This window comes from Rattus norvegicus, chromosome Y (assembly GCF_021556685.1).
Source record: "Rattus norvegicus strain SHRSP/BbbUtx chromosome Y, alternate assembly SHRSP_T2T, whole genome shotgun sequence".
NCBI classification, from domain to species: Eukaryota; Metazoa; Chordata; class Mammalia; order Rodentia; family Muridae; genus Rattus; species Rattus norvegicus.
Window position 1 is genome coordinate 76,763,351 of NC_141555.1, and position 72,089 is coordinate 76,835,439.

General features: G+C 38.2%; 1 pseudogene; it reads right to left on the reverse strand.

The window, feature by feature from the left end:
- Window positions 1–30,961: 30,961 nt before the first annotated feature.
- LOC147998115 (igE-binding protein-like) lies at window positions 30,962–53,615 on the reverse strand (annotated as a pseudogene).
- Window positions 53,616–72,089: the final 18,474 nt, after the last annotated feature.

Genomic DNA, 72,089 nt, shown 5'->3' on the forward strand with positions numbered 1-72,089 from the left:
AAGCTGAGCTGGGAGAGATACATAATTAATACGATCATATATTAATATAATAAAGAACTTGGTAGTGGAAAAGTTTGAAAGAAAAAAATAAAACAAGGAAAGAACAGAGAATCAAAACAGAAGGTACAGTTGTGGTTAGAATGGAAATCACGCCCACTGCAAAACAGGGAGGATGGCACAAGTTCACTTCTGAAATAAATAACTCTAAAGATCATTTCTGTGCTCAGAAGAAAAAAAGTGCCTATTAAAGATAAACTTTAATTTTTTTTCCCAGACAACATCTAATGGAATTGCTAACCAACTGGACTAAATGAAGAAATGTTAAAAGGGTGCCACAGAGACGACATAGTAATTAAGAATGCAAACTGCTTTTACAGAAGATCTGAGTTTGGATTCAGGTTCCCGTGTCCTGTGACACACAACCACTTGTTATTTCAGCTCCAGGGGATCTATCGCCCCCTACTGGCTTTCTTGGACATCGTGCTCATATGTGTATACACACACACACACACACACACACACACACACACACACACACACATACACGGACATACACAGAGATAATTAAAAATTAAAAAGTAGACCTGGAAAAAGAATGTTACAGAAGAATCATATAAGGAGACAAAATAATGAGTCAGAAATTCATATCCATACACAGACCTCAGTGCATGAGGGACAGGGTAATTAAAACAGAACTAAAATTAACATTTTCAGTCATGATTGCTCTGTAACATGAAATAATAGCACTATATGTTCACATCTGAAGTAAATATAAAATAGACAGCAAGCTAGAGCAGATGGGAAGGAGTAATTGGAAATATAGATTCCACGGGCTGTGTATTAATAAAACTAAAGAAGTATTTATAGGGGTGAGTCTGGATCCTTTGACACATATTATAAATACCAGGTGTGGTGGGAACACATAAAACAAGTGTTTTAATTTTTAATACATCTTGATGCTGAGGACCAGGGATACCAGCACATCTGCTTACATCTTGCTTCTAGAAAAAGAGTGGCCTCATCTTTAGTGCCCATTCTTGGGAAGGTGAAAAAAACAAACAAACAAACAAACAAACCCGGATTATGTCTACTAAGTTTGAAGAACATGTGGACTTTGACAAGTTGGTAGCCAGAGTGCCTAGAACAACTACAAAACACAGTACTGGAGAGAAAAGTGAAAGACTCAAAGATCATACTGTGCCTGGCCCACCTTCTGCTGATTCTTCTACTGACAAACTTGGACAGGTAATTTCCCCACACATTCCAGGTTCATATAAACCATCCTCTCTTGCCATAGAGATCTTGGATCTTCCACTTTTCCAGGAGTTTCTGGAACTATCCAAATGTTTCCAAGGATCTACAGGTCATTCCACATTTGCCCAGGTGTGCAAAGTCTTCCCACAGATCCTGAAAAGAAATCATACATTCTCCTCTTCCAGAAGGAGTGTCTTTTCTTCTTCCATCTTTATTAAATTTGGTATTTCTTATTTACATTTCAAATGATATTCCTGTTCCTGTTTCCGGGCTAACATCTCCCTAGCACCTCCCACTCCCCTTCTATAGGGGTGTTCCTCTCCTGATCCACCCACACATTCTGCCCTTTCCCAACAATCCCATTCACTGGGGAGTTCAGTCTCGGCAGGACCAGAGACTTCCCCTTCCACTGGTGCAGGACTCCCAGCTGCCGAGATGGTTCTTTTCTGCGCATGTGCACACATATGTGTTGATAAGCCCGCAAACCCTCTATTCCTCTGGGAGAACGTTGCCCTAGAGATATAACAGCCAGAATATAGCCATCGAGGCCCTGGCAGCCTGAGAGTTCTGCAGAGGCTGACAGTCTCCAATTCCGCTTCTGTGACAATCAGTATTGAATGTCTGGGAATTCTGAAGTGGCTTTTGTTGTATCGACTGACTTGTTAGCAGAAATGTGAGAGCATCAGTAACCCACACAGAGGTGGCTCATATCTCACAGGTGACAGGCGTGGCACTTGTGCTTGCCCAGATGCCCTTTTATGGTGTGCATGTGTTTCTCTCCCTCTCCAAGCAGGCTTTGGTGCAGGGAAAACTCCCGTTATCTCTCTCTCCATAAAAGGATATTCATCTCTGGTTTGAAAGTCAAACCAACAGCCATGTGTGCCATGGAACAGCAATGAGGACAGATTCTTTTACGTATGCAAATGTATTCCGAGTATTACTTTGGATTTATAATCGTAAGAGTATTACCAGCAGGTGATTAAATTAAGATTTAAATATCGTGCTCCATTTAAATGGTAGGTAAGCTTTTGGCTGGATCAGGAATCAGCACATTGTTGGGTAAATACTAAATGGGGTGTGATGACATCCCGTAATTAGTTAGGACTTGGGGGTGAATAAGATTTCCTTTGCTGCGTGACATTTTAGCTCAAGGCAACTTTGAGGCTTCAGGGAGGACGCTCACAGTCTCAGAAGGGTTTCCATTAGAAGGAGGAGATGGTTGAAGCAGTTCTCTCAGCTCCGGGTGAGAGTCTAACTCTAGACCTGGATAATTAGATCAACAGTTAGATCTAACTGCAGACAAACATTAGGATGGAGTTCAGGCTTATAGCCACACAAAGCCATTAGGTGGATCAATGAAAAGTAAGCATTTCTCCTCCTGAGCAGAACAATCCACACTGGAGCTGCGCGTGGGTGGCTGCAGGCTCGAGTCTCTACAGGTGCTCTCTGAGTCACCTGCAGGTATAGGATGGTTTACAGTCTTTGTCCCAAGCCTACAGTTAAGAGGTCCTCATCCTGTCTCCGGGCTAGAAGGAACTGAAGTTCAGAGATGTCTTTGTTCAGGTCTGCAAAGCAAAGGGCAGGGCAGAGAGAGATTCACTCTCGGTATGTCTGACTCTTGAAGACATCCTCAGAGACACTGCTGCAAATCTCCACCCCCAACCATTGATCCCAATGCAAGAGTGACCATCAAGATATCTAAGACTTGACTTCCACTGTGCACGGAGAAAAACTTCTGTACGAGTTGAGGTCTCTTTTAGGGTGCACAAGGAAAACCTTCCTCCAGTCCCTCCCACCAGCTCTGGGGTTGCAGGAGAGATAACAGGCAGGGTCCCTCCATCTTGACATTTTCAAGGCTGTTTTAGGCTAAGTCCCCACCTTCCGGGTTTAGGGTGGGTGGAGGGTGGGTTTTGGAGAGCGCTGCCTGGACTATCTGAGATTGAAGAAGGCACCGAGCTCTGCTCCCAAACCACGTGGGAGAGAGACCTCACCGCCTGATCAGGTGGGCACTCCTGAGGCTGCAGAGCGGAGGAGACCACCAACACTGCCCACCCCTGCCCACATCCCTGGCCCAAGAGGCAACTGTATAAGGCCTCTGGGTTCCCGTAGGGGAGGGCCCGGGAGCGGCAGGACCCCTGCGACTGAGACACTGCCGGAACCTGAAGGAAACAGACCGGATAAACAGTTCTCTGCACCCAAATCCCGTGGGAGGGAGAGCTGAACCTTCAGAGAGGCGGACACGCCTGGGAAACCAGAAGAGACTGCACTCTGTGCACATCCAGGCGCCAGAGGAAAACACCAAACGTCATCTGAAACCCTGGTGCACGGAGGCTCCCGGAAGGAGCGGCACAGATTTTCCCGGTTGCTGCCACAGCAGAGAGGACTTAGGCAGTACCCCACGAGCAAACTTGAGCCTTGGAACCACAGGTAGGACCAATTTTTCCCCTGCAAGAAACCTGCCTGGTGAACTCAAGACACAGGCCCACAGGAACAGCTGAAGACCTGTAGAGAGGAGGAACTGCACGCCCGAAAGCACAACACTCTGTCCCCATAACTGGCTGAGGGAAAACAGGAAAACAGGTCTACAGCACTCCTGACACACAGGTTATAGGACAGTCTAGCCACAGTCAGAAATAGCAGAACAAAGTAACACTAGAGATAATCTGATGGCGAGAGGCAAGCACAGGAACCCAAGCAACAGAAACCAAGACTACATGGCATCATCGGAGCCCAATTCTCCCACCAAAGCAAACACGGAATATCCAAACACACCAGAAAAGCAAGACCTAGTTTCAAAATCATATTTGATCATGATGCTGGAGGACTTCAAGAAAGACATAAAGAACTCCCTTAGAGAACAAGTAGAAGCCTACAGAGAGGAATCGCAAAAATCCCTGAAAGAATTCCAGGAAAACACAATCAAACAGTTGAAGGAATTAAAAATGGAAATAGAAGCAATCAAGAAAGAACACATGGAAACAACCCTGGACATAGAAAATCAAAAGAAAAGACAAGGAGCTGTAGATACAAGCTTCACCAACAGAATTCAAGAGATGGAAGAGAGAATCTCGGGAGCAGAATATTCCATAGAAATCATTGACTCAACTGTCAAAGATAATGTAAAGCGGAAAAAGCTACTGGTCCAAAACATACAGGAAATCCAGGACTCAATGAGAAGATCAAACCTAAGGATAATAGGTATAGAAGAGAGTGAAGACTCCCAGCTCAAAGGACCAGTAAATATCTTCAACAAAATCATAAAAGAAAACTTCCCTAACCTAAAAAAAGAGATACCCATAGGCATACAAGAAGCCTACAGAACTCCAAATAGATTGGACCAGAAAAGAAACACCTCCCGTCACATAATTGTCAAAACACCAAACGCACAAAATAAAGAAAGAATATTAAAAGCAGTAAGGGAAAAAGGTCAAATAACATATAAAGGGAGACCTATCAGAATCACACCAGACTTTTCGCCAGAAACTATGAAGGCCAGAAGATCCTGGACAGATGTCATACAGACCCTAAGAGAACACAAATGCCAGCCCAGGTTACTGTATCCTGCAAAACTCTCAATTAACATAGATGGAGAAACCAAGATATTCCATGACAAAACCAAATTTACACAATATCTTTCTACAAATCCAGCACTACAAAGGATAATAAATGGTAAAGCCCAACATAAGGAGGCAAGCTATACCCTAGAAGCAAGAAACTAATCATCTTGGCAACAAAACAAAGAGAATGAAAGCACACAATCATAACCTAACTTCCAAATATGAATATAACGGGAAGCAATAATCACTATTCCTTAATATCTCTCAACATCAATGGCCTCAACTCCCCAATAAAAAGACATAGATTAACAAACTGGATACGCAACGAGGACCCTGCATTCTGCTGCCTACAGGAAACACACCTCAGAGACAAAGACAGACATTACCTCAGAGTGAAAGGCTGGAAAACAATTTTCCAAGCAAATGGTCAGAAGAAGAAAGCTGAAGTAGCCATTCTAATATCAAATAAAATCAATTTTCAACTAAAAGTCATCAAAAAAGATAAGGAAGGACACTTCATATTCATCAAAGGAAAAATCCACCAAGATGAAGTCTCAATCCTAAATATCTATGCCCCAAATACAAGGGCACCTACATATGTAAAAGAAACCTTACTAAAGCTCAAAACACACATTGCACCTCACACAATAATAGTGGGAGATTTCAACACCCCACTCTCATCAATGGACAGATCATGGAAACAGAAATTAAACAAAGATGTAGACAGACTAAGAGAAGTCATGAGCCAAATGGACTTAACGGATATTTATAGAACATTCTATCCTAAAGCAAAAGGATATACCTTCTTCTCAGCTCCTCATGGTACTTTCTCCAAAATTGACCATATAATTGGTCAAAAAACGGGCCTCAACAGGTACAGAAAGATAGAAATAATCCCATGCGTGCTATCAGACCGCCACGGCCTAAAACTGGTCTTCAATAACAATAAGGGAAGAATGCCCACATATACGTGGAAATTGAACAATGCTCTACTCAATGATAACCTGGTCAAGGAAGAAATAAAGAAATAAATTAAAAACTTTTTAGAATTTAATGAAAATGAAGGTACAACATACCCAAACTTATGGGACACAATGAAAGCTGTGCTAAGAGGAAAACTCATAGCGCTGAGTGCCTGCAGAAAGAAACAGGAAAGAGCATATGTCAGCAGCTTGACAGCACATCTAAAAGCTCTAGAACAAAAAGAAGCAAATACACCCAGGAGGAGTAGAAGGCAGGAAATAATCAAACTCAGAGCTGAAATCAACCAAGTAGAAACAAAAAGGACCATAGAAAGAATCAACAGAACCAAAAGTTGGTTCTTTGAGAAAATCAACAAGATAGATAAACCCTTAGCCAGACTAACGAGAGGACACAGAGAGTGCGTCCAAATTAACAAAATCAGAAATGAAAAGGGAGACATAACTACAGATTCAGAGGAAATTCAAAAAATCATCAGATCTTACTATAAAAACCTATATTCAACAAAACTTGAAAATCTTCAGGAAATGGACAATTTCCTAGACAGATACCAGGTATCGAAGTTAAATCAGGAACAGATAAACCAGTTAAACAACCCCATAACTCCTAAGGAAATAGAAGCAGTCATTAAAGGTCTCCCAACCAAAAAGAGCCCAGGTCCAGACGGGTTTAGTGCAGAATTCTATCAAACCTTCATAGAAGACCTTATACCAATATTATCCAAACTATTCCACAAAATTGAAACAGATGGAGCCCTACCGAATTCCTTCTATGAAGCCACAATTACTCTTATACCTAAACCACACAAAGACCCAACAAAGAAAGAGAACTTCAGACCAATTTCCCTTATGAATATCGACGCAAAAATACTCAATAAAATTCTGGCAAACCGAATTCAAGAGCACATCAAAACAATCATCCACCATGATCAAGTAGGCTTCATCCCAGGCATGCAGGGATGGTTTAATATACGGAAAACCATCAACGTGATCCATTATATAAACAAACTGAAAGAACAGAACCACATGATCATTTCATTAGATGCTGAGAAAGCATTTGACAAAATTCAACACCCCTTCATGATAAAAGTCCTGGAAAGAATAGGTATTCAAGGCCCATACCTAAACATAGTAAAAGCCATATACAGCAAACCAGTTGCTAACATTAAACTAAATGGAGAGAAACTTGAAGCAATCCCACTAAAATCAGGGACTAGACAAGGCTGCCCACTCTCTCCCTACTTATTCAATATAGTTCTTGAAGTTCTAGCCAGCGCAATCAGACAACAAAAGGAGATCAAGGGGATACAGATCGGAAAAGAAGAGGTCAAAATATCACTATTTGCAGACGACATGATAGTATATTTAAGTGATCCCAAAAGTTCCACCAGAGAACTACTAAAGCTGATAAACAACTTCAGCAAAGTGGCTGGGTATAAAATTAACTCAAATAAATCAGTTGCCTTCCTCTATACAAAAGAGAACCAAGCCGAGAAAGAAATTAGGGAAACGACACCCTTCATAATAGACCCAAATAATATAAAGTACCTCGGTGTGACTTTAACCAAGCAAGTAAAAGATCTGTACAATAAGAACTTCAAGACACTGAGGAAAGAAATTGAAGAAGACCTCAGAAGATGGAAAGATCTCCCATGCTCATGGATTGGCAGGATTAACATAGTAAAAATGGCCATCTTACCAAAAGCAATCTACAGATTCAATGCAATCCCCATCAAAATACCAATCCAATTCTTCAAAGAGTTAGACAGAACAATTTGCAAATTCATCTGGAATAACAAAAAACCCAGGATAGCTAAAGCTATCCTCAACAATAAAAGGACTTCAGGGGGAATCACTATCCCTGAACTCAAGCAGTATTACAGAGCAATAGTGATAAAAACTGCATGGTATTGGTACAGAGACAGACAGATAGACCAATGGAATAGAATTGAAGACCCAGAAATGAACCCACACACCTGTGGTCACTTGATTTTTGACAAAGGAGCCAAAACCATCCAATGGAAAAAGATAGCATTTTCAGCAAATGGTGCTGGTTCAACTGGAGGGCAACATGTAGAAGAATGCAGATCGATCCATGCTTATCACCCTGTACAAAGCTTAAGTCCAAGTGGATCAAGGACCTCCACATCAAACCAGACACACTCAAACTAATAGAAGAAAAACTAGGGAAGCATCTGGAACACATGGGCACTGGAAAAAATTTCCTGAACAAAACACCAATGGCTTATGCTCTAAGATCAAGAATCGACAAATGGGATCTCATAAAACTGCAAAGCTTCTGTAAGGCAAAGGACACTGTGGTTAGGACAAAACGGCAACCAACAGATTGGGAAAAGATCTTTACCAATCCTACAACAGATAGAGGCCTTATATCCAAAATATACAAAGAACTCAAGAAGTTAGACCGCAGGGAAACAAATAACCCTATTAAAAAATGGGGTTCAGAGCTAAACAAAGAATTCACAGCTGAGGAATGCCGAATGGCTGAGAAACACCTAAAGAAATGTTCAACATCTTTAGTCATAAGGGAAATGCAAATCAAAACAACCCTGAGATTTCACCTCACACCAGTGCGATTGGCTAAGATCAAAAACTCAGGTGACAGCAGATGCTGGCGAGGATGTGGAGAAAGAGGAACACTCCTCCATTGTTGGTGGGATTGCAGACTGGTAAAACCATTCTGGAAATCAGTCTGGAGGTTCCTCAGAAAATTGGACATTGAACTGCCTGAGGATCCAGCTATACCTCTCTTGGGCATATACCCAAAAGATGCCTCAACATATAAAAGAGACACGTGCTCCACTATGTTCATCGCAGCCTTATTTATAATAGCCAGAAGCTGGAAAGAACCCAGATGCCCTTCAACAGAGGAATGGATACAGAAAATGTGGTACATCTACACAATGGAATATTACGCAGCTATCAAAAACAACGAGTTTATGAAATTCGTAGGCAAATGGTTGGAACTGGAAAATATCATCCTGAGTGAGCTAACCCAATCAAAGAAAGACATATATGGTATGCACTCATTGATAAGTGGCTATTAACCCAAATGCTTGAATTACCCTCGATCCCTAGAACAAACGAAACTCAAGACGGATGATCAAAATGTGAATGCTTCACTCCTTCTTTAAATGAGGAAAAAGAATACCCTTGGCAGGGAAGGGAGAGGCAAAGATTAAAACAGAGACTGAAGGAACACCCATTCAGAGCCTGCCCCACATGTGGCCCACACATATACAGCCACCCTATTAGACAAGATGGATGAAGCAAAGAAGTGCAGACCGACAGGAACCGGATGTAGATCGCTCCTGAGAGACACAGCCAGAATACAGCAAATACAGAGGCGAATGCTAGCAGGAAACCACTGAACTGAGAATAGGTCCCCCGTTGAAGGAATCAGAGAAAGAACTGGAAGAGCTTGAAGGGGCTCGAGATCCCAAAAGTACAACAATGCCAAGCAACCAGAGCTTCCAGGGACTAAGCCACTACCTAAAGACTATACATGGAGTGACCCTGGACTCTGACCCCACAGGTAGCAATGAATATCGTAGTAAGAGCACCAGTGGAAGGGGAAGCCCTGGGTCCTGCTAAGACTGAACCCCCAGTGAACTAGACTATGGGAGGAGGGCGGCAATTGGGGGAGGGTTGGGAGGGGAACACCCTTAAGGAAAGGGAGGGGGGAGGGGGATGTTTGCCCGGAAACCGGGAAAGGGAATAACACTCGAAATGTATATAAGAAATACTCAAGTTAATAAAAAAAAAGAAAGATTAATCATGATAATATTTATTTGACCTCTTTTGTTACATTAAAAAAGAAACGTATTTGAAATAAGTTATTTGCTGTCATTGATTTTTGGAGACAAAAGAATTCAGCTAGCAGCCAATCTCTGTTCAAAGATTCATATTTCATTCATGATCACATTTGAAACAACTCCAAGTGTTTTCTTGGAAATTTGGATTGAAAAATGTGGGAATTATTTTAATTAGGTTCTCATTTCCTTAAGATTTCTTTGCTTTGGAAAGAACGGTATTTGGGAAATATAGGAGAAGAAAGATGTAACACTATTGATTCTAGCAAATTGTAAGGAGAGAGTATTTCATTAGATTGTATGGCATTTGTAGCTTATTTTTTTCAGAGCTGAAGACTGAAACCAGGTCTTGTGCTTGCTAAGCAAGCAGTCTACCACTGAGCTAAATCCCCAACTCCAACTTCTGACGTTTTGTAATTCACGTAATATCCTAGTGGAATTAGAACCTTCCTGTTCACATACATAATAGGGATTGTTGGCAGGTGAGTGTGGGGGAATTACATGTCATGTTTCCTCAGACTTCTTAGGTTGAGGTAGGATTAGCTATTACATTTTTGAAGGAGACCCTATGTAGAGCTCACTCTATCCATGTTATTGGTGCCCAGTTCTTGTCTGGGTATCTTTGTGCACTCTGAAGGCTGATGCTCTCAGAGAGTTTTTCTCGGCTCCAGTCTGGACCTCTGCAGAAGTAGCTGCTTTATTAATCTGAGTAAGCACACATAGTCCTGAAGTGCTGCTTCTCTGGGGTTCAGCCAGTTGCTCCTCTTTTGCTGCCCTGAATAATAGACTTCTCATCCACATTTTAATCTGCTTATACTATAATAAAAATGGTAATTTTGGCTTTTAATTTTCTAGGTAAATCTTTGTTCTATTAACGTTAAAAGATATATGTGGTATTAGCAAAAAAAAAAAAAAACTCATTTGGATAAATGTTCTCATTTTTGCCTTACTATTGAAAGTAGCTCAAAACATTATCTCTTTTGGAAGTTATTACACTCTTTTGTAATGCCCTCACATGGGAAGGAACTGATTTACAATCTGTCTCAAAAAATTGGCTAAATACCTGTGGATACCAGGAAACTAAAATATAAATATACTCGGATTTTCCTAATTAGTAATTGCCATTTTTCTGCTGTTATTATGCTGATTTTTAAAAAAAAGTATAGTTGTTTTTTGTATATAAATCATGTATACATAAATTATGTCTCTATATAATATTAACTATAGCTTTGAAAAAATTTAAACCTTTATCTTCTTCTTCACTGAAGACTTGTAAAAAGTAACAACTGTGTTGACACCTAAATTTTGCTTTGATTCTTTTCTCTTGTCACATTGATTTTCTTAATTGTTCTTATAATAAAAACAACATTTCAACTGGATAGTGGTGGCACATACCTTTAATTCCCACACTTGGGAGGCAGAGGCACACTGATCTTTGTGAGTTCTAGGCGTGGTCAGGATAATCAAGGCTATACAGAGAAACCCTGTCTCAAAAAATAAAAACAAAAAGAAAAACAAAAAAAACAAAAAACAAAATAAACTAAACAAAACAACCACAAAAAAACAGCAATTTAAATATAAGTTATATAGCTTTGTAATACTCCTACAAAATAGTTTAAAGATTGTAAAGTATCTATAATATTTTATTGTTCAGAAGTTGTAAGATTTTTGAGTCTTGAAGGAAGCAAAGTGATTGTTATTTGAGTTTAACTTATACAACAATGTCTGATTAGAGAGAAAGTTGAGACTTGGTAGAATTCTAAATTTTCATTTTAATCTGTACATATGACTTCATATTGATGCTATCAGTGAAAACCAATGAATTTATTACATTGACATATTTTAGCTGGAAAAGAAAAGGCAGAAGAAATGAGCAGACAAATAGACAATAAGGCCTCATTTCTACTATATCGTATTTTGGGAGCAGACAAGACTATATACGAGTCTCTTCAAAGTCTTTTATAGTTCACCATAGTAAGAATACTCATCAGCTGTTGTTGCCACATATAAATGCACCCAAAATTTTGTAAATTAAATGATTGTAAATTGTTCTTGCTGGAAACACTTTGGGTCAGCTGGAAATTCACTGGAGTAGGTTGAACTCATCCAGTAGAACTGCTTCTGCCCTGTTTTATTTGTGCTTAGCTCTTACCTTTCAATTGGGAGTGGGGTTGTTTCATGGGTGTTAATTCTAGAGCCCCACCCCATGAAGCAAGCCTTGGGAAGGGAATCTCCTCGTGTGGCACTGAGGAAAGCAAGTCCTAAGCACAAATACTTTTAAAGCATCTTTTCTTGCTGTCTAAGAAATCCCACAGCAGGACCAAAGGAAGCCTGCCCTGCCTAATGCAAAAGCAATCACCAAACCCAGCATCAGTGAGGCAAAGAACACTCTTGCCTTGGGAATGGAGAGCTGAAAGGAACGATATTTCAGCTGCAGCCAGACCTCTACATGGAAAACATTCCAAATTGACTCCTTAATTGGCAAAGGTCTTAACCATAATTTTGCAGAATAAACACATTAGCAGTGTTTCCATTCACTAGTAGCAGAATAATGGAAGTTAAGATAATATCTGCTGGGTGATGATGTCACTGCCAGTAAAGTTACAGGGTGGTGATTATTTATTCTCAGGCAGTTATTATTTTGAAAAATATGTCTTCTATGCAGGTGTGGTAGTTCATGCCTTTAGTCCCAGCACTTAAGTGGCAGAGGCAGACACATCTCTGAGATGGAGGCCAGCAAGGTCTACAGAGCGAGTTTGACACAGAGAAACCCTGTCTCGAAAAACCAAAATATATATATTTCGATCTAGTAAATCCCTTTCCATAACTAGAATAGGAAGAGAACTTGGGGAAAGCTAAGACATGATTATGGCATTCTACAGTAAGAAAATGAAAGCATGTAACAAGTTTACAGTAGATTTAGCAGCTGCAGGACATGAAACATCACATGGTAGCCTGACAAAGGATAATTCCATCACCTGGAGGAGTAGGCCAACCAGCCCTACTTGGGAAATTTAAGGGTAAGAGAGGCCCTATCTCAGGGGGTAAATGAAGATGGATGTCCCTGATCAAAGACCAATAACATTGTCCTCTGGCCCACAGAAGACAGACTGTGCCCATGGCTAGACATTACTGGAAGTATTTACATGTACTAATAGCAGCCCTGGATACGAAAAGCAGAGCTAGGCAGGTCTAAAGGTGGCGTTTTATTGAGAAACATTGCAATTGTGGAAAAGTGATTATTATTCTTCTGTGTTTGCAACTCGACTTACAATAGTAACAAAGAAATGAGGGCTTATAGCCAAGCAGTTAAGGAAAGGAAATTCCTAAAAGGAAACATTGGATTATAGACCCTGTCTAAGCCAACCTGGCAGATTCTTGCTGAAGACAGGTGTAAGTGCTCCGATGAATGTTGGGTTTGCACAATCTAGACTTACTTAGAAAGATGCTTGTTAGGACTAGGTGACATAGACCCCATGTACAAATTACAAGAGCTAGGACTGTGGCCTGGAGAGGTTAAAGAAAGTTAGCTAAGCAAATCAAGGAGAAAGTCTTTGAGAGAGACAAACACTTGACTTTCATTTTATAGGGAAGGGAATTAAAGCAGTGGTTAAGATATTTGCCCAAGCCCTCCAGTTAGGAAGTAGAGGAACCAAGGGAATGAATATGCATAAAAGATTGAACTTCAAAATCCACACTACCAAATGGATAACAGTGCTAGAATTCACTTCAAGGGCTTGTGATCATTTCTGTTGTACTAATATTCTTTGTAAGCTTGCCAAATGCCCTGAGTACTACCCAATGTCACAGTGTTAAAATCTAGGTAAACAATAGAGAACCAATCAGATAGGGTGTTGTGGTTTCATTCTATGTTACAGAGTTGTGTTTGAGAAAGCACAGAAGTACAGTGAGCAAGAATAATGCAGGTGTGTTTATCAGAAGATATACCCATTTCCTGCTTCCTTGTCCTAATCACCACATCCACTGAGTGCCAAGCCAGGAACTTGCCAGTCACACTAACAGCCACAGCATTGGTTCAGGCAGTGTGGAGTCAGCTCCAATATGAAAGTAAGTCCTCCCTCTGCAAGGGAATACATTATCTCTGAATAAGAGGAAAATAGAGACATTAATGCTATTTCAAGTTGGAAATGATTTAGCTAGTATGTTTAATTTGCCTAGCATTATGATCTTTGTACATTTTTATTTCATTTCTAATGTATATGTAATGGGGGCTCTGTGCTTGCCGTTATCTGCATGTGATATGAGAAGACAACTTTGTGCAGTCTGTGTTCACCTCCATTTTAAGTGGGGAGGGAGATACATACATACATGTGTGTGTGAGTTTGTGTGATATATATATATATATATATATATATATCTCAAGTTCCAGAAGAATATATATATATATATATATATATATATATATATATATATATTCCTGGATTTGCAGACAGTTGTAAGCTGCCATGTGAGTCCTAGGAAATAAACCCCGATCCTCTGGAGGAACAGCCATTGCTCTTAACATCGAGCCATCAGTCTAGCCCCAATAAAATACATTTTAAAGGTAGTATTGGAAAAAAATTAGGAAGTTGGCTATTGTGCTAATAAATAAGACATGTCATCTATATACCTCTTAGAATCCAGTGGACAAAAAATGTCCACACATTTCACATACACATGTTGGGGATTTACAACAAAGTCTTGAGCATGCTAAGCATATCCTTATACTCAGCTATGCTGTGGAGTTTTCAGTGATACTCTGAATAGTATGCAGTATATGGTTTTCATTGAAACGTTGAAAGAAAATTTGTTTTGTACAGTAAAATAGTGCTTCTGTTCTATTTAGTGGAAAAGAAAAGAAAAATTTTATCATCACCTAGTATTTTACTGACACATAGCATTTGCATTTGAGTCAGGCAGGCTTCTCAGTGCTTAGTACATATTTTTAATGGCTTTGAAGGATATCCTAGAGCATATATTCTTTAAAGGCAAATTTTTTACCTGTTTACACAAGGGGAATCAACACTTACCAAATAAAGTGAAATATTATCACCTACTCAACATATTTAATCTCTGCTACAGAAAGACTAAAGCAAAGTAAAGTGGTACAAAGTGTAGAAACTGCTGGGTGGTTCTTCTTGTCCCTGACACTTACACACACACTATTCTGTTTCCTATATCAAGAACTTCACAGCTGGGTGTGGGTGCATAGCTCAGTAATCCCAGCACTTGAGAGCCTGAGTCAGGAGGATTTTGAGTTTGAGGACAGCCAAATCTACACACCAAGACACTGTCTCAAACACCTCCCAACCCAAGTCTTCCTCCTCAAACAAACACAACTCAAAAGATTCTAATTGTTTTTTTTTTCTAATCTCCCACCTAATTTTGCATTGCCTACAGTAAGGTTTAATTACCTTCCTCTTTCAATTTAACCAAGTCCTCTGCCAGAAAGAATTTTAAAGAAGCATTTGAGTGAAAAGTCCTCATGTGTCAAGAGCTGAAACATGGTCTTGGGATAATAGACAGAGAGGGCCTGCCTTACTTTGCTCCCTTATGAACTGTGCTACCCTGAAAGAGGCACTCATCTATATTATAGGTTTATAAATGTGAAATACCCGTCTTTTGCTACCTGTAAGATTTACCTTCTGTGTAAGACTCCTGTGTCTGAGTTTGGTTGGTTGAGCTCCGTGGTGTGACACAAGCATGTAGAAAACACAAGTGAAATACCAGAGAATGTCTCTCTCTTCCTTTAATAATTTTATGAATGTGAACGTTGAGCTTGGATGTATGTCTGCACCATGTGTGAGCCTGATGTCCTTAGAGGTCAGAAGAGGATAAGGAACCTTCTGGAACTGGAGTTCTAGGTAGCTGTGAACAACCATATGGATGCTGGGAATTAAACCTGGGTCCTCTGGAAGAACAACCAGCCATCTAAACACTGACCCAATCCCAGAAAGAAGCTTTGTCTTGTTTTTAGCACACTTCTGGCGAACTTCAGTAGATCAGAGGTTGCTTCAGTTCTCATCTGTCACTCTGCAGAGCAATTTGTAAGCACAGGTGCCACTCTGCTAGATGATAAATTTGGAATTTAGTCATTTCCTTTGGAATTTCTTGTTTTTTAAGGAATTATCATTGTATATTTTTAATCCACCCTTTGTTGAATTTCCTCTTAGTTTTTTTAATTTGTTGAGTTCTTTACATATTAGGTAGAATTCATCTGGTAGTTTTTAAAATCTGGAAGTTTTTATAAATAAATATTACCCGAGACATGCTGTGGAGACCCATGCCTTTAATCCCAGCGCTACGGAAGCAAAAGCAGGTGTATCCCTGAGTTTCAAATCATTCTGGTCTACAGAGAATTCCAGGTTGGCCAGGGCTACAGAAAGAAGCTTCTGCTGCAGCTTTTCTCCTAACGTGGCCTTTAACAGGCAAAGTTTAATTTATCAATATTTCCTTGTATGAATGACTCTTTACCAAGGCCTTGTTCTTAAGATTTCTTTTCTTTTCTTTTCTTTTCTTTCTTTTTTTTTCTTTTTTTTTTCTTTTTTTTTCTTTCTCGGTCTTAACATTTTTATTGGTGTCCTATTTTCTTGTTTTACAGGTAAGTCCATAATCTATTTTGATTGAATTCCCATGTAAGTTCTGAAATAGTCAAAGTTTCTGTTAGATCTCTGACTGTCAGTTTTGAGTAACACTACTGTTATTGCAAAGAGCTGTCTCTGCTCTATTGAATGTCCGCTTTAAAAATCAATTAGGCATTTTGGGGGCAGTGGGGCCCATTCCCAGATTCTCCCTTTGTGTTTCTTTTTTGCCAATACTGGAAAATGTGTATTAAATCTCAATTTGGTAAGAAGATTCCCCATGCCTTACTATTCGTTTCTAGGTTGTTTTGCCTCTTTTAATTTCTTTGCATTCTTTTCCTAGTTTTAGAATTATATTATATTTAGAATTATATATATACATATATATATATATGTTTTTTCCATTTATTATTATTTTTTTAACTTAATACACTTTACATCCTGCCCACTGCCACCTCCTCATCACCCCTCCCACATTCCTTCTCTGAATTCCCCCATCTCTTTTCCTCTGACAATTAGGGTTCCTCCTGGATTTCCCCCTACCCTTACACGTCAAGTGTCTAAAAGGCTAGGCATATCCACTGCCCCTGAAACCAGACATGGGAGCCCTGTTAGAAAATATCCCACATGCAGTCTACAGCTTTTGGGAACACCCACCCCAAGTTATTCAGGCCTGATATGAAATCCAGGCTGCATTTGTGCAGGGAGGCCAAGGTCTAACCTGTGTATGTTCTTTCATTGGTGGTTCAGTCTGTGGGAGCTTCAAAGTTCCAAGTTAATTGTTTCTGTTGGTCTTTTTATGGTGTGCCAGTCCCCTCTTGGTCACCAAATCCTTCCTTCTAATTCTTACATAAGAGTCCTCAAGTTCTGCCTGCTGTTTGTCTGTGGGTACCTACATATGTCTGAGTCAGCTGCTCATTGGAGCCTCTCTGGCGACAGCCATGCTAGATTCCTGTCTGTAAGCATAAGAGAGCATCATGAATGGTGTTAGGGATTAGTGTTTGCCCATGGGATGCATCTCTAGTTGGGCCAGTTATTGGTTGGCCATTCTATAAGTCTTTGATCCATCCCCTGTCCCTGCATTTCTTGAAGACAGGAAAGATTTTGGGTCAAGTTTCTTGGATGGGATGGTGTCTCTGTTGTTCCACTGAGGTTCCTGCCTTGGCTACAGGAGGTGGCCTCTTTGGGTACCATATCCCCAATGCTGTGAGTAACAGCTAAGGATGTTTCCATTGATCTTGGGGACCTCCCTTATCCCAGGTCTTTCTCATCTTAGAGTTGCCCATGCCTACCCCTGTCAATTGCAGTTTTCCACTCATTCTCCTGTCCTTTTGGCCATCCCTCCTTCTCCTCCCCACACCTGTTCCTGAATTTCCCCCAATTTCCCTTCTTATCCCCTCTTCCACCCAGTTCCCTCCCTCCATCTGACTCTAATGACATTTTTATTCCCCCTCTATGTGAGTTCCAAGCATTCTCCATTGTGCCTTCCTTCTTGTTTAACTTCTTTGGGTTTGTGGAATGTACCATGAGTATCCTGTATTTTATGGCTAATATCATTTATTTGTGAATACATACCTGGCATGTCGTTTTGGGATTGGGATACATCAATTAGGATGATACTCTCCGCCCATTTGCCAGCAAAATTCATGATGTCTTTTTTTTTCAATAATTGAATAGTATTCCATTCTGTAGATGTACCACATCTTCTGTATCCATGCCTCAGCTGAGGGTCATCTAGGTTCTTTTAGCTTCTGACTATCATGAATAAAATTGAGCAAGTGTTTGTGGGATGGTGGAGAATCTTTTGTTTATATGCTCAGGAGTGGTATAGCTATGTCTTGAGTTAGAACTATTCCCATTTTTCTGAGAAACCTCCAAATGGCACTACCAACAGCAATGGAGGAATGTTCCCATTATCCACATCCCCACCAGCTGTGTTTTTATTGATGTGAAGGTCAAGTCCAGATCTCACACAGGCAGAGCATTGCTCTACCACAGTACTGCTCCCTTAGCCTCTATGTATGGTTTAACATAATTTCCCGGAATTATCGTAGACATATTTTAATGGTACTCCATACTCCAAGAATTCCTTTTCACTTTAAATGTCAAAGGGGATCAGGGAAGCATTCTGTGAGGTACAAAAGTGTGTAAATAGAATTGCTATTTCCCTTTTCCTCTTTTATTCTTAGTACTGGTTAGCCCCATTCTATTTCCAATTACGTAAGTGTACAAGTCTCCTGTAAACATAAGTTTGGGAAGAGACAGAGTCTGGATTCCAACTCAAATCTAAACCATTTATTTTTTTTTACCTCCTGTCTCTAGGATTGTATTATCTTTAACTGTGAATGAAACTGAGAATGGCTGCTTTTCATACTTCAAGATGAAAATTGTCATAACCTAAGGAGTACCATGTGCAATCATATGTGCACATAAACTTACTGATGACCAGTGACAGAACACCCATACTTCTGACAGATGAGAAAGTTGTGTCCTGTAACTAATGGGCATTGAGAATATGGTCAGTCCAAATGGATTTCATGCACTTAGACGACCACAAATCATAGCTTTTGCACTGGGGAGAACCAGCTGCTGGAAGTCATGATCTCATGACCGCTGGAGCTGTGCCCACTATTGCTGCCTGTCATTATGAGAATGTCAAGCAGCATATAACTAGTCAGAATACAGGCTATAATTTCCTCTGAGGTCATACAGATTTACATTATTATATGTTGCAGATTTTCTGTCTATTTCTCAGAGAACAGTAGTAATCTCAAAAATCAGTAGTTTGATCTGGGGGACTATAGGACAAAATCCAATTTTTTTTTTAGGTGAAAACCTTATGCATAATTCAGCTTACTCCAAAGCTTGGACTTTGAAAACAATGTCTGCCCCATTTTACTTTTCATCTAAATTTGGGTTGAAAAGTGTTTATTATCAGAGTGGGTGACTTTTGAGAGACTAGACACCCTTCACATGCAGACCCTTTAAGCACCCCTCAAAAAGAGATGGATTGCTATTTGGTGCTCTGGTTTCCTACCTTTCACTTCTCTCCCTTCTTATTTCACTTTCATTCCTATCATGGCTATGGCTCCGCAGCTCTTATGAAATTTATATTTATTTTAAACTCAATAGATGTCAGTTCTATAAATTAGTTCCATATATTATGCTTCAAATTTGGCATATGTGTAACAGAGAGACTCCTCTGGTAGAATAGCAATGATTTGATTTACTGTGATTCTTACCATTACTGAAGTGGACTAGCAGGGTAACCCAAGGAAGAATAAGGTGTAATTGCTTGACTAAAGTGGTGGTCGCATCCTTCCAGGACATCCTCTCAATACCAAAGAAGGAGGAGGACTTAAAGGAGGAATATTCTTTATTAGGGAAATAGGGAAGATAAAAAAGGAGACCAAAATGTAGCATGGGTGCATCATTGGAATCTGAGGTAAATATTACCTACTCTGGAATAGTCTGTGAAGATATTTAAAAGCCAGTACATCTACATGTGTTTCTCCTACAAGTGTCATAGAATAAATGGGCTTAGAAACAGGAAGCTGCTAACACCATCTTAAAAATTGTATTATAAAGACAAGGCAAAATTATAGAAATACAGGAAGATTAGTATACTGTGTTTTGTTTCAGTATTAATTTACTTTCTTCTGACAACAATTTATATTTATTTCTTCAGTAACTAATAAAGAGCATCCGCTTTCAGTAATAAGACTTGATACTACTTATGCTCACTAGACTAACACCAGCGTGTGACTTACTGAATATATGCCTGTCATTCTGTGCAAGTCCTCACTTACTAGTAAGCTGGTTAATTTATTATTATTATTATTATTATTATTATTATTATTATTATTATTATATTTCCATTATGAGAAATGAAATAAAATGTGTGGATTACATGACTTAACATACACATTTCATTTTAAAGGTTTCTAATTTATCATCAAATATCTTGTCTTTTAATCTCTATATTCATCTTATTTTTTAAATATTGAAGACTGGATTTCATTCCATTCCTGAAATTGCTTTATTTTTGCAAACCTTGGTAGATAATTTGTGAGCGGGTTTTAATGACCCATGAAGCTGGTAATACCTACTACTTAGCTGACCTCTGAAAAAATTCAAACATACCTAGATAACAAATTATGTGTTAGACACATAGAATTCAAATTCAGTGTTCTAATATAAATATTTAGACCAATATGCTTCTGATGAAAATTCTTATGACTTTTCAGGACTCTATTTCTGTGAAGAAACAATATCATCACAGCAATTCTCATAAAGGAAAACATTTAATTGGGGCTGGCTTACAGTTTCAGAAGTTTAATCCATTTTCATGGTGTGAAGCATGACAGAGTACAGTCAGACTGACACTGAGAAGGAGCTGAGAGTTCTACACCTTGATACACTAGGAACATAAGGAAACTGTATATTACACTGGGCCTGGAATGAACATATTAGACCTAAAAGCCTGTCTCTTCCACCAAGGACACACCTCTTAATAGTGCCACTCTCTTTGGACCCAGGTTTCAGTCTGTTGGGCCAAACCTATTCAAATAACCACAGTGATTATGATTTAAACCTGAAGATTGTTTCCTATACAAACAGAGACTTTCTGTTCTGTTCTTTCTTTTCTTCCTCCTCTCCCTCCTTTTTCCTTCTTCCTCATCTTCCTCTATTTTCTCCTTTTTTTGATAGATCCAATTAGGATCACATGCCTTTACCTCCTACTAACTGTCTAAAAAAACGCTAAGTAAGTGATATGCTGGTGTATATTTATTTAATAAACCAGCTCTGGTGTGGGAGTATAGATTGAGAACACTGGGTTGTAGTGTTTCTTGATTTCTTTGATATAAATTTTTCCAACAGACCCAGTTTTTGCCACTGACTGTTGCATGTGGAGTTGAAAGAAGATGTGCAGTGGAGCAGCAATACACAGTGTCATGCAGATAGAATGTATGCAACCTGGGAAGGGTAGAGAACAACACAGTTTACACCAGGAAGAAGTGATAAATTGTGAGTGTCTATTATTTTAACATATACCTAGGTGTAAGTTTATATGCCTTACCATTTAATAATGATTGTGTCAGCAAACAGTTATGTATCTTATGAGATAAGACATTCTGAATCCAGTTGTTCTAGACCTGCAAGGTATCAGTTCTTTCTGACTGTGCAATTCTGGTGTCAGTAAATGTGTGAGCATTTATTTGACTAAAATAATGATCCTAAGGTCCAAGAAGGAATTCAGAAATCAAGGCCTATGTCTCTTCCAATGTTATTTCAAATGGTTACAAACTATCTTGTGTGTTGTCTTATGTCTTATAAACCCTATATAAACAACATTTTTTTTTCTTTTTTTCGGAGCTGGAGACCGAACCCAGGGCCTTGCACTTCCTAGTCAAGTGTTCTACCGCTGAGCTAAATCCCCAACCCCAACAACAATTTTTTAAACATAACACACTTTTATACCTTAAACCTTTTCAAAAATGTCTTCAACCTTGAATGACATCACTTTATCCTCCTAGCATTCGCACTATTGTATATTTCTTTTTCTAGAAATATCACAAATGCTGCGGGCGTCCATTTCCTTCTGTGGGAAACTCCCATTCTCCTTGATGTTTTTGCAGCTCTTTGTAGTTCATTTGAACTCAGCTTCACTTATGTAGCAAACGTCTGTTACTCAGCAAATTATCAGTTACCCTGGTATCATTCCATACTCAACTCATTAATAACTTTAAAATGATCTGTAAATACTTGTTTAATAGGACAAATTGTGGAGAATGCATGAGACAGTATGAGAAACTGACCAAAATTTAAAACTTTTTGAGGTTAGATGATGTGATCATTATTTTTCCTGGTAACGCAGAACCAGTTTATTGGATATCTAGCCATATCTTGAAACTGGAGAACATCATGGGGACTCAAGAAGTTACCAGAGGAGGATTTCAGAGAACAAATGGCACTCAAAACCAAAAAGTTCAAATTGTATAACTATGTTTACAAATTACTTTTATTCTGATTTGATGTGCTTTATTGTGTTCTCAGAATAAAGCCAAAAGTTTCCAGCATAAAGACAGATTAGCCTTTGTATGGGTGATGCCTCAGTTGGGGGAAGCGGGGAGGGAATGTCATGTATCTCTGTAGCTTGAGGGAAGCTCGGCTCCATAAACATAAAGGGCAAGAAAGTGCCTCATCACAGCCTCTGTTGTGTTCTCAGCTCTTTCTCTGGAGTCCTCTGTGCTCCTGAAGGGTAAGCATTGATGATCCAGTGTGTGAAGGAGGCTCTAAAGTAAAAAAACACCCCAGGTGCTCTTGGAGAGAAAGTGGTGCAGGATCTTCCTGTGGTTCTGCATTGTTTTTTTCTCCCAATCTTTTACCCTAAGCTGTCACCTAGTATTAGAAGTTTAAATTTCATGTTTAGACATCCAAAGAGTACACTGAAATGTTGCAGACCCCTAGTAAACATTTGTATAATTTTGTTTATGGTTAGTTCAATGATTGTAATGGCACATCAAAGAAGTCATATTTCTTATTAACCATTGTTTCACAATGATTCTTTTCAGGATGTTTATTTTAACAGTTTGATTTCTTTCTGGTGTTATGAAGAATCTACCTTTACTTAGGAACTATAATTCAATCTAGTAATATTTTCTTTCCTTTTGCTTTTCTCTCCTCTTTCTCCACAATGAGGTCACTCTGACACCATGGTGTTCTCTTACATGTGGTCTTCTTTTGTATCATCAGTTCCTGCTATGCCCTCATCTGGGATCTCAAGATGGACTGGGGTCTCTTTGATAAGAATGCAGGAGAAAACACTTTCCTCTGGGAATAAATTGTATACCCTCAAAAAGCATGTATGGAATATTCACACTTATCTTAGATATATCTGCAGTTAGGTCATACAGCAGTACTGACACAGGTCTAGTTAACTAATATGATTACAAAACAATTATCCCAGATGCCAATCTAGCCCCAAAACACCTTATCTTGTTTTTCTGCTGTGTAGTAAATGCAGTGGGACATTTGTTAGAAGTGAGTACCAACCCAATCAGAGTGGGAGAAAAAATATATATGTTATATGTTGTATATAATATATTTTATATATAATATAATATTTTATGATTTTACTGGTATATTAGAGTTACAGGACTATGAGATGCTGAATTTTAAATTAAAAGAAAAGATCCTTACACAGATGATTTAGTAAAGGTAAATGTGGTGATTAGATCTTGAAAACATTAAGCCAAGAACTGGGAATCTAGCTGTCTGTATCCAATCCCAGCTGTACAACAACTAGGCCATTCAGACAGAGAAGTCCATAGAAGATTATTAAAGTAAGGATGTTAGACTACATTAGCTCTTTATATTTTTATTGGCCTAAAGTTCTCTTTGGATAGCATAGATATATAGTTAATAATTTTTAAGATTTTTATATTTATTTCATGTATATGAGTACATTGTAGCTGTCTTCAGACACAGCAGAAGAGGGCATCAGATCCCCTTACAGATGGTTGTGAGCCACCATGTGGTTGCTGGGATTTGAACTCAGGACCTCTTGAAGAGCAGTCAGTGTTTTTAACTGCTGAACCATCTCTCTAAGCCTGAGTTAATGTTTTGATCTATATCAAAATGTCACCATTATGTCAGATTTGTGTTTTGAAAAGTATATGACTGTGGGGTGCTGGGTAGAGAAAGTTGCATGCGAGGACTGGAGCAGCATGCGTGAGCAGAATGCTGTATGCATAGGGGCCTCGGGTGAACCCTTGCAGGGAAGCAGTGATCCTGACATGAGAATTTAGGAAACATCACTGTTCATTGAATATACTTTTTATAATTCTAAAATAAAGGGAAATAAAGGGCAGGGCCAGGTGACAGCAGGCAGGCACAATCAGGCACAGGATGGAGATTTCAGTCCCTAGTACCGTTAGAAAGAAAGAAAGAAAGCAGGGTCAGGTAAAGCTGCTTCATATTCACCACATGTGTGCTTCTTATTACTCTTGTGCTGTTTGGTAAAAAATGGGACACATTTGTTTCCTGTGCTGACTGTGTAAGATCAGTGTCTCTATATCAATGTAGTTTGTTTTCTGTCATAGACTTCTCATTTATAGACTTCCATACAGTGAGATTGGCGAATAGATTCTGTCAGTCAGTTTCTTTATTATTACATATTTAATGCGATAGAAAATAAAGTTATACTTTCTTGAAATATAATTGCAAATTTTTAAGAAAAACGTGAAGAAGCCAGTGTGCAGTCCAGTTTACCTTCATTCTGAAATCCTGTTACAGTCCTCATTCAAATTCTGCCTGCCTCCTCTCAATGGGGAACCTAGGTTCAGTGTGCGTGTAATGAAACTGGGAAGGGGACCACGAAAGGGATAAAATAAGCTGTTAAGCCAGGAGGGCATGGGAGTGAACACCACATGTGACATGAAAATAGAAGAGCAGCCACTGTGTGGCAAGAAGAGGGGTTAGGGCTGGGGGGCAGGAATGAATCTGAAAAATTCAGAATGGAGATTGTGGAGATGCCATACCAAAAACTTTTGCTGATTTTTGCTGGCATAATTTTTTTTATTTGAAAGCTAATTGTCAGCTCATTGATAATGTTTAATACTGAATAATCAAAACATTTACAGTTATGGAGTCAAATGGGATGGATAATTACAAATGTTTGTCTCTAGGGAGTGGAAAAAGAAAGCAGTACAAGGGGACTGATTGTAGGTTCTTAACTTTCTAGTGGTGATGAATACACTTGGTTAAAGTTAAAATAGGGTTGGAGGAATGGCTCAGGAACTCAGGAAACCTGTTGATCTTTGAGAGGAACTTGCTCAGTTCCTAGTACCCCATGACAGCTCACAGCCATCTCCAATTCCAATGGCAGGAACTCATTCTCTTCTCCTAGCTTCTGAAGGTACAAGGTACACACAAGGTACACATATATACATGACAGCAAACACTCACACACATAAAAGAAGAATACTTTTCAACAGTAAATTAAATAAATACTATAGCTTAGTACCTAGGAGTTCTATTTACCAAAATGACACAGCTGTGAAATACACTTTAAAGTGCTAATTTTGCTTAGTAATAAGTAAATTATACGTTCTGGGATCTGTTGGCAGTTGAATTCTTAAGAATCTTGGATAAACTGCATTAGCAGAATACTATGATCAGTGATGCTTCTCGAATCCAAACCTCGATTTATTTTTCAACATCAAAATAAAAGGCAACAGTTATGTGTGGGATGAAGAAATTACAGTCTGCACATTGTGTCTGACACTAATATCTGGGAGAGAGAAGTGTTTCTAGTTGAGACTTCATCGTCTCAATCTTTGAATTAGTATTACTCTGACTACCATTCATTGACAGTGACTCTTTATATTTCTGGGTCAATACATGTGATTAGTAGGCAGTTCTCTTTTTTATAACTTTTTTCATTTTCTCTCATTTTAACATTTTTTTTGCTTCTTTAATTGTATATTTCTATATTTTCATTAAAAATGTTATGTACTTTTCTAGTTTCCGGTCCATAAGATCCCTAAGCAGTCCCCATCCAATTCTTCTATAACCAACCTTACTGCCCCTTGACATTTCCATAAACTGGGAGTTAATCCTAGGAATGAAACCAAAGGGCTTCTCCTTCCTTAGGTGCCCAACAAGGCCATCCTCTCCTACATAAACAGTTGGAGCACTAGGTCTGTCCATATACATTCTTTGAATATTGGTTTAACCTGAAACTTCTGTTTCGTTGGCATTATTGTTCTCATGGTGTTGAACCCCCTTCAGTTCTTGTAATCCTTTCTCAAAATCTAACAACAAAAGGTCCATTCTCAGTTGACTGGTTTGCCACTGGCTTTCACTTCTGTATTGGACGTGCTCTACCTGTGTCTCTCAGGAAACAACTATATCCTGTTCCTGGCCGCATGCACTTCAAAGCTTCAACCCTCTTATCTAGTTTTGGTGGCTGGTATATATATATATATATATGATAATATAATAGATTATATATATATACACACACACACACATACACATATATATTTTGGTGGCTCCTACAAATGAGATTAGGTATAATTTTGACATTGATTCTTTGGAACAAACAAGCTCAATTATTTAGAATCCACAAATGACAATGCCAAATAGACTCCCTCTTGTTCTTATGAAACTAGTAATGTTGAGGTGTCCCTGGACCTGAAGCCATTACTCTCCCTGCCCATCCAAATGAATCTCATGTTTTGTCTGAAGAAAAACCATGATAAAATATCCAAAACCCTCAAGTCTGGCACTGGGAAAACAGCATGGTAGTTATTAGAGAACTGACATATAATGGGACTACAGAACCACATTCTATGGCACATGTTGTCCTTTGCTTTACTGATGTCTCATAATTTATGATAAAATAAGGATTTGGGAGCTTATCATTTGATGTAGGTACAGAGTATCTACACTGTTATATTCATTCTATAGCTGTGCCACCTTTGTTGACAAAATCATTGCAAAAAAATTGAAAAGGAAAACTGAATTTATGAGTACATATTAAGGAATATTATAAAGTCCCCTATCAATGAATGTACAATAAGAAAATGTAATAAAATATACATTCAATTAAAGGTCTATAGGGAAAATACTGGCCCTTGGGAAACAGAGAAATACCAGGAAATTGAATTGTACGGCACAGGAATGGACCTGGGAATAAAATAATTATTCAGAAGAATCTCTTCCACTCCATGTTCCTAGATCCTTTGTACCCATACCAAGGCCCTTTCTTTCTCTATTCAGAGCATGTAACCAATAATGAACAAAGAGAATTCTATAGATTTAGAGAGATGTAGTATTTAAAGGTTTCTCCTGTGTCACAGTAGACTCTCTTGTAAAGGTCACCCTCGAATGTGGTCAATGTAAATATAGCAGTTCAGCAGGTAGGCCATTGCAATTCTCAGTGTTATCATCATTAGGCCCTCCCTGAAAAATCTCTTGTATCCTGCAGAGACCTAGCTTCTTTTGTGATGTCACGAGTGTTGTCCTGACTGCAACTGCCTTTCAGATATTACTTCAGTACCTCTAGGGTTTACTAATTGGCTCCTAATTCAGAGAAAACAGCCATTTGGGAGTGAGAACAAAGAGGAAGATGATATCAGAGATGGGGAAAAGGAAGCTGCCCTTCTGTCTTTGTATAAAAAGGGAAGAAATACATGGTCTATGGGAAAGCTTGGTGAGTCCTGCGTTGGGTTTGAGTGAATTCTCTGAAGAGATAGCCTTGATCTGAGCCTTCCACATACGGGTATCAGGAGTTCTGAGCCTCTCAGAAGCATCTGGATTTCCATGCTTGTTATGGTTCCTGGACATCAGAGAGCTTATATCATTAATTTCTTACAAAATCCATGAGTTAGGAAGGGCATAGTTGTTTACCTGAGAGCACATGACTCTTATTCTTTTTCACATAGAAGAAAAAGTTTCTAAGGAAGAAGGGAAAGACAGGTATTGTGTCTTCAGCTCAGAGTAAACTCCTCCATGATTTGCATTCATTTAGTGCAGTTTTTGTCTGGCCCTGTTATCTGGGATAGAGAAGTGATCGTATTAGACACTTCATTGTCCCCATCTTTTCACTAGTATATCTCTGACTACCATTCCTTGTCAATGATTTTTTAGATTTCTGAGTCAATAGGTGTTATTAGTTGGTTGTGCTCTTTTCTTTAATTTCTTTCATTTTTTTATTTTTACCATATTTTATTCCTTATTATTAATTGGATATTTTTATATTTATATTCAAATGTTATTTCCTTTCCCAATTTCCTGCCCATAAGACCACTAGCCATGTTTTTGTTCTTGTTCTATTATGCCCCTTACTCCTCATTTATGATCCATTGACCTGTGAGTCTAACCCAGGGAGAACAAAAGGGTTGTCCTTCCATTGATGCTTAAGAAGGACATACTCTGCCACATATGCAGTCCCAGCCATAGTTCTGTCCATGTACCTATTTTGAATATTGGTTTAGTACCAGAAAGCACTGATTCATTTGCATTGATGTTCATATGTGGTTAAAGCCCCTTCACCTCTTGTAATACTTTTTCAAAATCTACCAACAAGAAGTCCATTTTAAGTTCACTGGTTTGCCACTAGCACTCACTTCTGAATTTTTTCTAAGGAAAGATCTATATCTGGTTCCTGGCAGAATGCACTTCTTAGGTTCATCAATATTATCTAGTTTTGGTGGCATATATATATATATATATATATATATATATATATATATATATATATATATATATTCACACATTGATGGCTCCTGCAGTGAGGAAGTAAGGTGGAATTTTAACATGGATTCTGTTCAACTAGGTCAAGAATGTAGAATCCATGTTGGGGATTTGGCTCAGGGAAAGAGCGCTTGCCTAGTAAGCGCAAAAACCTGGGTTCGGTCCCCAGCTCCGAAAAAAAGAAATAAAAAGGTAGAATTCACAAATAAAAATGCAAAAGAGACTCCCTCCTGTTCTTATGAACCTACTGAATTTGAGGGTTCCCTGGACATCAGTCATTCCTCTCCCGGCCCATCCTCCTGAAACTTTTGTTTGGCCTGAAGAATGAATCATGGAAAAGCATCCAAAACCGTCAAATCTTACATGGGACACTGGAAGGTTGATTGTCCCATGCTTCGTCTGGCCAGCAGTAACGACGCGGCACACACAGGATCCTACTACAGAAAAGCTTTATTGCGTCTTGAGAGGGAGAGCATAAGCTTACAATGCGGAGACGGAGAGTGAGGAATAACCGTCCCTTATATAGGAAACTATCCTCGCCTAGGACGTGTCACTCTCTGACTGGTCGCTGCCAATTATGCCAGATGACGTACCAAAACGTACGTGTCCCTTTGAGTAGGGAAGTTACCAAGCACCTGCATATTGCCCTTTTTACTAGGTGCGTTCTGCCAGATGCCGGTGCCATCTTGTAATGGAGTTTGTTAGGACAGCTCCTCGGACAGCTCCTCACATCTGTGAGGACAGCTCCTCCGACAGCTCCTCACATCTCCCCCTTTTCTGTTTTTTTTTAAGCAAACAGGACACCCAGGTATAGGAGTGTGAAGACAGAGGTCATATCCTCGTACAAAGTTGGCGAACCTCTACAAGAGAGATACCCTTAGGCTGTTGTTGGGACCCAGGGCACTCCCGACCCGTCGCACTGCCATTTTTTGAGGGAGGGAAAACTGTGGCAGGAACCCTCATGTAATATGACATGCCTTCCAGGGAGCATATTTGGTAGAACTTCCGTGTGCAATGCTAAGCTCGTCACCCCTCATGGGCTGCTCAAGCCGGACACTCTAATCCTGTGCAATGAACCGAGGTTCTAGGAGTGCAAGAGCTGTCCAGCCGGCGACCTGTTGCTTGAGCATGGTCAACCAGATATCGGCTGACGCTCCTTGTTCAAGGGCTACAAGCGCCTGGGCGATCACTACTTTGTCCTTTCTTGTTTGAGATCTCAATTTGCAAAGCAACCAGAGGAGTAACACTAATCCATAGCAGAGGATCACTCCAAAAAGTCCCACTCCCACCCATTCCTTGAAATAAGAGACTGCTGAGGTGATCCAGGACGACAATCCCTCCGTCAAAGACAGGTCCAGTAGGGTAGAATTTACTTGAATGATGGTCGCTCTCAGCTGCCGAAGTGTCTGTTCAAACTCCGAGGTCCAATTCTGTAACAGATGCTGTGAAAGACTCTTAGATTAGCAGCTCGGGTAAATTTGTCATATTATATGGAGGTGACACAAAGGCCTGGGAGTTTTTGCTCACAGCCAAGCTGGGCCAGTTGCCATAGAATGTCTAATTGCTCTCGGACCAGATCTATACGTTGGTTGACAAGCATAAGGCCTCCCTATATCTGAGTATTGGCTGAGGCCTGTCTGTCCCGAGCCACAGAGATGGTGGCCGATAAATCATTGATAGTTTGGGTTGTCTGTACTGAATTTGACAAGGCCAATGCCGAGGCAGTAACCGAGGCAGCGACTGCTGTTGTAGCAATAATGCCAGCAATAATTGCAGAAGTACCAAAATCTCTTTTTCCTCTAAATAAGGTCATGGTCCCCGGGGCATCAACAGGGATCGGGATAAAGCGAGGCATGCGGGTAACTACTGCGATATTTTATATGAGTAGCTGTCCAGACAGAGGCAGCAGGTTTGATGTTGACCGTCCAGGAAAATGACAACTGTCCCTTTTCGCCCTTTCCTCCAAGTAGCATCGCCATGGGCGTAAGATCAGTGCAGCTACCATTAACCCAATGTAAGGCCACCACCATAGAGAACTGTGGCGTTAGCCACAATGTCCTCCTCACCAGTTCCCCATGAGGCCTCCCTTAACCAAGCAGAAGATTGATTATATAACATAATGCAAGGGAGATCAAAAGATGTTTTTTTGAATATGCCAAAACAAAGGCTGCCCTTAAGGGGAATAGTCCTATTTTCTTTCTTTTTTTTTTTTTTTTTTTAGTCGTTCAACCTGTGGATCCTTAGGTAAATAGGCCAACCCTAAATCCCTGTTAGTGGTACATCACCGGCATCGGGAGTGGAAAGGTTGACATTATTCCCCATCGTAGCTCGCTCTGCACCGTTGCTGGCATCCATGGAAGAAGAGTGAGGAGGTGCAGGAGTCCCAGTCCCTTCTTGATCACTTGCTGTGATGCTCCTAGTAAGTTGTCCTGGGATCCATATGGGATTTTCATTGTCCTGTGGAAAAACACAGACAGCTCCCCTGGATCTTATTAAAACAGGATCCGGGCATTTCCATTCATTTGTTAATACATCCTTCCATTTAACTAATTCTTTTGTCCTTTTGGGCTCTGAGCAATGTCGCTCAGCCGCTGTTTGTCCAGCTTCATCAAGATTTAAAAAATTTAAGGTTAAAAGGGCCAGAGCAGGGGCTGGGGATTTAGCTCAGTGGTAGAGCGCTTACCTAGGAAGCGCAAGGCCCTGGGATCGGTCCCCAGCTCCGAAAAAAAGAACCCCCCCAAAAAAAAAGGGCCAGAGCAGTTGCCACTCGGGGTGTTGGGGGGAGTTCTATCATATTTCCCCTTCTTTGTTTTATTAAATATGATTTGAGCGTCCGATGAGCACGCTCTATGATTCCCTGTCCTTGAGGGTTGTAGGGCAGGCCCGTCAGGTGGGTAACCTGCATCTGAGCACAAAACTGACGGAATTTTTGAGATGTGTAGGCGGGGCCATTGTCAGTTTTTACACATTTTGGCTTTCCCCAAGCACTCCATGCTTCAAGGCAGTGCTGAATGACATGTGTTGTTTTTTCTCCTGTAAGTGGGGTGGCATGTAGAATGCCAGAACATGTGTCTATAGATACATGCACATACTGTAATTTTCCAAAAGAAGAATTATGAGTAACATCCATTTGCCAGATTTGCAATGGCTGTATTCCTCTCGGGTTGACCCCGATGTGAGGAACTGGGAGGAACTGGCAGCACTGTTGGCATTGGGTGACTATATCACGTGCGTCTTTTCTAGTTATAGAGAAGCGGCGGCGTAAAGTTTCTGAGGTGACATGGAAATTGCCATGAAAGGCTTTAGTGGCCTCTAAAGGAGAGGCCAGGGCCACAGCTATCATTTTTGTGGCTTTGTCAGCCAAATCATTCTCTGAACTCATTGGGCCAGGGAGTCCAGAATGGGCCCGTATATGACTAATGTATACAGGGAATCTTCTATTTAATAGGATAATTTGGATTTTTCGGAAAATATCTGCCACCTTACTAGTCGTTTTAATTATACCGGCGGTTTCAAGAATACTAACAGCATTAACCACATAGGAGGAATCTGAAACAATATTTAGAGGAACCTGGAATTTTTCAATGACCTCCATGACCACTAGGCATTCTACCACTTGGGGTGAGGTTTCAAAATATTGTCGTGAGAATACTTGGGAGTTTACCACATATGCTCCCACCCCTGTTTTTGACCCATCCGTATACACCGTTATCCCCTCCTTTAATGGTCTGTGGGATGTGATGCGAGGGAAAACAATAGGTTGTGATCTTGCAAAACACAATAGGGGGTGTTTAGGATAATGATTATCTATCTTCCCTGTAAAGGATGTGAGCAGCACTGCCCAATCATCAGAGGTAGCGGCTAGAGTTTGGACCTGGTAGGGTGTATATGGGATAATCAAGGATTGGGGTGGAGTCCCAAAATGACAGATGGCAGCTTTTAGGCCCTTAATAGCCAGATGTGCTACTGCAGCTGGATACCAATCAATAATCTTCACAGGGGAAGCATGTGGATGGATCCATAAGAGTGGACCTTGTTGCTATAAAACGGCAGTGGTAAATCCTTGGTATCTAGTACACAGAGTGAAAAAGGTAGAGACCAATCAATGCGTTGCAATTGGGCCTGTTTTATGGCATCTTCTACTTTTAGTAAGGCCTTGGTTGCAGCGGGAGTTAGCACACAAGGGGAGGTGATGTGGCCGTCCCCTTCCAATATTTCGAACAAAGGTTTTAATTCCGCGGAAGGGATTTTCAAAAATGGTCTCAACCAGTTGATATCTCCCAAGAGCTTCTGAAAGTCATTAAGAGTATGGAGGTGGTCTCTACGGATTTCCAGTTTCTGGGGTATAATCTTATCAGGGAAAATAATGGATCCTAGAAAATGACCTGTGTCAGGAATTTGGACCTTTTCTGTAGCAATATGTAAGACCCATTGTTTAAGGGTTTTTTGTAATAAGGAATAGGCTTGTTTGAGTAATTCTAAGTATTTATGACACCTCAATATATCATCCATGTAATGGATTAACAGGAAATTTGGATAGGTCTCCCTGATTGGTTTGAGGGCTTCCTGAACATATAACTGACACATCGTAGGGCTGTTGGCCATGCCCTGAGGTAGGACCTTCCACTGGTATTTTTATCAGGTTCAATATGATTAATTGATGGGACAGTAAAAGCAAACCTGGTCCTATCTGGGGGGTAAAAAGGACTAGAGAAAAAACAATCCTTGATATCTATTATTACCAAATTCCAATCTTTTTGTAGGGCCGAGAGTATAGGAAGGCCCCGCTGAATGGGTCCAAGGGATTCCATCTGATCGTTAATGGCCCTCAAGTCATGGAGTAGTCGCCATTTTCCTGATTTTTTCCTTATTACAAAAATTGGGGTGTTCCAAGGAGAGGTAGAGGGCTCCAAATGTCCCAATCTTAATTGTTCATCCACCAGTCCTGTAGCTGCCTGTAATTTCTCAGAGGTTAATGGCCATTGGGGAACCCACACTGTGTCTTCCGTCCTCCATGGTATGGGTCGTGCTGCCCCAATGGCGCCTAGGAAAAACCCAGGCCTTGTTTATGGGGGTTGGCGATCGGTTCAATGGGCGTGAGACAACCCTGTTCTAATAGCCCTAGGCCTTTCCCTTCCTTATAGCCCATCCTTGACATCATGTGGGCCACTTGTGGGGGTATTCATTAGATAAGGTCAGTCCCATGGTCTGCATAACATCCCTCCCCCAAAGATTAACAGGCAGGGGAAGTACATAAGGAATAAATTGTCCCTGTTGGCCATCGGCAGTTGTCCAAGTTAGAGTGGCAGAGCTGATCATAGGGCATGACTGGTAGCCTAATCCTTGTAGTGAGTGAGAAGATTTTGTGGTAGGCCATGATTGAGGCCACCATTTTGAGGAAATTATACTTTTATCAGCCCCAGTATCCAGTATGCCTTCGAATTTCTTTCCATTAATTTCTAAGCTCAATTTTGGGCGGTTGTTAAGGTGAACCACCAAATATGCCGAATCATGACCAGTGGACACCATGGTTCCCTTGCTACCCTGTATCGTGGCCTGGAAGCATGGAAGGAGTAATAACTGTGCTATTCTATCTCCTTTACTTATAGAAAAAAAACCCCATGGGGACTTGAACAAAGAATCTGAATATCAAGAGAGCGCTGAACTTCAACAAGGCCTGGATGGACTATCAGTCCTTGTAGGGCGAGAGATCCTCTCCCAAGGACAAGGCCTATGGTTCCCAGGGGTAGAGGCCCCACAGTCTGAGCAGGAATTGGCTGAATGCCCATCTGGGGCATTAGAAAGAAGTCTGAGGTGGCACGCAGGTCCAATTTTGTGTCGCCTCTTGGGGGACCTCCTCTGCCGGGGTCGTGGCCCTGTGAAAGCGGTTCCCATATCTTTGAGGGCCCTGGGACCGGGGGCCCACCAGCCCGTTTTTTGACATCTCATTAGGTCGAGTCTCCAAAGGAGGGACTAGTTTGCCTTTAATGTCTCTCACTGATTGGTACTGGTCAGCCCTATGGTAGCCTTTGCCACATCGGACACAGAGGGTTGCAGACCCCCTGTCTCTTTTTGTCATCCTGTGTCTCTTTTTAGATGGCCTGTTTTCCCACATTGAAAGCATGATCTTTTATCCGTTCCTTTAACGTTGCTGGAACTGGAGAATGGCAGCCGCCAGGCCTGAGTTAGTAAGGGGCCCTCCAAGTTCCCTGCAAACTCTAAGCCAATCCTGTAGCCCTTTATTTCTTCGGGGGGCTATGGCTGTTCAGCACTCCTGGGTGGCTTGCTCGAAAACGAGCTGTTCTATTAGTGGTGCTGCTTGTTCAGGATCGCCAAAGATTCGTCCTGCAGCCTCTGTCATTCTAGCTACAAAATCTGAGAAATTTACCTGGGGTCCCTGAACGATTTTGTAAGTTGATTATCAATCCCTCCTCTCCTGGACAGTGCCTTCCAGGCTCTAATAGCTGTGCTGGAGACCTGAGCATAGGCGCCCCAGTGGTAAGCAGACTGATCAGCTGCAAAGCGGCCCTGTCCTGTTAAGAGTTCGAAAGTCCATTCTTGTTGCTCAGGTATTAAGGCCGTAGCATTCGCTCTGGCCTGTGTTTGGGCTGCCTCATAACAGAGCGCTTTCCATTCCATGTATTGGCCCATGCTGGCAAGGGCTGCCTTAGCAATCATCTGCCAATCAATGCTGTCATGGCCAACCTGTCGAGTTGTGTTAGAGTAAAGATGGCCGTGACTCCATACTTTCTAACTGATTCCGCTAATTCCTTAATCTGATTATATTCAACAGGGGCATGGACCCGTCCTCCCTCTGGAGTCTCAAAGACAGGAAATGTCATACTCAGCTTTCTTCTCACCCTCTCGGGGACTAGTGAGAAGGCGCGGGAGCGTGTCTCATATGGAGGAGGCGCCGTTGGTGGCGGCCGCGCTAGAAGGCTTCTATTACTTCCCCTACATTCATCTGGGTAATATCTTTCCCCCTCATATTTAGCTGCTTCCTCATCTAGCTCAGCCTCCTCCTCTGAGTCTAAGGTTTTATTTTCAGAGCTTTCAGAACTGTCAAGGTTCAGCGCTTCTAGCTCTTTCACAGGGTATAGGCTGGCTCCCCCTCCTGGTTTATGTGTAGAGGAGGAAGTGCTGGAATCTGAAAATTTCAACGCTCCCTTGTCTGTGGACTTACCGGGAGGGCACTTTTTCTTTCTTAGAACGTCTTTTTTCTTGCGCGCGCCCAACCTCTCACTACGTTCGGTTTCTGACAGACTTTCCCGGACTACCCTGAGAGTGGCCTGTCCTTCTACTACTGCTGCCTTACACGTTTCATCCTTTAAACAATTCTTAACCAGCTTCCATATAGCTTTGGTCCCTAGGCGCAGATCCTCTTCCGCCAATTTTCTGTCAAGGTCTTTTCCAAGTTTGTTCCATGAGGCAATCGTAAACGAGCCTGAACAGGCAAACCAAGGCACCACCCTCTCCACCTCCTTCACAAAGTTTTAAGTGTTCCTCCTCCAATTTTGATGTTCCTCTGCTTTAACACTGTTTCCAAGGCCGTGACCACAGACTGTGAGGATCCCATGATGGGCCAGGAACCCCGGCGGCTTATCTACGTCCGTCTGACAAGGCGTGAGGTGAAAGGGTAGAGACGGACACGCTGCTCTCTTATGTATGGGAGTCTTACACGCGCCTCCCCGGACGGTGCCGCTTATCTACGTCGGCCTCATCGCGTCCTTGTTCCTCAACAGTCAAAATCGAAGGTAAAAGGGAGCTGCGCGAAGCTCACTTATATACGAGAGACAGAGACGCGCCTTCAGCTGCTGTGATCATCCTTTTAACAGCGAAAACGGTGAAAACAGAACATAAAGAGTAGGGTGGCTCCCAGGACAAATACTATAGCCTCAACAAATCCTTCCCAAGGCGGTGACAACCCCAGAACAAATTCCAAGAGAGGGCTGCCTCTCCGAACGTATGTACCTGCAGTTCTCAATCCTCCTTGTCGCCAAGGGATCTCCGAAGGTGCTGACGATGGCGAGGTCGTTTCCGGGTTTAAGCACCAGATGTCCCGCGCTTCGTCTCGCCAGCAGGAACGACGCGGCACACACAGGATCCTACTACAGAAAAGCTTTAATGCGTCTTGAGAGGGAGAGCATAAGCTTACAATGCGGAGACGGAGAGTGAGGAATAACCGTCCCTTATATAGGAAACTATCCTCGCCTAGGACGTGTCACTCTCTGACTGGTCGCTGCCAATTATTCCAGATGACGTACCAAAACGTACGTGTCCCTTTGAGTAGGGAAGTTACCAGGCACCTGCATATTGCCCTTTTTACTAGGTGCGTTCAGCCGGATGCCGGTGCCATCTTGTAATGGAGTTTGTGAGGACAGCTCCTCGGACAGCTCCTCACAGTTGATACTGTAGTACTGATATCAAAAAGGTCAAGAGAAACAAATTCGATACTCCATGTGGTCCTTTGCTTTACTGATGTCTGAAATTTGTTGAAAAAAATAAGAATTTAGGAGTTTACTATTTGAAGTAGGTACACATTATTTACCCTGTCATACTCACTGTGTACCTAGTCCCCTTTTTTGGCAAAATCATTGAAATAATTGAATTGGAATACAATTTTTGCGTACACATTCAGGAATATATATATATATAATGTCCCCTCTCAAGAAATGTAGAAAAAAATTATTACAATATTTCATCAATTGAAGGTCTGTAGGGAAAATACTTGCCTTTGAAAAACAGAGAAAACCTAGGATATTGAAGAGTATGTCACAGGAATGGACCAGTGAATAAAATTATTATCTGGAAGAATCTGTTCCACTCCATTTTCCTAGATCCGTTGTACCCATAACAAACCCCTATCTTTCTCTATTCAGAGCATGTAACCACTAATGAAACAATAGAAGTACTTAGCATTGGAGAGATGGAGTATGTAAAGGTTTCCACTGTGTCACAGGAAACACACCTGGAAAAGGCATGGTCAAATCTGTTCAATGTAAGGAAAGCTGTTTAGCAGGTAGGCCATGGCATCTCTCAGTGACATCATCATTAGGAACTGCCTGAAATGTCTCTTGTATCCTGGAGAGCCCTAGCTATTTCTGTGATGTCACAAGTGTTGTCCTGACTGCAACTGCCTTTCAGATATTCCCTCAGTACCACTAAGGTTTACTAATTGGCCTCTAATTCAGAGTAAACACCCATTTGGGAGTGAGAAGAAAGAGGGTAAAAACTACAGTGATGGGGAGAAAGAAGTTGGCCCTCTGTATTTGTATAAAAAAGGAAGAAATACTTGGAACATTGGAAAGCTCAGTGAGCCCTGGTTAGGGGTTGAGTGGGTTCCCTGAAGAGATAGCCTTTATCTGAGACTTCAACATATGGGAATCAGGAACTGAGGTCCTCGCAGAAGCATCTGGACATCCCTGCTTGTTATGGTTCCTTGAAGTCAGAGAGTTTATATCATTAATTTCCTTATTCCAAAAGCCAGTTGTTGGAAAGGACCCAGTTGTTTCCTGAGAGCTCGTGGCTTTTGTAATTTCTCCCAGAAGAGAATGATCCTAAGGAAGAAGGGAAAGAAAAGTATTCTTTCCTCAGCTCAGAGTAAACTCCTCCTTGCTGTGGATCCCTATAGTGCAGTTTGGGTATGACACTGATATCTGGGAGAGAGAAGTGTTTCTAGTTGAGTCTTCATTATCTCAGTCTTTCCACTAGTATTATTCTGACTACCATTCCCTGTCAGTTACCCTTTAGATTTCTGAGTGAATAGGTGTTTTTAGCTGGCAGTTAACTTTTCCTTTTTCTCTCATTTTTTTTATTTTTTATCAATTTTTATTGCTTTTTCTAATTGGATATTTTTATATTTACATTTCAAATATTATTTCCCAGATTCCTGTCCATGAGATCCCTAAACAGTCCCACTAACCTTCTTCTATAACCCCCTTACTGCACCTTGACATTCCCTTGAACTTGGAGGCAAACTAGGGAGGAGAAAGGGCTTCTCCTTCCATTGGGACCCAACAAGGCCATCCTCTGCTACCTATGCAGCTGGAGCCATTGGTCTGTCCATACACAGTCTTTGAATATTGGTTTAGTACCAGAAAGCTCTGCTTAGTTGAATTGTTGTTCTTATGGGGTTTAAAGTCCATTCAGCTCTTGTAATCATTGCTACAAACATGAGGTCCATTTTCAGTTCTCTGGTTTGCCACTAGCATTCACTTCTGTATTGGACATGCTCTAGCTGTATTTCTCATGAAAGAGCTGTATCCAGTTTCTGGCAGAATGTTCTTCTTAGCTTCAACAATCCTATCTAGTTTTGGTGCCATATATATATATATTCTTTTGCTGGTTCCTACCACTATGAATTTTGATGGAATATTTACTTGGATTCTGTGTAACTAGGTCAAGAATATAGGATCCACAAATGACAATGTCAAATAGACTCCCTCCTGTTCTTATAACCTATTGAAGTTGAGTTTGAGGAGTTACACTCCTGGAAAGGGCACCCTCAACTCTGGTCAATGTAAGTGAAGCTGTTCAGCAGGTAGGCTGTGGCACTTCTCAGTGACATCATCATTAGGCCCTCCATGAAATATCTCTTGCACCCTGGAGAGGTTTAGCTTCTTCTGTGATGTCACAAGTGTTGTCATGACAGCAACTGCCTCTCAGATATTCCTTCAGTACACCTAGGGTTTATTAATTGGCCTCTAGTTCAGAGTAAAGTGCCATTTGGGATGGAGAACAAATATTATGAAGAGATCAGAGATGGGGAGAAGGAAACTGGCCTTCTGTATTGGTATAAAGGAAGAAGAAATATGTGGTCGATTGGAAAGCTCAGTGAGATCTGGGTAGGGGTAGAGTGGGTTCTTCAAGGAGAGAGTCTTGATCTGAGCCTTCCACATATGTGAATCAGGAGCTGGGAGCCTCTCAGAATCATCTGGACTTACCTGTTCTCATGCTTCTAAGAAGTCAGAGAGTTTATATCATTACTTTTTTTCTCCCAAAAGGCAAGTCTTTGGAAGGGCATCATTGTTTTTCTGAGAGCTCAAGGGTTTTATTCTTTTTGCCCAGAAGAAAATGTGGTGAGGATGACAAAGTATTGTGAACGTATTGAAGACGAGAATTGTGTCCTCAGCTCAGAGTAAACTCCTCCATGCCTTGGATTACAACAGTTCAGGTTGTTTCTGATACTGATATCTGGAAAAGTGAACACCTTCTGGTTAAGACTTCATCGTCTCAGTCTTTCCACTCTTATTTCTCTTATGTCTCACACACAAATAATTGACTTACTCTTTGTTGTTGGGGGATGCTGGACTGATCCAAGAGATGAGGCGTAGACTCCACAAATTAGTTAAAACCAATGTCAATAAAAGAAATCAGAATTCCTCTTCTCTCTTGAGAAAGCGTTCAGTGCATGAGCAATGCTTACATTTTAAACTTTAAGAGCTATGACTTGAAAACAGTAACAACTGAATCCCACTTTTCAAACAGCATTTCTCAGATGTCTAGTGACTCGACTTTGATTTCATGTACTTGTAATTGCTCAGTTCTCATGACTGTAGGATTGAACTAGGTCATTACTGGACATAATTGTGTAGGGACAGTAAGAGCTTAGACAATTCTTCAAGTTGGAAAACCTAAGAAACCATCCTAGCAACAGCTTAATCCAAAATGGAGAAATCTTTGCTTGTGTAAAGTCCAGAGTTCTTGGGCACTCCAATCTCTTGAAATATTAATTCTGCCAAACCCATTAGACTGCTTCTGTTACTCTTAACTGTTTTAATCTCATGGAATTTTTGCCTCTCTCCTTTTCTCTCTTTATAAATATCCCTCTAAACATGTAACACTTTGCACTTTAAAAGTTGTCTTTTGTCCTATAGTAGAATATTTATAGTCAGATTCTTGAGTTTCATAAAAGTAGGTGATTTATTGTAGTAAAATATTCTATTCACAATTTATTGTATTAATTTATTAATTCATCAAAAACTGACCTATTTATATTATCTACTTATCCTTTAAACTATAAGAGCTTTGATTTATTGAAGTCTTTACAGTCTTTCAGAATATTGGCTGTATCACTCTTATACGTATTCAGGATGGATCATGTGTACTTCTTATGTCTTCTTACTAATAGTATGCTTTATAACTATGCCAATCCACGATTTTTGTTATATATTTTAAGACTATTTTGAGTGCAATATTTCCCTGATTTCTCTCCCATGGTTAGAAATTGTAATACAGAAGAGATAATGAGTTTCGTGTGTTAATTTTGCATTCCACTACCTCATGAATGTATTTTCAGCTTTAAGAAACTTATTTTTTCAGAGAAAAATTGTCTCTATGATCACTTCTAGCTAATACACAGTGGTCTTGGCATTTTAAATATCCACAATATTTTTTTATCCACAATATTTTATTATATATTATAAGATTATTGTGAGGGGTATTTTTCAATAGATTTTCTAAAAGTATGATTTGGATTGGTGTAAAGGAAGGCTAAGGAATTTTGTGTGTCCCTATTGTATTCTGCTTTTATGAATGTATTTTGCACTCTTAAGAGACTGATAAAATTTTAGAGTTTTTAAAGTGGTACCATGATATCTGCATATGAGAACAATTTAACTTCTTAATTTTTATTGTATTACCTGGATCTTCTTCAGTTGTCATAGAGCTCTAACTAAAATTAAAAATACTGTATTACATAGGTATGAAACCAGAGTATATACTTTTCTTGTTCCTGATTGCAGTGGAACTGCTTTGAACTTTTCTCCCTTTATCACAACGATAGTGGTGGGCTTGCTCTACTTTTCCTTTATTATGTTTAACTATATCATCTATAGCTATAACTTCTCCAGGACTTCTGCCTTGAATGAATATATTATTTTTTACCAGTAATTTTTTAATTTTTTTTGCAACTAATAAAATAATGGTGTCTTTGTGCCTTTTATCATTCTATATACTAGCGTACATTTGTGTATATATATATATACATATATATATACATATATATGTATACACACACACACAAACACACACACACACACACACACACATATATATATATATATATATGTGATAAACCAACTTGTATGTCTCGCATTTAAGAACGCTTACCTGGTTGAAGAATAATTTTAACTTCGTCTTGAATCTGTTCACAAGGATTCTATTGAGAATATGTATGTATCAGTGGAAATTAGTCTGTAATACTCACTCTTCCTCTCTTTCTGTCAGTAGTCTGTAATTCTTTCTCCCTCTCTCTGTACCTTTCTGTTTTCTTCTTATCCTCCTGTCTCACTCTTTCTCCTTTTTTCTCTGTCAATTGTTGGATAATACCAGATTTAAAATAGAATTTTAATGTATTCAATGCTTTTGTCCACTTTATGGAATAGTCTAAGAAACTGTCAATGCTCTTTAAATGTCTAATCAAATTTTTAAACTGAATACATGTGGTCCTATGATATTTTCGGTGGGAGATATTAAATACCTGACTTTGTGTCATTGTTTAGTATAGTGCTGTTTAAATTATGCACATTGAGCTGATTTAATATTGGTATAACAAATACATATAGTAAATCATTAATGTTTTAAAAAATATTATAGATTTCTGACTGTAAATATAAAAAGTGTTTTCTCCACGTCTCCTCTCTTCTCTTTTATTTTGTTAATCCCACTCTTTCTTTACTTAATTTGGCCTGAGGTTATGAGAATCTTGTTAATACTTTCCAAGAATGAACTCTTCTTTCATTCATTATATTGTTGTGTTCATTTTATTGATTTGAGCCATGATGAGTTGGATATACATATTATACCCCTTCCAAAAGGCTTAAAAGCCATCCTGAAAAAAGGGCAAAGAGACTGTAGGTGCAAAATTGTGGGTTACATCAGAGGGAAATCGTGTCTTCAGGATATGAGGAGTGCTGTCCTCATGACACAGAGCAGCTGTGGTTTCCTGCACAGCATCAAGCCAGTCAACAGTCAAGAGTGCAGTGAAAAGGACTGAAAGCTGTTACTCCTAACTGACAGACTGTGGACAGTTAGTGTCTTCTGACGGAGGTTTGATCATTAGTTGTAAGGGTTTATCATGGGGTTATTAAATAGTATTTTAATGTAGAAGTTACAGAAAAGTACGATTCAAAGAAATAGAGTGTTGTGGGTAAAATTAATGGGAAAAGTGTCATCAAAATACTTTGGTGGAAATTCCCCAAAAATTAAACAATTAATGTCTATTCTACAATTTTATGTACATACAGAATGTTTTATTACATAGGGAGATTTTATGAAGTGACCTTAATGAATTTTGTTAGCTACAACAGATCTGCCAATTCTGTGAGTTTATTGGGAGCACATTATATGATTTGACCTTAGTAAATTTAATTTAAAGTGGCTATTTTCAAAAATACTAAGGATTATTTGCATGTACACATTCAGCAATGAGCTTCTATTAATCAAAATAAAAAACTAAAGAACTATATATCAAGAAAAAATGATTAAATTGGGCTACATATCTAAAAAATATTCACAATTGAAGAAACTCAAATCAATAAGAATCTTATGGCAAATATGTATCATCCTTTTACATTATGGAAATGCAAAACGAAATTATTCTGAGATTTGTCATCCCTTTCAGAATACTTAGTTTAATAACACATGAGCCAACTTACCTTTACTGTGTTATGGAGAAAAGGGGAATATTCCTATTCTCCTGGTGGGAAGGCAAACTTCTATAACACCTTTTAAAATCAATATGATGTTTCTTCTGTAATATGGAAATCAATATGCCTAATGATATAACTCGAGGGTATATGTCCAAATGTTGATTCATCCTAGTATATAGACCCTTGATAATTTGGAAATATTCTAGTTGTTCCTTAACAAATGAAGGCATAAAGAAAATGTGGTGCTTTTACAGATTGGAAAAAAGAAAGCATGTAATTTTCAGGACAAGGAATGTATCTTGAGAAAGTCATCATAATGAGGTAATCCAGATAAAAAAAGAAAAATGGGATTCAAATTCACTTTAATCTGAATGTTAATTCTCAAAACGGTGTATCTGTATGATCAGCTTAGTGCCCCTTCTGCATTTTGGGAAGTACAAATGTTCTTAAGGATTTCTCAGGGACACAGTCAGGAACAGGAATGTCAAATGTGAAGAAAAAGGGAAGAGGGCAACAATGGAGGGAATATAGAGAAGTACAGCAAAAATTGAGAGGCATTTGAGGCATTGAATGGAAACCTAATGTGATAGAAATACAAAATATTTTTTTTTAATTATAAATCGAGGAAACTAAGGATTTATAGCTATAAGGACAGGAGATAAAACGTTGATTGGGTATATCTACGTAAAATTTCAAAACTAAGTATTTTATGAAAATTATGGATTGCAACATTAAGTACACCTGAAACATTACAGATAATGAATAAATAGTCCTTAAGGGGACAGATGTGATTATGTCTATTTTAAAAATAATATCTTATATTATAAACAGTATATTCATTTGTTTATATTTTGAATGTCATTGCCCAAACTGGTATTTTTCTTGAATTCCCAAACCCATTTTGATCCTCTTCGTTTCTAATATGGTGCTCCCCCATCTCCTTGCCCACTTCCACTTTAACCCTCCAACATCCCCCTTCTCTGGGATATGACGTCTCCACAGGACCAATTGACTACCTTCCCAGATATGGCAGATGAGGCAGTTGTCTTCTCCATATGTTCTACGGTCTATGTAGCAGAAGCCATTGCCTGAACCAAGTATTTTCTAGTTGGTAGTAAATTTCCTGAGTCTCTGAAATGTAAACTTAATGAGTCTGTTGTTCTACATATTAGACTCCAATCTCCTTCAGATCCTTCAGGCATTCCCCTAACTCTTCTTTTCTGGCTGTCAGGTTCTTTCCAAATGTTAGCTGTATCTACATCTGTCATGGTCAGATGATGGCGGAGCCCCTCAGAGGACAGACATATTAGGGTCTTATATGCAAGCACATCTTGAAATCAGGAATAGGGCCAGGATTTAGAGTCTGTGGATGAAATGATTCTTATAGTGGGGTGGTCTCCTAAGGGTCTTCCCTTCAGTCTTTGCTCTGTTTTTGTATTTGCATATTTGTAGGCATTGGATATATATAGAATAAAGATTTTGAACTGTGTGGGCAGCACCATTCCTTCACTGGGGGGGCATTCCTAGCTACAGGTGGCAGTCTCTAGTGGTTCTATCTCTATCCTGCTTGGTATTTCAACTACCATCATCCCATTAGGTTTATGGGATCCTCTTGCATCCCTGGCACCTGGGACATTCCTGGGGATACCCAAGTTCACCACCCAACACTGATGCTTATTGTCATTTATTCCACTTTTCCGCTGGAATCCTCTCTTGTCTCTTTTCATTGTTGCAAATCCCCCCACTTTGTCCATCATTCTCTACCTCTAAATAAGTCCCTCCATCCCTCTGCCTTCCATGATTATTTTCTTCTCCCTTCTAAGTTGGTTGCATGCATCAGCAATTTGGCCTTCTAACGTGTTACCCTTCATGTGGTAAATGGTCTGTATAGTGGGAATTCTGAGCTTTGGGGCTAACATCCACTTGTCACTAAGTTCATCCCGTGTTATTTCCTTTTTTATCTCTAACTTCACTAATTTCCAGCTCCATTCCTTTGCCTACAAAGTACTTGGTGTCCTCATTTTTAATACCTGAGTAGTGTTCCTTTGTTTAAAAAAAGCACATTTGTTTTCTCTATTTATTCCTCAGTGGAGTTGAGGTAAATCACGCTTGTTTCCAGCATTTGACTATTGTAAGTAAGGCTGCTGTGAACCTGTTCAACCACATGTCCTTGTTGTATGTGGATCATGTTTGTGTATATGTGTTGAAGTGAGTGGTAAAGCAGGTTCTCCAGGTGAAGCCATTTGCAATTTTCTCTGAACCTCCACATTGATATCCTAAGTGGCTGTACAGGTACTAATCTCACCAGCAATAGACGAGTGTACCACATTGTCTACATCCTAGCTTAGTCTGCTACTGCAACAGTTTTATATCTTAATCATTGTTATTGGTGTAATGTAGAATCTCTGGTTCATTTTGATTTGCCTTTTTCTGATAACTGTGGATGTTGAACATTTCTTGATGTTTTTCTCAGCTATTGATATACCTCAGTTGAGAATTCTTGGTTTAGCTCTCTAACCAATTTTAAAAGTTTGGATATTTGGTTGTCTGGGACAGTAAGGAAGGTGATATCAATGTGGAGGGGACAACCACTATAAAAGGTGAGGGGAAGAGTTTAGGGGTGATGGACAGGAAATATAAAAAGAATTAAAATGCACATAATTACACAATTTAATAAAAATGGAAAAAAGTAATCTTCCACTTCTAACATTTTACTGTTAAATAAATGTAGCTTTGAGATTTTATAAAATTTATATCCTATGGAAATTAAAATTGTATATGCACATAGAAGACAAGTGCTCAGCACTGTGTGTGCTGGTTATCTGGAGCCTGAGAATTATACTTGTGTTCTAGATCTAACTTTTAGAATATTTTAGGACTGTTTTTAAAAATTATTTGTACAAAATATCTGAGCCTGACACTTCTATGTTGAATATGTCCAACTGTTTTTACCAAGATACAGAAAAGTTACTTAATCTTTTCAAAAATTTGTCAAATATATTTCAACACTGACTCAATATGAATTAGGGTGGATATTATAAGGTATTATTAACCTACTGTTTTCATATAAAAGCAAATTCTGTACCTAGTAATTTATTGAATCTTTTTATTTTTTATACTTTATGAAATATCAAAATCTACATATGCATCCCATTATCATTTACTTATAATATTAATTTCATATATTGTAATATGGCATAGATGCAGTGGAAAATGGGAGAAATATGAGGACTGCTGAGAAGCATACAATCTCCTCTTTGTGAAGCTTGGCATATATCAAAATCAGAAAAGTAGAGTGACTGAAAGTCATATGTAAAAACGAAATTATTACAAATTGTGTATATGTATGAAAATGATAAGCAAGCTTCATCTTTAAGATTTTTAGTATTTAAAGGGAAAGTTACTTTAGATTGGTTTTATTGGAGGTCTTTCTGAGGAGATTATTAGTTCTTAGTAACAAATGCCCACAAATATGATACTGTGCTATGTTTATTATTTTAAATTAATAATACCTGGATTAGGCACATGCTGGAAGAAGTTTCATCCACTATACTCCTGTCTGTTTAGAGATTGGATATACCAAAGATGAAAAGGGTTATCTTCGGTTCCTTATTGAATTTATTTAAATAAATGAATGTTTTAAAAAAGAAATATTAAAGAATATAACCATAACTGAACAGGTTTTTGTCACAGATTATTGTTTTGTTCTCAGTATAGAGTTATTTCATTAAAGAGTCATGCATATTGTTAGTTTATCTGAGCCATTCATCACATTAAATCATCCAATAACCTTCAGCATGTTCAAGTTATCAACATCTATATTGTAACATGTACCAAATTTCAACTTTATTTTCTTTTCTGCTCTATTACACTTTGATGCCATTTTTTCTAGTATTTACCATGGATTTATAAATAAACCTGCTTATGTAATCCACTCAGAGTAACGTGTAAATATTCTTCAACAACTTTCACTCAATATGAAAGTTCAGGTCTTTTACACTTTTTTTTTTTACAATTGCATGAAGCACTTCCCTGCATGAGGTCTTCTACAAACTCTTCTTCTTTTCCACAAGTGTTCCTCCTATGCTTCCTGTCACATAGACAACTTTTAGTTTTAGGTCTGAGAAGAACCAGCACTTTGTAACAACTTTGTTTTTCTTGTCTAAAATTTCATTGGAACAAACTGTTGGTACATAATTTACTAGGGGAAAAATAGATCATTTTGGTTTTGGGGGTTTAGCTAATTGGGAGAGCGCTTGCCTAGCAAGCTCAAGGCCCTGGGTTCGGTCCCCAGCTCCGAAAAAAAATAAAAAGATCATTTTATTATCTCATATAACGAGCATTTAAAAAATGATTGATGTTGAAAATAGTACTGAAAACAGAGAAGGGGATAGTGATCACATTTGTGACAGAGAAATAATAGTTACCTCTACGAGAGCAATGTTAGTAAAGATTAAAAGTGATTCATCATGAATAATTTTCATGATAGCATATGAGGATCTATTAGAGACTTATATAGTGATAGGATTTGAGGTAGAATTCAGAGCAGGGTGTAAATTGACGGTTGATTTGAACAGGGATAAAAAGTATGATGTTATGCATTTAAGGAACAAAGACAATATGATGGAATAATTTGACAGATTGATGTAAATGAGGTTAAGTATTTCATGTTTTTATCTACCTGGGTGGAAGTGTCAAAAAGACATTTTATTTTAAAGATTATGTCTGACATATCTCCCTGAGGTATTAAAATATGAACAAAATTCACATTTAAAATTTTGCTCCATATTAGTAGATATTTTAATCTTTCAGTACTAATTATTTCATAATTGATGATTCTGAGTTTGTGATATTTGTCTACTTATCATCTGTGATCTTTCATCAATGTAACTATGCATGCATGAATGTATGTATGTATCTATATATCCATATATCTTTCTATCTATCACTCTGATCTATCACATATTGAAGTCATTTGAAATAGTTTCTACATCACATAGGTCTAATAGTATCCTGAAATTATATCACATGCTGGAAAAGCTAATTAGTTATGTCTCATGCTAAAACATATATACAGTCACATAACTAAAGTAAATATTTGTGTTTTTATGAAAAAGATAAAAAATTTGATAGCAAAAAAATTAATGACCCATATTGAATCTATTTTCTGAGCAGTACTTTAAAATGAATCAAAATTAATGAAGCAGCTTTTAAAATTCTTGAGTCCTGATGAATATATGAGAAAAATTTCATAATATCAGAAAATAGAGTGTATTTGTATGTTACATATATATACACATATACACATACAAATATATATATATATATATATATATATATATATATATATATATATATATATATATACTCATGTGGCCACATACACATATATACATATACACATATATAAACAAGTATACAAAATATAAACATATGTCCTTATGTACACATACACATATATACAAATATACACATACATACATACATACATACAAACATACATCTATACCTACATACATACATGCTTTTACAAAGCAAAATCCTTGCTTTAAAAGAATTTGCCTAGGCATGACGTATATGGTTTAGCCAAATAAGAGTAAAATGATGTTATTGCTAAATGGCTCTGACTGAGTACTCATTTCTGCTGGTTTAACAGGATGATGGTTCTACCAATCTGACTTCTATGTACTTGGGGATTGAAATGATGTCCTTTGCTACTCTAACTCAATCATACACTTTCTCCAAAAATAAGTCATTCCTTATCCCTACAACTAGATGGCATGTGCCTTTAACCACACATAATAGGAGAATTAACAGAAGAGCCTCATGTCTTACAAACATTATTTTATAAACTTGCTTGAAATCATAGTTTTGATAATTATCATTTTGACCAAAGGCACCATCAGGCTTACATATTCACCTTTTTCTAACTAACTGTATTTTATTTAATACAACGGTAAGAATAAGTTACTGCTTTTGAGGTGGTTTTAAGAGTTTGCAGTACCATTACAGATCATAGATTGTAAGTGTTTTTAAACTTTTTATATTGGAAACATGGTCAAAGGATCTACACTGTCTTGATTTTTCTCCTCTCATCACATATTGAATTACCCATTTCAACATTAGCAGCAATAGGTGTAAATGATTGGAATACCCTCTATCCCTCTGAGGAGAAAATGATGCACAGGATTACTCAGCTACAGTAATATATTTGTAGCAGCAACAAACATTGCCAACATCTTATATTGTTCCAATCGAAATCTGGCTATGCAGACTTAGAGAAACAAATAAAGCAGCAGCAACAATGTTTGTGGATCTTGAGTCTCTGCTGATCTTCAATTCCCTGAGAGAAGCACAGCATAGACCTTCTCTCTGTCCAGGTTACTGACAGAAGCCTGGCTGTCCTACTAGGTTGTGCCACTGCTGCTGTTTCCTGTTTGTTATGACAACTCTACAGAACTGAACTAATAGTGTATTCATGAAATGTTGCTAATGGAACAAGCTACGTATTCCAACTTGAGAACAAAAATTTTGCTTTCCAGAAAACACAGATGGGAGTTGCTCCAATGAACTTTTCTAAACAGGGCCACCACCCACAATCCACAATACCCCCCATCCTTTCTTTTACCTCTGGTTGCTGGAGGGCTACAGGGATGTTAAGCTTTTAAGCGTCGTCAGCAAATATTGATATTTGGAAAAAATTAAGTTTATCTTGAAGAATTATGAGCTGTGGGCTATCCTTGGGGTGTAATATCACTCAGGCATTTGACGTATGCTACATGGAAGGAACCTGAGGATGCTAAGTTAACAGCAAAATGACGGATATTTTCTGGTGCTGCATATATCAATGAATATAAAGTTTTTTATCAACAGTGGTAAGAAGCAGGAGGTTTGGCGTCTGGGAGGAGAGAGAAGGAAGATGGTTACTATGTGTAAAATGCATGGCATCTCAGCTCCATAAATTCAAAGAGATCTGGGTCAGAGAGGGAGTGACAGGCACACACCAGAGATTCTGAGCACTATACCAAAAGTGGTAAAATGCTAAGTTTTTTGCTGTATATATTTTGATACCAAACCAAACCAAACCAAACAAAACAAAACAAAACAAAAAAAAAAAAAAGAAATAAAGAACCATGATTGTGTATAAGATCTGCTGGAAGTAATTTGTCTGAGGCTATCAATATTCAACACTAAATAAATAATCTAAAATAAATGATGACCCACTCACTCATGGAGCTGGCCACCGAGTAATATTGGCAATAGTCTTTTGAAACAGCACTGAAACCCATGGCAAGTGTTCACTGCACAATATGTGGAAAATATTTGCATGTTTTTTTTTCAGTGTGAATCAAGCTCTGGTTGCATGTGTTCATGCATTTGTGTGAACATTCAGCTTCCTGAGGTTCAGGCTCACTGACCATTGTTTTCCTGCTGCAAGGACAGCACTGTCAGCATTGAATCATAATAAGCTGTTGTCCAGTGAATGAAGGAAGTGAGGGACTAAATACCAATCAAAGAGTACACATGGAGGCATCCATGACTTCAGCCTCATATGTAGAAGAGGATGTCATTTTCCGGCATCAATAGGAGGAAAGGCCTGGGTCCTATGAAGTCTGGTTTCCCTAGTGTAGGGGAAGGCCAGAGTGTTGAGGTGTGAGTGGACAGGCAGGATTGGCAGCAAACTCACAGAAGCATGGGGAGGGTGGATGGGAAAGAGGGGAACCAGGAAGGCTATAACATTTGAAATGTAAATACATAAAATATCCAATTAAAAAAGAAGGACATGAGTGAGAAAGGAACAGGAGGCTAACCTCAAAGAAATGAGAGCTTCTAGATGATGGCTTAAGTTAAAAGATTCAAGAATCTTCATTATGTGTGTAAGACAAGGGTCAGCAGACTATAGCATTTCATGTTTTTAAAGGAAAGTAATTGAAATAATAGTTCCATTTTCTTATATGAACACACAAACTCATTGGAAAGAAAAATAGACAGTTGGTATTATTGGTTTTATTGGTTAAGAAGAATTGGCATATCTTCCAACATAGCTTAAACCACTCTCAGAAAGATTTTTATGGGATAAGACAGCAATAGAGAGTATTGGGTCAGTGTTGGGATACATGTATCTTCCATGTATTTTCAATCACATACAAACACCTTTTTAAACTGTGAAAATATAAAATTATTAATTGATTGAATGAAATCATACGATTTTAATTCCTTACATGAAGCAGTACTGTTTCTGTATAAGACTTTCACAATTAGAATAATATTACGAGTTGAATTCATTTAAAAAATTTTTAAAAGTGCTGTGGTATAGTGGTGGAATACAGCATCTAAAGTCTTACTGTCTGGGATGGAATACTGGCTCTCCATTATCTAATCATAAATCAAATAAGAATGTAAAGAGACAAGTGCCTCTGAGAAAACACTCACTATAAAATATAAAATGCCTTATACATTCAAAAGAATACTATAAATATTTTAGATCTTCTAAAAGGACATAAGGATGATCATTTTAGACTGGGTTCATATTGCCATACAATATATTGTATTTAAATTTCAAAGCTCACACGTGTGAAGTTTTGTTGGTCAGAACTGTTTTCAAGCTATAAAGCTTTAATTTTCTACCTGACTTACTGCTTTAATTCTAATTGATTGATTTTTATTGCAACATTCTATGTTGCCAAATTTTTGTCTGCTCTGTGATAGCAACAACCATTTGTGTGCAGGTGTATTTGTCAAACATGTAGAACCAGAATAAATCTGTTGTGTCATGGTGAATGGAATTACAATAGGTAAAGTTTATTTGATATATTTTGATATTAAGTACATGCATAAAGAAACTCTGTAGTACATATATTTTTGCAAAATTGATTGTAAATATTTTGAGATGAAAATGTAAGAGCATGTTATTTGAGAAAATGAGAAATCCCCATTGGCAAAATGCAAAAAAAAATTAAGATACTCATTCTGAATTGCAAGGGAATGCAAAATCACAATTAACAAGAGTAATTTGATGGGATGGCTATTGTGTATGTAGTATTTCTATGTCACAAAATTTTACCCTTATATTAGTACTCATTTGTACATTAAAAAACAAAATAAGCAAACTGAATTTTTTTCTTGTACGACAGTTTAAAAAGAACCCAAATGCTATCCTTTGAAATTCTTTTAAAACTTATTTTCCATTAGATAAATATCTCCTTTAATTAGAGTAGAATGCCTTTTTTCTATAAAACTTTTGCTAACTTGAGACATGCAAAAATGAATTTTCCTTTCTTTTTCCAAAAGCCAATACCAGCGTACATGAAGAAAGTCCATAAGTAGTGAGAAAGATCATTCCTGAAGTTCTTCAATAATCGTTTCCTTTTGTAAGTGAAATTTTTCCAAGTGTGTGAAAATTAATCTAACTATTGTCATTTCCATCAGTAGATGTAGAAAAAACAATGATATAAAAAATGGAATTCACTGCTACAGTAAACTCATTAAAGGTAAACCATTCCTGCAAGCTACAGAAACTTTTCCAAGCAATTCCAATTGAAATTCTTACACAAATTCTTTCTATAATATATGTAGTAAACAAAACACTCCCATACAAACAGTAATATCTTTGGACTTAAGTTCAAATTAAATTCAAACTTTCTCTCTATATAGAGTCTTATTCATTAATCTATTATTACTTTGGAATGAATAAAAGATAATATGGATTGTGTTGGGTAGCAGGCAGCAATCAGAAGGCTCAACCTCTTTGTGGTAATCTAATAGATATGAATTTCATTACTCCATGAATGTTTCAGCAAGATTCTTCCCTTTTAATATTCCCAGTCTTTTGATTTGTTTCCAGATATCACAGACCCCATAATGGTTGGACTAAAAAGGGTTCACTATGTCATGATAGTAAACTTAGTCTTAGAAATTCCCTGTTAGTTGCTACCTCTGAATAAGGACGTTTGAATCAGATCATGCAACTTGAATCCACAGAGATGTCATCCCTGCCAAAATCATTGCAGAAAATGGAATTGGAAAAAAGAAATTTTGAGTACACATTCAGCAATATTTATAAAGTGCCATATCGAGGAATGTACAATAAGAAAGTAAAATACAGTATTCATTCAATTGAAGGTCTGTTGGGAAAAACTTGCCATTGGGAAAAAGAGAAAACCTACAAAATTGAACTGTATTTCATGAAAAGTACCTGGGAATAAAAAATTATTATTCAGAAGAATCTCCTCTGCTCCATGTTACAAGATCTTTTCTATCCATTCCAAGCCCTTGAATAACATATTCTTTAGAGAGATGGAGTACATAAAGGTTTCCACTGAATCTCAGGAGACATACCAGGAAAGGGCACCCTCAAATCTAGTCAATGTAAGGAAAGCTGATTAGCCAGTAGGGACTGGCAGTTCTCAGTGACATCATGATGAGGATCTGCCTGAAAAATCTCTTGCAAGCTGGAGAGCTTTATCTTCTTCTGTGATGTCACAAGTTTCGTCATGATTGCATCTGCCTCTCAGGTATTCCTTCAGAACCTCCAAGGTTTAGTAATTGTCATATAATTCAGAGTAAACAGCTATTAGGGAGTGAAAACAAAGAGGATGAAGAGATCAGAAATGGGGAGAAGGAAGATGCCTTTCTGTCTTGGTCTAAAAAAAGGAAGAAAGATGTGTGCTTGGGAAAGCTCAGTGACTCCTTGGTAAGGGTTGAGTGGTATCGCTGAACAGAAAACATTGATTTTAGCCTTCCACATGTGGGATTCAGGAGCTGGGGTCCTCTCAGATGCATCTGGATATCTCTGTTCTTATTGTTCCTGGAAAGCATAGAGTTTATATCATTCATTTCTTTATTCCAAAAGGAACGTGTTGGGAATGGCACAGTTTTTCCGTGAGAGCTCATGGCCTTCATTCTTTTTGTCCAAATGAAAAAGGTCCCACAGAAGAATGTAAAGGCAAGTATTGTGTCCTCAGCTCAGAGTAAACTCCTCCATGCTTTCTATTCCAAAAGTGCAGTTTCTATCTGACTCTGATATTTGGGAGAGAGAAGTGCTTCTAGTTGAGACTTCATCATCTCTGTCTTTCCAATAATATTACTCTGAATAACACTTTAGATTTCTGAGTCAATAGGCATGATTAGGTGACAGTTTTCTTATCATTTATATCATTCTTTTATTTACTTTTTGGCAAATTTTAGTGGTTTCTTAAACTGGATATTTTGATATTTACATGTAAAATAATATTTTCTTTCTCATTTTCCTTCCCATAAGATCCCTACATATTCACTGTCCCTTCTTTAACCACACTTTCTGTCCCTTGACAATCCCTTGAACTAGAAGATAATCCTAGGTTGGATCAAGGGCTTCTCCTTCCATTGGTGCCCATCAATGCCATTCTCTGCCACATATTCATTTAGGGCAATTGGTCTGTCCATGTAAAGTCTTTGAATATTGTTCTAGTACCAGGAAGCACTGGTTCATTGGCAAAGTTGTTCTTATGGTGTTGAATGCACCTTCAACTCTTGCAATCCTTTCTCAAAATCTACCAACAAGAGGGCGGTTTTCAGTTCACTGGTTTGCAACTAGCATTCACTTCTGTATTTGACATGCTCTAGCTGTGTCCCTCAGGATCTATCTACATCCGGTTTCTGGTAGAATGCACTTCTTAGCTTCATCAATCTTGACTAGTTTTGATGACATATATATATATATATATATATATATATATATATATATATATATATATATATATGTATGTATTTTTGGTGACTCCTACAGTATGAAGTTAGGTGGAATTTTAACATGGATTATGCACAACTAGGTGAAGAAGGTAGAATCCACAAAGGCATTGCAAAATAGACTCTCTCCTGTTCTTATGAACCTATTGAAGTTGAGGTTTCACTGGTCCAGAAGCCATTCTTCTTTCTGCCAATCCTCCTCTATCTTATGTTTGGTCTTAAGAAAGATTCATGGTAAAACATCCTAAACCCTTAAATATGACCGTGAGACACTGGAATGTAGATATTGCAGATGATATCAAAAGCAACTAAAGAAGAGAATTCTATGCTCCATGTGGTCCTTTGCTTTACTGATATCTGGAAATTTTGGATAGAATAGGATTTCAAAGTTTATCATTTCATGTCGGTACACCATATTTACACTGTTATTCTCAGACTGTAGCTGTGCGCCTTTGTTGAGAAATCATTGCAAAAAATTAAAGTGGAAATCCGAATTTTTGAGTACACATTCAGGAACATTTATAAAATCACCTATCAAGGAATATACAATAAAAAATGAAATACAATATTCATTCAACTAAGGGTCTGTAGAGAAAATACTGGCCTTTGAAGAACAGAGAAATCCTAGAAATTGAACTGTATTTCATAGTAATGAACCTGGGAACAAAATATTATCTAGGAGAATCTCTAACATCCCATGTTCCTAAATCTTTTCTATCCATGCCAAGTCCCTGACCAAATTTCACCATTCAGAGCATGTAACCAATAACGAAGCAAAGAACAGTTTGCAGCTTTAGAGAGATGGAGTTCCTAAAGGTTTCCACTGTGTCACAGGAGACATACCAGGAAATGTCACCCTTGTATCTGGTTTATGTAAGAAAAGCTGTTCAGCATATAGGCTATGACTGGTGTCAGTGACATCATCATTACGCCCTCCTTGAATACTCTATTTTAACCTGGAGATCCCTAGCTTTTTCTGTGATGTCCCAAGTGTTGTTGTGAATGAAACTCCCTTTCAGATATTCCTTCAGGACCTCTAGGGTTTACAAATAATCCTGTAATTCAGAGTAAACAGCCATTTGAGAGGGATAACAAAGAACATGAAAAGATAAGAGAAGGGGAGAAGGAAGTTGGTCTTCTGTTTTGGTCTAAAAAAAAAAAGGAAGAAATACATGGTCCATGGGAAAACTCAGTGAGACCTTGGTATAGATTGAATGGGAATGCGGAAGAGATAGCCTTGACCTGAGTCTTCCACATCAAGAGCTGCGAGCCTCTCAGAAACATCAAGACTTCTCAGTTCTTATGGCTTCTGGAAGTCAGAGATTTTATATCATTCATTTCTTTATTCCAAAAGCCAAGTGTTTGGAAAGTAACAGATATTTTCTTGAGAGCTCATGGCATTCATTCTTTCTGTCAATTATAAACAAGTCCTAAGTAAGAAGGGAAAGACAAGTATTGTGTCCTCTGGTCAGTGTAAACTTCTCTATGCTTTGGATGCCAATAGTGCAGTTTGTTTCTTATACTAATGTCTGGGAGAAAGAAGTGCTTCTAGTTGAGATTTCAACATCTCAGTCTTTCCACTACTATTTACACTGACTAACCCTTTAGATTTCTCAGTCAATTGGTGAGATAAGCTTGCAGTTTTCCTTTCTTTTATTTCTTTAATTTTTTAAATATTTTTTTAGCAAAACTCTCAAATCTCATCCTGGGTGACGATGTAGATTAGACCCATTAGATGAAATGAAGAATTAAAAAACTCTCCTGATGATGAAAGTGGTAAGGAAATCACATTGATGTATCATAAATGCAGTGCCAAGAGCAATATTCAGACTAGTCTGGGGAGATGCTGCCTTCATCAGAGACCACAGACAATTAGTGGAGTATGATTCAGTACTAAACTGGGAAGGGAAAATTATGGTTGATATTGTTCTAGTAGATCTCACAACATTAAAAAGTGTTTCTTCCAGATAAATGAATGATTATTGTAAAGCAACTCCAGGAACGAACTTATGAGACCCACCATTAGCCTGTGAAATAATGTGTTAAAGAAGAAATCTGTGTCTCTCCAGGGACAAACTGTTGCTTTCAAACCAACCGTAAAGTGTCCATTCTAGGAATGATACGTAGATATATACACATTATAACAGGATGGATAACGAGTTTCTTCAGGTCTATGAATGAGGTATTCAGCAGTTGACCTGACTCAGCAATAAAGGTAATTTTTGCCAACTCTTGAGACCTGAGCTCCTTCACTAGGAGCCCCATGATTGAAGGAAAGACCAAACTTCAGACAACGTGTCTCAGATTTGTATTTATTTCAGGTTTCATGGTCTTGGTCCTCAGAAGGAAAGACATCTTGTTTTCCAATTCTTGTTTATCCTATAATCCTTCTCTCTGATGCACTCATGCAAATAAATTACTGTGCATTTCACTGATAGGTTATTATTGCTATTTTAATTCTCTTGCCAAGAACTATAGAAAATAAGAATGACTGTATCAAAGCATCATATGAAAATCAGATTAAGGGAATGTGGCCATTGGACATTTGTAACTGAGCTGAAACTCTTACTAGAGACAAACTCCTGTAGAAGGTCTTCTATAGATACCTGGTGTAGTAGTTGGTGTTCCCCAACTAACGGATGAATTTCTCTCTACAGAGGAATCAGACTAGTCACAATGATCACAGACTATGGACCACATAATTTAACAATGGCTGACTATTTGTAAAGTCCTAGAATGTTTTATTAGTTTATTAGTCCAATAAGCTAGATGTCTCATCCATCTGGTCATTGGTATATGGATAAATATTCAGTATGTAGGTTCTAATGTCTGTGAGGGTTTGGTAGCAATGTGACTGCAAGCAGGAAAGGTAAAAGCTTCTTTCTTCCATGTTTTCTATGGGGATTCAAATAGAATGCATGGTTAAGAATACATTGGGATTGCCATTCTCAAACAGACCAGTATCTTCAACTAAACATTTTTTTCTGGGAAGATGCACCCTGTCAGCATGGCTCATGTGTATGTGAACTGCAAGATCTTGTGTGGGAAGGCAGTCCTGTTCATCAATCCCAATTGCCCCTATTACAGAAATATCCAAGACTTCCTCAATCAACTCCTTTGCAAACATGGTCTTCTGAGATTTGAAGACATTACATCTACTAACAACACCAATGGGATTCAAGATTACTTGCAAAAGCTCACTGGAGTGAGAATAGTTCCTTGGTTCTTTATATGTAGAGAAAGAATGCATAGGCAGACACAGTGATCTAATCTACCTGCAACAGAATGGGGAGCTGATGATGTGCCTGAAGCAGATTGGAGCTCTGCACTTATAAAAGGGGTGTCAGTAAAAGCCCATGCTGACAGGAGACATTCAGCCATCCTGCAGCCAGGCAGAGAGTTGATGTGCGTCACAGAAGATGTCAGCATTTTCTTATGATTGATATTTTCAACAAACTGGCTTTTATTCTATTACTCAGGGCAAAAATCGGTTGCTGTTTGCGTCAAAAATTGTGGTAGGGAAATTTAAGGGGCAACAGAGGTTTGATTATTCAGTCTTCATGTGCTGACATGTCTTTACCTCTAAGTCTATGTTCCACAATCCAATGCATTTAAATCTACAGAGAATCAGTTACTGTTTCTCTACCATGCTGATCTGCTGAAGTCATTTTACAGAAGTCCACTTCCTAGTAATTATTAAAGGAATGAATATTGTGAAGTTGTTTATGATCTACACACAGGCCTTTCACACCCAAAGCATGTACCATCCCACTTCTGCATTTGCAGCTCTCAGCCATCCTACAACCCACAGAAGTCCACAATTGTATGAGGATGCTGTTTGAAAAACATATGAATAGATTTATTATAGTTGTTCTTCACTGTACCCATATTAACACAGACGGCAGAGCATATGATGCATTCAGCTCTGTTTGTAGTGTTTAATTGCCCATAAAGTCCCAAACAGTTGTGAGTTGATTCTGTCAGAGTACCAGCAAAGCCAAATATGAAATTTAAAATTTCAGAACTCTCCTTCCAAGGCTGTTTGTGAAAGAACTTGTTTGCAAAACACTGTCCTAATAAATTTATTCCATTCTCACTTTGATATTTTGCTTTGATATCTTGAAGTGACGTTTATTATTGATATGCAGGTCCCCTCTATGGTCTCCAGTGAGAAGGATTCATTCCTCAAATGAATGTATCTGCAGATGCCTGAAAAAATAAATATAACAATTAGATCTTGATAAAGTTCTAGGTTAAACATGCAACATCCTACTCCGAAGATCCATATAAGAAGTACATTTGACCTTGCCCTCATGCAGAAATTCGACACATATTCCCTTTGTCCTTGGAGTTTAATTGATCTCAGATGAATAGTTGACAACCAAGAATAGCCTTTAGAATCATTTTACCCTCTTCACTAATAGTTTTGAGCAAATGGAACACTGAAAGATCACAAAAAAAGAAATGGTTATAATCAAAAGATACATGTGGTTCAGCTCTAACTCTCATGGTCTAGGTGACTTTGGACACGCTCATTATGGTCATGGATTGCTCTCATAAGACTCTGCAGAAGGTTGTTCCTACTGCCTCCCTTTAAGCTCCAGGAAGACCAAGCCACCAGAGCTGATCAAGTTCCCTTAGAATGCACTTGAAAGCCAAATACGCTGAGGAACTTTTGATGTGTTTTAGCTCTATTTTCAGTTTTTTTTAAGCCTCTACCAAACAGCAGGCTACCCTTTTTACTCCCTACTCAACACCTCTAAATCTGCCCTACCTCAGTTGCTCAGTTGACATTAGTCATTGCTCACCACCCCAAGTATGCTCTCATCTTACTGTGTTTCTAACATCCTGCCTGCTACACCAATTGCCACTCCATACTAGGTCTCACATGACTGGTAGCTCTTACTCCATCTGAAGTACTAAATACTTTCTCCACCCTTGTGTCTAATAACCTGCCTGCAGGAATACTAGATATCCACACAACTGCTTGGCCAAGAGCATCTTTATTGAACTATACAGAAACAATTTGGAAACAGGACCTTCAGTGTTCGCAGGATGATTCCTGATCTAAGAATCAAAACGAGACCATACAATACTCAATACATGTCTCCGGTTTTGGAAGGGAGATAGAGCAGTTAGAATTTCAGAGTTGAAATTCAAATAATTATAATATATATGTAGCATTAGTTATGCCAGGAAAAAAGGATCCAAGAAAGTGTAAATGGGTAACATTAAAGGCAAAAGAAAAAACAAAAACAAAAACAAAAACAAAAAAAACATACTACAGCCAACAATGTGGACCTGTCAGAAAGGCTGGGCTTTTTCCGGCCATCTGAATTTCTACTTGAAATTCTTCCGACCAATTATTGATCTCTGCATGTAGAAAAGAATAAAAAGAAAAAGAAAACAAAATAAAATAAAAAATCAACAAAATGTAACAAAACGCAAAAGCAAAAGCAAATCAACCCCATTTCTAAAAAAAGAGGATCGAGTGAAGATTGTTTGAGGTTCTCATTTTCAACTACAACTACAAGCCACCAATAGCTTTCAATGCAAAAATTATTCCTTATTTTATTTGAAACTTCTCTTTGGGTCAAAGAAAAAAGGTTTATACGATGCAAAAACAGGAAACAGAAACAAATCATACTGTACAGCTCACCACTGATATTACTATGGTGACTGTGGGCAATGCGGAGAATACGTGTTTGACAACGGGTCTTGTGGTTTTCTATATGCTGGCAATATCTATGACTCTGATATGAGTTAGAGTCATCAACAAATCATCACTAAATGAACTGCTCCTTTTCTTTGGAGCACAAGATCTGGCAAACACTTGACTGACTATGATTTGTAATTTGGACCTAGCATCTGTAGTAAAGCTAAGGCATCTGATGGAAAATCCTCCACCAAAACACTGGATTGTCAATGTTGTTGCCAGCCAAAAACCATGTCCTGAGTCTACCCTGCAATCTCCAGAAGAGGTTTCAAAATGTCAAACTTCACAATATTTTATTTGTGGCTTTGTCTTGTTGTCATTTTTTATTTTAAATAAAGTGTGATTTCTGGCATAATCCGTCTAATTTTTCCTCATATAGAACTTCACTTTTGATCTCAAATTCCATTCATGAAGGGGTACTCTTATCTTTTGTTGGCTAAGTTTTCTATTTTCCTTTTATGGCTTGCTGTGATTGCTTATTGTGGCTGTCTAAATGATGCATTATTGAGCAACTGACTCCATCAGATTGGCTTGTAGGCATCAGTATTTTGCATTTTCTTGATGGCTAGATGATGTATGGATACATTGCCCACTGTGGATGGTACCAACATTAGTAAGCTGAGGAGGTTATAGAGAAAAGGTAGCTGAGCAGATTAGTAAGCAGAGTTCCTCTTAATTTACATGCTGCTTCCGTGTGTCCTTTTCTTGTATTCCATTATGAACTGTAACTTGTGAGGTGAAAAAAAACCTTCAATTTCCCACCTTGGCATTTTTATGATTACTATAAATTAGTAGTACTATCAGAAACATTTGGCATTTTCTGGAGATCTGATCTGATAGTCTAGACTCCTGTTGCTATGTAACCTCACCTTTTAAATCAATAAATAAATCCTGGACGCTCCAATCTTTTGAAATACTCACTCTGCCAACAACATCACACTGTGTATGTAACCCTTACATTTTTTAATCTCATGATATTTTTCCTCCCTCTTTGTTTCTCTTTAAAATTATCTCCCTAAACATGCTAGCACTTTGCACTTTAAAGTTGTCCTCTGTCCCATAGTAGAATAATTATAGTCAAATTCTTGAGTTTCATATAAGTGGGTGATTTATTGTAGTAAAATTTTCTAATCAATATTTATTTCAACAGCTTTATTAATTAATTAACAATTGACATTATTATATTATCTACTTATACTTAAAACTATAAAAGCTTTGATTTATTCAAGTCTTTAAGGTCCTTCAGAACATCAGCTGGAACATTTCCTTATATATTCTGGATGGATCATCATTACTTCATATGTCTTCTAACTAATAGTATGCTTTATAACTTTGCTAATCCAGGGTATCTTGTTATGTATTTTAAGAGTCTTTCAAGTGGAATATTTCCCTGATTTTTCTCCCATTGCTTAAAATTGGAAAACAGTAAAGATAGTGTGTTCTGAGTATTCACTTTGAATTCTACTTTTTATGAATGTATTTTCAACTTTAAGAAACTTAATCTTTTAGAGAACAATTGTCTCTATTCAGGATCACTTCTATCTAATTCATAGTGGTCTTTGCATTTTAAATATTTTTATCCACAATATTTAATTTTATATTTTCAGATTATTGTGAGGGGAATTTTACCCATATTTTCTAACAGTATGGTTTGTATTGGCAAAAAGTAAAGCTAAGGAATTTTGTGTGTTCATATGATGTTCTGCTTTTATGACCCTATTTTTCAGTCTTAAGAGACTGATACATTTTTAGAGTTTTTAAAATGGTATCACAACATCTGCAAATGAGAACATTTTGATTTCTTCGTTTTTCATTTGTATTCCCTGGATCTTCTTCAGTTGTAATATTGTTCTAACTAAAATTACAAATACTATAATACATAGGTATGAAACCAGTGTATATGCTTGTCTTCTCCTGCTTGTAGTGGAACGGCATTTGATTTTTCTCTCTTTAGCAAGATGATTTTGGTTGGCTTCTTGTACCTTGCCTTTATTATGTTGAACTATATCCTCCATACCTACAGCTTCCCCAGGACTAATCAAACTTGTATGTCTGGGATTTGAAGAAAGCTTATCTGGTTGAAGATTATTTTTAAAGTTGACTTGAATCTGTTCACAAGTATTTTATTGAGAATATGTGTGTATAGGTGTAAATTAGTGTGTAATACTCTCTCTTCCTCTCTTTGTGTCAGTCGTCTGTAACTTTTTCTCCCTCTTCATTACCTTCCCTTTTGCCTCATTGTCCCCCTGTCTCACTCTCTCTCCTTATATTCTCTGTCATTGTTAGATAATACCAGATTCAAAAATATAATTTTAATGTATTCAATCCTTTTCTCTACTTTATGAAATAGTCTTAGACACTTTAAATGCTATTTAAATGTATATTCATTTCTTTTCAACTGAATGCATGTGGTCCTATGATATTTGAGGTGGGAGAAATTAAATACCGATTCTATGTAATTGTTTAGTATAGAGCTGTTTAAATTATAAAAAAATGAGCTGATTTAATATTGATAAATCGAATACATCTAGTATTTACTGTCACTTCCAACCCCGACCAGCAGGAAAGGACTGACACCCCACATTCTTCTCAAAGCAGTTTATTCAGGAACCCTTTTGTCTGCAAGCAGGAACAATGTCTCCATCCAGCCCCGAGCCCAGTCCCTTATATCCTCCCTCAACCACCTCAACCGTCCAGTCTGCGTAACCTCCATTCATAGGTCCACGTCACATGGCCTGATCTATCGTCATCGTGCGCCTGCGCAGCTCTCACGATTGGGCGTGGCTTAATTTCAGGTGCTAGTCTTGAGACTGGGCAGCAGTCCCGGGCTCCATCTTGGGATTGCCGCTACACCCGCTCCCCACAGTAAATCACGAATGCTTTAAAATATATTCTAGATTTTGGACTGTAAATCTAAATAATCTGTGTTTTCTCCATGTTTCCTATATTGTCTTTCATTTTATTAATTCAAACCTTTCATTACCTAACATGGCCAGAGGTTATGACAATCTTGTTAATACTTTCCAGGAGTGACCTCTTCCTTTCATTCATTATATAGTTGTCTACATTTTATTGATTTCAGCCATAATGAGTTGGATATGCATGTTATACCCCAAGACTAAAAAGCCATCCTGAAACAAGGTGCTAAGAGACTGTAGGTGCCCAAATTGTGGGTGGGATCAGACATAAAGAGCGTCGTCTGGATACAAGAAGTGATACTCTCATGTGACATAGCAGCTGTGGTTTCCTGCACAGCTTCAAGCCAGTCACAGTCCAGAATGCAGTATAAATGCCTGAAAGCTGTTACTCCTAACTGACACACTGTGGACAGTTAGTGTCTTTTGTTGGAGGATTGAAAAATTTTTTGTAAGGGATTATCATGGGATTATTAAACAGTATTTTAATGTAGAAGTTACAGAAAAGTAGGATTCAAAGAAATAGAGTGATGTTGACAAAATAAATGGGTAAATTGTCCTCAAAATACTTTGGTGGAAATTCTCAAAAATTAAACAATTAAAGTATATTCTACAATTTTATGTACATAGAGTATGTTTTCTGATATAGGGATGTTTCATAAAGTGACCTTAATGAATTTTCTTAGCTACAACAGATCTGCCAATTCTGTGAGTTTAATGGGAGCACATCATATGATTTGACCTTAGCAAATTTAAATTAAAGTGGCTATTTTCAAAAATACTAAGCATTGTTTACATGTACACGTTGAGCAATGAGCTTCTATAAACCTAAATAAAAAACTAAAGAACTATATATCAAGGAAAAATAATTAAATTGGGCTACATATCTAAACAAAAACTTCACAATTGAAAAACTCAAATCAATAAGAATCTAATGGCAAATATGTATCATCCTTATACGTTATGGAAATGCAAAACAAAATTATTCTGAGATTTTTTCATCCCTTTCAGAAAACCTAGGTTAATAACACATGGGCCAAGTGATCTTTACTGTATTATCGAGAGAGACGAGCATTCCTATTCTCCTGGTGGGAAGGCAAAATTCTATAACAACTTTTGAAATCAATATGATGTTTCTTCAGCAATATGGAAATGAATATGCCTAATGATATAACTCGAGGGTATAAATCCAAATGTTGATTCATCCTAGTATGTAGACCCTTCATAATGTGAAAATATTCAAGTTCTTCCTTAACAAATGAAGACATAAAGATAACGGATGCTTTTACAGATCAGAAAAAGGAAAGCATGGAATTTTCAGGACAGGAATGGATCTTGTGAAAGTCATCATAAATGAGGTAATCCAGATTAAAAAGGAAAAATGGGATACAAATTCGCTATAATCTGAATGTTAATTCTCCAAACTGTGTATCTGTATGACCAGTTTAGTGTAAGTGTCAAGGGACATGGTCCAGACTGTCTCCATTTTGGGAAGTACAAATGTACTTATGGATTGCTGAGGGACACAGTCAGGAACAGGAATGTCAAATGTGAAGAAACAGAGGGCGACAATGGAGGGAATATAGAGAAGTACAGCAAAGACTGAGAGACATTTGAGGCATGGAATGGAAACCTAATGGGATAGAAATACAAAATATGTTTGTTTTTTTTTAATTTAACATCGAGGTAACTAAAGATTTATAGCTATAAGAACAAAAGATAAAACTTTAATTTTGTTTATCTTTGTGAAATGTCAATACTAAGTAATTTATGAAAATTATGGATTTCAACTTTCAGTAAACCTGAAACAGTATAGATAATGAATATAAAATCCTTAAGGAGAACAGATGTGAACATCTCTATTGTAAACATAAATATCTTATATTATAAACAGTATGTGTGTAAAATAACCTCTTCGTTTTTTTATATTTTGAATGTCATTGCTCAAACTGGTATTTTTCTTGAATCCCCATTCTGATCCTTTGCGTTTCTAATATGGTGCTCCCCCGTCTCCTTGCCACTTCACTTTAGCCCTCCAACATCCCCCTTCTCTGGGATATGATGTCTCCACAGGACCAATTGACTCCCTTGCCAGTTATGGCAAATGAGGCAGTTGTCTTCTCCATATGCTCTACGACCTATGTAGCAGAACCCTTTGACTGACCCAAGTATATTCTATTTGGTAATAAATTTCCTGAGCCTCGAAAGTGTAAACTTAATGATCCTGTTGTTATTCATTTTAGGCTCAATCCCCTTCAGATCCTTCATGCATTCCCCTAACTATTCATTTCTGGCTGTCAGGTTCTTTCCAAATGTTAGCTGTATCTACATCTGTCACGGTCAGGTGATGGTGGAGCCCCTCAGAGGACCGACATATTAGGGTATTATCTGCAAGCACATCTTGAAATCAGTAATAAGACCAGGATTTAGAGTCTGTGGATTAAATGGTTCTTATGGTGGGGAGGTCTCCTAAGGCTCTTCCCTTCAGTCTTTGCTCTGTTTTTGTATTTGCATTCTTGTAGGCCTTGGATATTTATAGGATAAAGGTATTGAACTGTGTGTGCAGCACCATTCCTTCACAGGTGGGCATGTCTAGCTACAGGAGGCAGTCTCTAGTGGTTCTACCTCTTTGCTGCTTGGTATTTCAACTACCATTATCCCATTAGGTTTATGGGAACCTCTTGCATCTCTGGCACCTGGAACTTTCCTGGGGATATCCAAGTTCACCACCCACCACTGATATACTTATTGTCATTTATTCCACTTCTCCTCTGGAATCCTCTCGTTTCTCTTTCATTGTTGCAACTAACCTCACTTTGTCCATCATTCTCTACCTATAAATAAGTCCCCATCCCTCTGCCTTTCATGATTATTTTGTTCTCCCTTCTAAGTTGGTTGCAAGCATCCACAATTTGACCTTCTGACATGTTACCCTTCAGGTGATAAATGCTCTGTATAGTGGGCATTCTGAGATATGGGGTAAAATCGACTTGTCACTAAGTTCATCCCATGTTATTTCCTTTTTGATCTCTGTTACTTCACCTATTTCCAGCTACATCCCTTTGCCTACAAAGTTCTTGGCGTCCTCATTTTTAATACCGGAGTAGTGTTCCTTTGTTTAAATAAAGCACATTTGTTTTCTCTATTTATTCCTCAGTGGAGTTGAGGTAAATCACGCTTGTTTCCAGCCTTCGACTATTTTAAGTAAGGCTGCTGTGAACCTGTTCAACCACATGTCTTGTTGTATGTGGATCAAGTTTGTGTGTATGTGGTGAAGTGAGTGGTAAAGCTGGGTTTTCAGGTAAAGCTATTTGCAATTTTCTCTGAACCTCCACATTTATATCCAAAGTGGAGTAGTGTTCCACTTTGTCTACATCCTGGCCTACTGTGCTACTTCATCAGTTTTTTTTTTATCTTAGTCATTCTGATTGGTGTAATATAGAATCTCTGGCTCATTTTGATTTGCCTTTTTCTGAGAACTATGGATGCTGAACATTTCTTGATGTCTTTCTCAGCTATTGAGATACCTCAGTTGAGAATTCTTGGTTTGGCTCTCTACCCAATTATAAAAGTTTGGATATTTGGTTGTCTGGGACAGTAAGGAAGGGGATATCAATATGGGGGGGAAAACCACAATAAAAGGTGAGGGGAAGAGGTTAGGCGTGTGGACAGGAAAGATAAAAACAATTGAAATGCAAATAAATACCCAATTTAATAAAAATGGAAAAAGTAATCTTCCTCTTCTACAATCTTACTGTTAAGTAAATATAGCTTTTGAGATTTAAAAAAAATTATTTCCTATGGAAATTAAAATTGTATATGCACAGGGAAGGCTAGTGCTCAGCACTATGTGAGCTGGTTATCTGGAGCCTGAGAATTAAACTTGTGTTCTAGATCTACCTATTAGAATATTTTGAGGAATGTTTTTTTTTAATTATTTCTACAAAATAACTGAGCCTACACTTCTTTGTTGAATATGTCCAATTGTTTTTGCAAAGATACAGAAAAGTTTCTTAATCTTTTCACAAAAAATGTCACATATATTTCAGCATTGACTCAATATGAATTAGGGTTGATATTATAAGATATTATTAACTTATTGATTTCATATAAAAGCAAAATCTGTACCTGGTTGTTTATTGCCTCTTTTTATCTGTTTTATTGTATGAAATATCAAAATCTACATTTGCATCCCATTATCATTTATTTAAAATATTAATTTCATTGATTGTAATATGGCCCAGATGCAGTGGAAAATGGGAGGAAAAATGAGGACTGCTGAGAAGCGTTCAGTCTCCTCCTTGTGAAGCTTGGCATATATCAAAATCAGAAGGGTAGAGTGACTAAAAGTCATATGTAAAAATGAAATAATAACAAATGGTGTATATGTTGTGAAAAAGATAAGCAAGCTTCATATTTAAGATTTTTAATATTTACATGGGCAAGTTATTTTAGATTGTTTTATTGGAGGTCTTTCTGAGGAGATTATTAGATCTTAGTAACAAATGACTACAAATATGATACACTGCTATGCTTATTATTTTAAATTAATGATACCTGGAGTAGGCAAATGCTGTATGAAGTTTCATGCACTATACCCCTGTTTAGAGATTGGAAATGTCAGAGATGAAAAGGGTTATCTTTGCTTCCTTATTGAATTTTATTTAATTAAATGAATGTTTTCAAAAAGAAATATTAAAAAATATAACCATAATTGAATAGATTTTTGTCACAGATAATTGTTTTGTTCTCAGAATAGAGCAATTTCATTAGAGAGTCATGCAATATTGTTAGTTTATCTGAGTTATTCATCACATTAAATCATCCAATAACCTTCAGAATGTTCAAGTTAAAAATATCCATATTGTAACCTGTACCAAAATTCAACTTTATTTTCTTTTCTTCTCTATTACACTTTGGTGCCATTTTTTCTAGTATTTACCATGGATTTTTAAATAAACCTGCTTATGTAATCCACTCAGAGTCACTTGAAATATTCTTCAACAACTTTCACTCACTATGAAAGTTCAGGTCATTTACACTTTTTTTTTTTTACAATTGCATGAAGCACTTCCCTGCATGAGGTCTTCTACAAACTCTTCTTCTTTTCCATAAGTGTTCCTCCTATGCTTTCTGTCACATAGACAGCTTTCAATTTTAGGTCTGAGTAGAACTAGTACTTTGTAACAACTTTGTTTTTCTTCTCTAAAGTTTCATTGGAACAAACTGTTGGCACACAATTTATTAGGGCAAAAATAGATAATTTTGGGTTTGGGGATTTAGCTCATTGGTAGAGTGGTTGCCTAGCAAGCGCAAGGCCCTGGGTTTGGTCCACAGCTCCGGAAAAAAAAAAGATAATTTTATTATCTCATATAACAAGAACTTATAAGTATCAACCAGTTTGTGGGAATCTTCCATGAATGTTTCACCAAGATACTTTCCTTTTATATTCCCAGTCTTTTGATTTGTTTCCAGATATCACGGTTCCCATAATGGTTGGCTTAAAAAGGATTCACTGTCATGATAGGAAACTTAGTCTTAGAAATTCCCTGTTAGTTGCTACCTCTGAATAAGGATGTTTTAATCAGATCATGCAACTTGACGCCACAGAGATGTCATCCTTCTCTAGTTAGCATTTGCACACTTTTGTCCAAAATACCATGTCTTAGCCAGAGTTTCTATTGCTGTTATGAAATACCATGACCAAAAGGAAAAAAAAGTTGGGAAAGAAAGTGTTTATTTTAGTTTACCTTTTCTTTTTTAAAATTTATTTAATAGAATTTTACAATCCAGATCTCATCCCTCTCCCAGCCCATATTCTGACTGTTCTACATCCCATACCTACTACCCACAAGCCCATCTGAATGAAGATGTTTCCCACTCCACCCCTAGTCTACCAGCCCTCTACACTCCCTGGGAACTCAAGTCTCTTGGCTGTTATGTGCATCTTCTCTTGTTGTGTCCAGAACCAGCACTCCTTTCTTAGAGGCCTCATATTAGCTGGTGCATGATGCCTCATTGATGACTCAGTGTCTGAAAAAAAAAAACACTGTGGTCCAGGTTAGTTAACACTGCTGGTCTTCCTACAGGGTTGCTCCCCTCCTCAGCTTCCTCGAGCTTTTCCCTAGTTTGACCACAGGGCTTGGCAGCTTGTGTTCATTGACTGAGTGTAATTGTCTGCATCTGACTCTTTCAGCTGCTTGTTAGGTATTTCAGAAGGTAGTCATGTCAGTTCCATTTTGTGAACATGGCAAAGCATGAGTAATAGTGTCAGGCCTTAGGGGACTCTACTTAATTTGGTTCCCAGATATGGCTGGTCACTGGGATTCCTTTTACTCAGGCTCTTCTCTGGTTTTGTCCCTGAAGCTCTTTCGGACAGGAACAAATATGTGTCAGAGAATTGATTTGTGGATGGCCACCTTATCCCTCACTTGGTGCTCTCTCTTCCTCATGGAGGTAGACTCTTCAAGTTCCCTCTACCCACTCCCGGACATTTCACTGAGTCCTGATAGTCTCTTACCTCTCAGGTCTCTGGAATATTCTAGAGCCACCACCTACCTCCAACACCTGAGCTCCTGAGGTTGCCTGTTTCCATTCATTCTGCTGACACTCAGGGTTTCAATCCTACTCTCCACCAATAACTGACCATGTTCCCCTCTTTCCATTACTGTCTCCTTTCTCACCCAGGTCCCTCACTCTTCCCTCCTGAGGTTCATTTCTTCTCCCTCTCTAGTGGGATTGACATTCCTCACTTTTGCAGTTCAGATTGTAAAACTTTTATTTTATTTTCCTTATATAAAAATTATATATTTTTGTTTACATTTCAAATATTATTCACTTTTCCAGTTTTCCAGTCATAAGAAACCTATTCCTTTCCCCACCAGTTCTTCTATAAAGGTGTTCCCCCTCATAACCATCTCTTTTCCATCACCCCCTGACATTCCCCTCCCCTGGGGTTCCAGCTTTGGTAGGCCTCAGAGCTTCTCCTCCCATTGACGTATAACCAGGCCATTCCCTGCTACATTTGCAGTTGGCCCAGTAGTTGTGTCCATGTACATTCTTTGAAGATTGGTTTAGCAAATGAAAATTATAGGTCATTGGCATTGTTGTTCTTATGTGCTTGAAGCCCATTCAGTCCTGGTAATCCTTTCTCCAAATTTACTAACAAGAGGTTGGTTTGCATTCCACTGGTTTGCCAATAACCTTCACATCTGTAATTGGCATGCTCTACCTGGGTCTCTCAGGAAAGATCTAGATCCGTTTCCTGGTAGCTTGCACTTTTTAGTGTCATCAGTGTTATGTAGTTTTGTGACAGATTGTTCTTTCTATCTATGTATCTATGTATCTATGTATCTATCTATCTATCTATCTATGTATCTATCTATCTATCTATCTATCTATGTATCTCTTCTCCATCTTTCTATCTATGTCTATCGATCTGTCTATTTATCTCTCTATTTATCTATATATTTATATCTATATCTGTATCTATCTATATCTATATCTATCTATCTATCTATCTATCTATCTATCTATATATATATATATATATATATATATATTTGTATGTATTTGGTGGTTCCTACAGCTATGTGTTTAGGTTGAATTTTAGGATGGATTCTGTGAAACTACGTAAAAAAAAGTGGAATCAGGAAATGTCCATGCCAGCCAGACTCCCTCCTGTTATTATGAACCTATTGAAGTTGAGGATTCTCTGGACATCAAGCCATTACTCTTCCTGCCCATCCTCCTGAGTCTTGTGTTTGTCATGAAGAAAGAATCCTGGTAAAAACTCCAAAACCCTTAAGTCTGGTGCTGAGAACACAGGAAGGTAGATATTATAAAACTGATATCTAATGGGACTAGATATCTGCATTATATAGTCCATGATGTCCTTTGTTTACTGATGTCTCATAATATCTGGATAAAATAAGGATTTGGGAATTATCATTTGAATTTTGTACACAATATTGATACTGCTATATTCCCTCTATAGCTGGGCAGGCTTTATTGCTAATTCATTGCAAAAAATGGAATTGCAAAACAGAATTTTTGAGTACGTATTCAGGAATATATAAATATAATGTCTCCTATAAAGAAAAGTACAATACAAAAATGAAGTACAATATTCAATCAATTAAAGGTCTGTAGCGGAAATATTGGCCTTTGGGAAACAGAGAAATTCTGCAATTCTTAGCTTCATCACTCTTATCTAGTTTTGGTGGCTGATATATATATATATATATATATATACATATGTATATATATATATATATATATATGTGTGTGTGTGTGTGTGTGTGTGTGTGTGTGTGTTTGTGTGTGTGTGTGTGTGTGTGTGTGTTTGTGTGTGTGTGTGTGTGTACACACACACACATATGTATGTGCATATATATACTTTTGGTGCCTCCTAGAGCTATTGGTTTGGTTAGGTGGAATGTTAACATGGATTCAGCGCATCTAGGTCAAAAATGTAAAATTTACAAATAACAATGTCAAATAGACTCCCTCCTGTATTTATGAAGGTATTGAAGTTGAGGATTCACTGTTCAAGCCTTTCATCTCTCTGCCCAACTTCCTGCTTCTTATATTTGTCTTAAGAGAGAATCAT